Source organism: Pleurodeles waltl, chromosome 10 (genome assembly GCF_031143425.1).
Source record: "Pleurodeles waltl isolate 20211129_DDA chromosome 10, aPleWal1.hap1.20221129, whole genome shotgun sequence".
Lineage (NCBI taxonomy): Eukaryota > Metazoa > Chordata > Amphibia > Caudata > Salamandridae > Pleurodeles > Pleurodeles waltl.
In genome coordinates this window covers 102291926-102364014 of record NC_090449.1, presented here as the reverse complement: position 1 = coordinate 102364014, position 72089 = coordinate 102291926, and the positions used below count along the sequence as shown (strand labels likewise).

General features: G+C 42.7%; 1 protein-coding gene across 1 annotated transcript; it reads right to left on the bottom strand.

Moving 5' to 3' along the window:
• Positions 1-13923: 13923 nt before the first annotated feature.
• Positions 13924-58263, bottom strand: LOC138261162 (cytochrome P450 2K6-like). The gene is made up of 9 exons (XM_069209863.1): positions 58022-58263; positions 52125-52287; positions 38687-38836; positions 35140-35300; positions 30656-30829; positions 26116-26257; positions 20118-20305; positions 17362-17503; positions 13924-15203 (listed from the first exon to the last, which is right to left on the bottom strand). Exons 1-9 carry the CDS (start codon positions 58220-58222, stop codon positions 15007-15009), a joined length of 1518 nt encoding a protein of 505 aa, XP_069065964.1. The 5' UTR covers positions 58223-58263; the 3' UTR covers positions 13924-15006.
• Positions 58264-72089: the final 13826 nt, after the last annotated feature.

Genomic DNA, 72089 nt, shown 5'->3' with positions numbered 1-72089 from the left:
TTAGAGGACTAGCATCAGAATTTTATATTCTAGTCCGGTGCTTTTCAGGATTAGCATAAAAAATGTTGACGCTAATCCTGCAAAGCACCCAGAGGCCCATTGTAACCAATGGAAGCCTCCTTTTAATGCCTGCTCTGAGCAGGCGTTTAAAGTGCCAGAAAAAAATGATGCAAATAAATCTGACAGATTTCTTTGCGTAATTTTTTTTATCCCCCCTAACGGGGTGATGTCCCCTTTGCATACATTATGCTTGGCGCAGGCATAATGTAGCGCAAAGGGTTACAAAGTGGTGCAATGCATGCATTGCGCCTCTTTGTAAATATGGCACAGCGTTTTTGGCCTTCTAACGCCACATTAGTGTAAAAAAATGATAATAATGTGGCGTTAGAATGGTACTAGGGGCTCTTAAATATGCCCCTGTGGCAGTGCTTAACTTGTGCTTGTTGTTTCCGGTGCAGAGCACCGGCACTTATTTTTGAGGGCCGGCGCTTACTTTTCTGCCTCAAGCATTTACTGCGAGAAAAAGACACATATGGGAAAGACAGAAGAAGAGAAAAACGAAAAAGCGTAACTATGGGGAAAAAGCAGAAACCAGCAAGAGTGAGCTGAAGGGGAAGGGAGTGCCTGTAAATGGATTGAAGAGGCCAGAGATGGCTTCAGGATTATGCTGCCTCTATATTATGTGTTCACACATTTAATTGCAGCAGCCACTTGTTTAAGAGGAGGGCTTTGGGCACAAGCACTTTTTTATTTACAAATTAAGCAATGCCGTTTGGGGCATATTTGAAAAATGTGGCGCTGCACACAGTGCTCTGTCACTTTTCTTGCGCCCGTTAGCGCCCCCCCCTAACGCCATCATGTGTACGTCATATTTAAAATATGGCGCACCATGGCGGTAGTTAGAGGACTAGCATCAGAATTTTATATTCTAGTCCGGTGCTTTGCAGGATTAGCATAAATTTTGTTTGACGCTAATCCTGCAAAGCAACTAGAGGCCCATTGTAACCAATGGAAAATTCCTTTTAATGCCTGCTCTGAGCAGGCGTTAAAAGTGCTGGGAACAAATGATGCAAAGAAGTCTGACAGTTTTCTTTGCGCCATTTTATTGGCCCCCCTAATGGGGGGATGCCCCCTTTGCATACCTTGTGCCTGGCGCAGGCATAATGTAGCGCAAAGGGTTACAAAGTGGCACAGCGTTTTGAGCCTTCTAACCCCACATTAGCTTAAAAAAAAATTACACTAATGTGGCGTTAGAATGGCACTAGGGGCGCTTAAATATGCCCCTATGGGGCATATTTGAAAAAAGTGGTGCTGCACACAGTGCTGCACTACTTTTCTTGCACCCCTTAGTGCTCCCCAATGCCACCATGTGTGCACTGTATTTAAAATACGGCGCAACATGGTGGTAGTTATCGGACTAGTGTCAGAATTGTTTACGCTAGTCTGGCGCTTTGCAGGATTAGCATACATTTTTTTGATGCTAATCCTGCAAAGCACCCAAAGGCCCATTGTAACCAACAGACTCCTTCTTTTAACGCCTGCTTTGAGCAGGCGTTAAAAGTGCCGGAAAAAATGACGCAAAGAAATCTGTCAGATTTCTTTGTGCCATTTGTTTGGCCCCCCCTAATGGGGGAATGTCACCTTTGCATACATTATGCCTGGCACAGGTATAAAGTATCTCAAAGGGATACAAAGTGGCGCAATGCATGCGTTGCGCCACTTTGTAAATATGGCACGGCTCTTTTGGCCTTATAACGCCACATTAGCGTAAAAATAATTTATGCTAATGTGGCGTTAGAATGGCGCTGGGGCTCTTAAATATGCCCCTATATTTTAAGTGGCTAGCTGAGTGGATTAGTAAAGCCAGCCTTTACAAGTGCTTTAAAACACATGTATGTATGTAAAAGGGAAGAGATGGAGAGATGAGGGGCACATTTGACGGGCGGTAGTGAGTGAAACCGAGGAGGAGGTCATGGGGTGGGGGGAGCGAACAACAAACTGTTGCACAGGGCACCACCATTCCTAAAGCCGGCTCTGAGTTCATTGATTACCATTTAGCAAAGTGTTTCAGTGCCATCTTATTTCTTTAATGTGAGTTTATCGTAAGAATAATTAGTGTGGAGAAGTGTGGCTCAATGGTTAGAGCAGCAGACCCTGCTGCAGAGGTCTGGCCCTGATAATTCTTACCTCGGTGCCAATCTAATCATGGGTCCCACTCTGTAACTCTGGGCAATAGCTTGCTTAATCTCCACAACGGCCCCAACAGCGCTGGGATGCCTGGCTTCACCCTGGGGGTGCTCAGGGGTGGGCACTTTACAGGGAAAGCCAGGAAGGGTTCCGCAGCGGTGTGCGTACAGCGCCAAGAAGCCCGACTTACAGGGTAAAAGTGCGCTATACAAGTGTACAGTTTTACAGTTCCGGCATCAAAATGTGATCTATGGTACATTACCGCCATCTTCTGGTGTGTTTCTGTAGATCGTGTCATGTACTTTTTTTAAACAATGAAAAATATTCATGCAGGCTCAAATGGAGAACTCCTTCAGCTCGTTAAACTGTTAAGAGTCCGTGCATTTCTTTGCATCCCGAGAATGAATTAATAGACAATTATAATCACAGGGTCAGAGTGCGTTACAGTATATGATGATGCCTCTTTTTAAACATTCTTATGGTGTCAGGAGACTCATCTGTTTTACTTCCTTATATCGCCTCTTTTTTACTTCCTTTTCTTTAATATTAAAACATCCTTAAACATATGAAAACGTACATCAGAACTGAGACTAATTAATCCGTATTTCATGTATACTCACCTGATACTTAACACATCTTGAGAGACCACAGCCACTCTTGTCTGTTACACGATGGTTGCAATATTTGAAAATCTATTTGTTTTTCCACAAACAAACATCTCTAACAACATGAAATCAATGAGTCTATTTAAGTGTATTCAAGTCAGCAACTAAGTCGCTGTAGGAGGTGCCTTGCATCACCAAAAGAAAGTTATTTCCAAGCCACCCTTCTATTCACGAGGGCTAATGTTTTGGAGTGGAGATGGAGCCACCTTGTGGCTGTATGATACACAACTGTTTGAGTCTTTCCTCTGAGCAACACGATCATAACATGACCCCACAGAGGGTTTACTTCTGTTGTCCCCAGCGTCAGGCTCCCAAATATGACAACTAGTGCTCAAGGTGTTGACAAGAGCTGCCAGTCAAAGCACAAACTGTGGGTGGTGGTACCAGGAGATAAGATCTTCACTGAGCCTGCGCTTGAGTACAGGAATGTGCACTATCGGTTACTGAAAGCAGGCTGGGATGAATACACACTTAAATATCTCTCGAAAACACATTGATCGTGATAAAATACAATTTTTTTTAAATATCTTCATTGTCTCTTAATCATGCTGCAAGGATGCTAGTGAGATGCTAATGTCAGCCTAACAGGACCACTCCTAAATAAATCAAGAACTGATCACTAAGGCAGCTTTAGAAGTGTGAAAGTGCATGAAAAACACAATAAACCATTCTTAGGAAAGCTCAGTGGAAGATATTCCTTTAGTCAATTATCAGCATTCATTAAAGGAAACAGTCTTCTTTCTGACTGTCAATCTAAATTCCACCTTGGATGTGCTACAGAAGCAGCATTTATTTCCACATTGAAGAACACCCTGACAGCTGCTGACTCGAATGGAATCACATTGCAAGTGTTACAAGACCTCTCCTCTGTCTTTGATACTGTTCATCCACTACACTGATAGAGCTACTTAGGAACCAAACATTGGAACACTGGGCACTGTCCTGAATTGGCTTGCTTCCTACCACTGTAATATATCACTTCACCAACCCTCCTGGGCACCCTTTCCCTCACACAGTAAGAATGACTGGAAGCTTCATCACTTCTCATTCTCAGACCTCTATCAGACTTCATATCCCACTTCATAATCATCAGATCTAGATTCCAGTGCAACAGGCCACCTTGAGGGCCCCCCACTGGCAAATACATACAGGGGGTCCCCACACACCAGTCTCATTCAGGAGCACTCAGCTAGGGACCTGCCACCTGTGCACAGTGCCAGAGGGGGACCTTGGAGCTCAGGAGCCCCCAGCACCATGGGGCTGCAGGGGCTTTTGTTATGCCACTTTGCTAAACATATCAAAACTGAGACGCTAGTCTGTGGGAAATACTCGAATTACAACTCATTCAAAAAAGACGGTGACCGACTTCCAAACTCATCAAAGCATGTAAGGGGTTGTGGACTCTAAAAAGGGAATGACTGGACTTCAAACCCATCAAACCAAGTAAGGAAAACAAGGGTGGGTACGGACTCCACTCTCTTGCTTTTGGTACGCTTTAATCCAGTTGGTATGGAATCTTTCTTCATAATGCAATGTCAGTGCCGAGTGTTACCTTATCTAGACTTCCAGCAGAAAGTACAAGCTGCCATCAGCCTAGTTCTTTCTTGTCTAGACAGTGATTCCCAACCTGTGGACCGGGCACCCCTGGGGCTCCACGAGGCCTCATCCAGGGGGTCCATGACTACTTAGAAAAGTAACTAATATTAGCAGATTAATAAAGTGTATTTAAATAAAGTGGCCAATTGTACAGTTTTGAAACGTACTGTGAATGTCAAGGAATTTGAAAATGAAGACTAAAATTTAAATTAGTATCCCCAGATTGATTTGTGGGAGCAGTGCAGGTGTATCAAACAGAAAATAATATGGACGTTGTGTGACTTCATTTGGATTTAGAAATGTTCCAACTTTCCGGTTAAAATTATAATTTTTCTTTTATTTGTTAGCAAATTAATTGAAATATGTTATCATGTGTATGTGTTCGATGGATTGGTTGTTTCTGTATTTTTTGTGTATCATTTTGTGGTTCAATTATCAACAATGTTTAGGCCGGGGTTTCTCGACTTCCAGTAATGACTCAGAGGGGTCTCTGGATTCCAGTAATGATAAAGTGGGGTACCAGATAAGTCAAAAGGTTGGGAACCACTGGACTAGACTATGCCAACTGTAAGCACCTTTGTGCCCATTGCCATCAAATCTGCAAATGACAGAAAATCGAGCATTTGGCTGCAGGACAAATCTTTATTCTACATATCTAACCTAGTACTTCACCAGCCCTTGCAGGATTACACTAGCTGCTTGTGTTTAGATGTATAACCTTAAAAGAAATGTGCATTGCATATAAAGCCATTCTCCACACTTGAACATTCAGGGTCTGATTCACAAACTGCACTTTGTCATACATTTTGTGTTACCACAAAATGCACTATAAAATATAAGTTTTCCCTATCCTTATGTGTGTAGAGTTCTCCAACCTGACATTGGAATCTCAGTTTATCTAATATAGGTTTTAGTAGTAAATGTGGGTGCGACACAATGAAGTGGGTGGGAAAAGGGGCAGACTTACCCCTAAAGTTGATGGGGTTAAGGAGGAGTAAGAGGGGCTTAGGTAGAGTCAGGGAGAGGTTTAGGGAGGGGTGACACCCACCCTAAAAAAGAGTAAGACAATTGCTTTGCTCTTGGGTGGAGACATGTAATTTACACTTTTGTAGTAAGTTTACACTTGGAGTGCCTAATTCCTAAAGGTAAATGTATACTATTATGTAAGTTTACATTTGTTTGGAATTCACAAAACTGTGTTTTGATCATAAGAGTATGAGTGCTGAGACTCCGCAGTCAGAGCAGAGAGCTCCACGCATAAAAAAATAAAATCTTTTTATGTGCGGAGTTCTCCAGCTCGACTGCGGAGTCTCTGCACTCGTAAACTTACAATTGAAATGCAGTTTTGTGAATTCCTAACAAATGTAAACTTAAACAAAAGTGTAAGTTTACCTTTGTGAATCAAGCCCAGAGTTTAATACCGAAAGGAGTAAACTTACTTCAAGGTGTAAACTTACTCAAAAGTTACCTTGTGAATCAGGCACTCCATCTTCAGCACAAATTGTGACCCTACCATCAAACTAACTCACGTTCCCCTAGACCGGCCCACTCTTGACCATCCCTTCTTTCAAAAAGTCCTAAATGGACCAGACGTGCATCTCAGTTCGTGCAGTTAGGATGAGGCTATTAGTATCTGAATGAATCACAATGAGCACCTTAAGACGCGGGCGTTTAATACCTGCTTTTCCTTCACATTCAATTTATCAATAAACAAACCATGTAGAAAAGGTAGGTGTTTGCATGAAAAACTGCATTTTTTGCACACTTTTCCGGAAGACCTCATGCTTATGTGGAGCTATGAGTTTTCTTCACCATTTTAGAGCACCGTACCGAACGTCATGTAGTTCATCCAACACCCCCAGTATAAGTCTACCTACCACATATGCTTTATCAAGCATTAACTCAGAAAGGCACCCCAGGACTTAATGTGTATTGAAGCGCTTTGAGACTTCATCAGAAGCATGAAGCACAGAATATATGCCATACAATACACAACAAAGTGTACATGGAGTGGAAAACTGATGGTCATAAGCCCACATGTGAATTCCTGCAAACCTTACAGTTTCTTGACTTCCCATGTCTCTGATCAGTTCTATTACACTAGTCATTAGCTAGAATATTGCTAAAACCTAGTAGACAATGTTTTTGTGACTTGCATTTTTCATATGATTTTATTCTCGTTGGTGAATTTGTACTTAAAGTCTTTATGCATTTTCATCTACAAGAAAGCTCTTATGTGGTCTGCTCTTTCATAGTAGTCACCTCTGCATGAAACTGGATGGCGATTATGGGAGGCCTCGTGAGAATTAAAAGATGAGTTCAATACCCTAATTTCCCTTTACATAGAGTTCTTAATTCCGAATCTATCATCACAACCCAGGTAGGATTTATATCACTTTATTCTCTTTGATTGACCCTATATGTAAAGTCTTCTTCATAGTATTTCAAATCTGTTTTGCATCAAATCAATCATATTCAATCATGTTGAACCAAAACGTAATGTACTAGCCTGCAATTTATTCAAATTGTTTTTATTTATTCTTACAAAACATTTCCTATTCTCATTCGAAAAATCCTCTTTTAGATATGCAATATTATGCACTATACATTTCCAAGAGTTCTCCCTCTAATGGAAACATCCCCTCCCTCAATTCTCCAAAGTGTTACACTAAAAATGATGTGAACATACTGCATTCATTCATCTACACATTCATGCCATCAGTCAAACCACAGCGATTTTAAATCGATGACCCCAAATACCACATTAATGAGTCTTGCTTTCTGCCTTCTGTAATGAAGGCAAATAATAAATCATGAGAATAATAAAAAATGCTTTTACAAAAGTAACAAATTGTTTTGAGTCAGCCTCATGCAGACATTGTTTTCACAGCGACACAAAATCGGTTAGTACAGCCGCGCCTGCTTGAAAATAGCATCCCACTTTTTTATAATGTTCTCCGTTTATTTCTCACACACACTACATGTCTTGTGTAATAACCTGCATTGGCTTTGTTTTCTTTATTGTGGGCTTCTTTCTGTTTTAGTTTTTGTGGTTTTCGTTTGGTTTCCTGGTTTTCACTTTTTTCTCCTTTTTATTTAACCAGATTCTGTTTCTTCTTGTGTTTTTCAGTTTTCTTGCATCTCTTGTTATTCTTTGTGTACTTCTAGTAGCTGTAAATCTGAAATGTGTATGCCATTTCTACGCCCAAGCTCACTCTTCTGCCTCACTCTTTTTGATTTTTTTACATCCAATTAAAACATGTATTACAGTGCTCTATGAGCACAATGAGGGTTTGAGTCACTTGGCAGCATTATTCATGGACAAGAGTCCAGTTATGACTCATCTGGTTAATGGTCTCTTAAGGAAACAAGCTACCTACACAGTTATTTGTGTGTGTACCTACCCTCAAACTAGCCCACCCCCCCTAGACTGCCCCACTCTTGACCATCCTTTGTTTCATAAACTCTTAAATGGACCAGAAATTCATCTCAGTCCATACAGCTGAAAGAGCATTGTAATCAGGTGTGTTTAAGAGTATTTTCTGTGTGTGCAAGAGGTGTGACGCTTATGTTGAACAGTGTTTTGTATTCACATGTTATTTGGCTGCTTACATTGCAGGACCTTTCACCTACCTGCAAATCTGTAAAAAATGAATTATATATTTTTTTTCTGTGGTTTGAAGTGGGATTAATTGCCCACTGTTGTGCCACATCATAAGCCGGGATTGCTTATGGCAGCCTAATTTGAAACATTTCGCTCTCATTTCTGAAAATGTGCTCCCTTCTCACAGGAGCATATGTTGAGCTGCTCTTCTGCTTGGGAAATGCTGTGATGCCATCTATTCCCCCTTAGTCTTCTTTGTGTCATGTAACACCTAAATTGTTGCAATGTTTTGCACAAAAGGTCTGTTCAGTATGCTCTTATTTTGGTCGCTGTGTTACATTTCAAATGATTTATTTCTCTCTTCCCCCTGTTTTTCCCCTGGCCGCCATCTATGTATCACTGGTTTATATGTGTGTCTTTATAAACAGAGGTTGAGCGTGAGAAAATAATGTGCTGTGATTGCTATCATTCAGGTTGCATCAGGTGGCACTTTTGTTCTTCAAAGAAATTCCTTGTGTTTTACAGACAGTTTCAATGTCTGGTGACTCCCACTGTCACTGCAGAGGGACATAAGGATATGTGTCACCAAGCCGCAACCTGAAAAAAGGCCACAATACTTGTATGGAATGGGCAGCAATTCTGTTTATCTCTCTATCTTTGTGATAGTCTGTGACTTTGTTCAGTATCATCTATCACTATTTGCAGGTTTGTGCTTACTTGGATGTGGTCATAAGAATTGTTGTGTCTAATGCTTAATTTGTCTGGTGGTTGCTGGTGGGGTTCACTGACACTCATTTTTGGGGACTGAGACTTTTGTTTCTGCAAAAGCTATTGGCTGTAAGAAAGAGAGAGAAAAAGACACATACAGGAAGTGAGGTAGAAGAGACACACCAATGGGTAAACGGCTCTAGAATTCAGCACGCTTATATTTAACAGCACCAGTTGTGGGATTCTGACAGGGGCGGCTCCTCCGTTAGGGCAAAGGAACGTCACCCCCCGCCAGCAGCAGAAGCTGCAAAACTTTCACAACAAGGGGATAATAAACTAGGTTTTTCCCCAAAGGGCTGGGGCATATGGGATCATTGAGGGGGAGTACTCAGCACTCCCCCCCCCCCAGAGTGCATGTGTCTTTGGCTGTCCATCTCAGGCTGGCCAAACACACATGCACGGTAGGCTCTCTCCAGCCCAGCAACACCTTTTCTGGGCTGGAGAGAACCTGCACAGGCTCCCAGTCTGCCTGGGAGCGCCCTGGCTGGGCGCTCCCAGCCAATCCTGATGCTGCTTTGAGCAGCGTCAGGATTGGTGCACGGCAGGCTGGGAGCCTGTGCCTGCATGCAGCCAACAGGGAAGAGGAGCGTGGCGTAGGACGGTGTTGAACAGGTAACTGTTCATTTAAAAAAAAAAAAAGGAATTTAATGAAATTTTAGATCCCAGTCCCAACCCCTTCCCCATGTGCTGCACCCGCCCCACTCATTGTATATGTTTTTTGTATTTATATAGCGCATTCCCGCCTTAGCATCGAAGCACTAAGCAACAGCGAGTAGAGTGACCAAAGAGAAACAGAAAAGAAAAGAGATCAGATCACTAAGGTAAAAGCCAGGTCTTTAGTTGCTTCCTAAAGGACAAAAAATGATGTTCCTTCCTGATCGGCATGGGGAGTAAATTCCAGAGTTTGGCAGCAGCCACTATAAAAGCTTTATCGCCCCATCTGACCTTACGAGTGCAAGGAACATGGACCAGGTAAGCTCCTGTTGATCTAAGCTGACGACCTGGAACATACCAGCGTACGTTTGACGTCAGGTATTCAGGTCCGCGCATGTATAAGGACTTGCGTGTCAGACATATTGTCTTAAACATGATGCGATTCTTGACCGGTAACCAATGTAACTGTCTCAGACTAGCCGAGGCTGAACTGGGAAGCGCTAGTATTAGACGGGCTGCTGTATTCTGAATTAATTGAAGTTTACTACGCAAGGTTTTATCAATATTAAGCATTAAAGCAGTACAATAATCCAGTTTAGAGATCACTAGCGCAAGGGACCCCGTAATTCTGAGCTCCTTTTGTAAGTATGAGCAAAGTGAGCTGCAGAGTTTTCAGCAGGAAACTCATTCTTTTTCAAATTAATCACTGGCTGTGTCCATGCAGGTATTTTAATATTGCTTTGTGGCTGCACTCTGGGTGTGTTTGTGTGCTAATTTATGTGTGTTCCTCTGTTTGCTTGGGTTTATTTTTGGCATGTAGCTGTGCAGGTATGTTGCATTTTTTTAAATATGTGTGTATTAGTGTGTTTCTTTGGGTGCATTTCTCTTGCGTATCTGTCTTTGCTCGCTCCTTACATCTGCAGTGACTGAAGGGTCAAAATCAGCTTTATTCGATTTTTGTTAAAATCTTAAAAACACAGCATAAAATCAAGCTATAATATATACTTTAAAAGTTTATTTGCGACTAAAATATAAATTTTTGTTTTATTTTTTGACTTAAGGGTCAAGGCTTTGAATGCAAGAACAGCCGGACATACTTTCATCTTCCTCAGTAAATATGGTGCCATAAATTTGGATAACAGTTACAAATTATATACAATACTTAGAGACAGTAAACTTGCATTTTAGAGCTATGTAAAATGCATATTTCATCGTTAAGAGAATGTTCTCTATGCAATGCAAGCATGATGCTGTAACATACCTGTCCTATTTACCTGTATCAGTACAATATGTTTCAAGTGCTCACTGTCACATTTCCCAGCAAATACTTCTTCCTCCAAAACATACAGGCCCTCATTCTGACCCTGGCGGATACAATCCGCCAGGGCCAAGGGGCGCGGGAGCACCGCCGACAGGCCGGCGGTGCCCCTAAGGGCATTCTGACCGCGGCGCTAACGCCGCGGTCAGACAGGGAAAACTGGCCGGCGGGAACGGGCGTCTTGGGGCCCCTGGGGGCCCCTGCAGTGCCCATGCCCATGGCATGGGCACTGCAGGGGCCCCCTAACAGGGCCCAACTAGGCTTTTCAGTGTCTGCGATGCAGACACTGAAAAGCGCGACGGGTGCTGCTGCACCCGTCGCACGCCTTCCACTCCGCCGGCTCGATTCCGAGCCGGCTTCCTTGTGGAAGGCGCTTTCCCGCTGGGCCGGCGGGCGATCTGATTCAGATCGCCCGCCGGCCCAGCGGGAAAGTCAGAATACCCCTCGCGGTCTATTGACCGCGGGGCGGTATTCAGGCGGCTTCCGACGGGCGGGCAGCAACCGCCGCCCGCCTAGGTCGGAATGACCACCACAGTCTGTCGCACTGCTAGATCACCCTGCATGTGCCCCACACACTGCCATTGCCCTCACACCAGTGGCGGCCTCCTCCGCTCTGGCGTAGGAGCGTTGTCCCCGCGACAGCAGCAGCAGCTGCAAAACCTTAAAAATAAAACAATAATAAACGTTTATTATTGTTTTATTATGTAACGGGGAGGGGACATGGGGGTTGACAGGGAAGGAGGGGGAGTGCCCATGTGTGTTTGGCCATCCGACTCGGGCTAAAATACTGGACACTTCCTACAATGTATCCTGCGGCTACCACTTTCAGTACATTCAGAGAGCTTCCCTGGGAATGCATTCCGCCCGTTGCTTTCCACTAACTTTGTGGTTTGTAACTCACATACATTGCTTTCAATTTGTTGGCTTTATGTGTTTTAGGCTGTCCAGCTTGAGTTCATCCCTCCCCTTGCCCAAACCTTATTTACAGTACACTTCTGAGTGCCCCCTTTCTGTAAAAAGGCCTGTAAATCTTGTTCTTATCTCGTCACATTTGCTGTGCATTCAAAGAACACAGTCAAATGTCTGGCTCTGTGTCTTCAGTGGGAGCCTAGTGTTTACTTTTCTTTCTCTGACTTAAAAGTGAGAGGATTTATGTGACAATCTACATCACTGAACTCTACTCTGAAACAATCTACTCTATGCCACTGCACTCTACACCACTGCACTCTATGCCACTGGACTCTGGTTCACTCTGCCCCACTTCACTCTAAACTACTGTACTCTACAGCAATACATTCTAAACAACTGGAATATACGCCATTGCACTCTACTCTGCACCAATGTAGTCTACACCACTGCTGGCTATGTCACTCTACTCAGCAACAAGGCACTCTCTGCCACTGTACTCTACACCACTCTACTCTGTACAATTGCTTGTATACCAATATACTCTACGCCACTCCACTCTATGCGCCTCTACTCTGCATCACTCCACTCTATACCACCGCACTCTACAGCACTATACTCTTTACTCCATTTTACACTACTGCACACTCTCCCACTCTATTGTACACCACTCTACTCTGTGCAATGCACTCTATGCCACTCTGCTCTGCACTACAGCACTCTACTATGCACTATTCTATGCTTCTGCATTCTATGTCACTGCACTGTACACCGCTGCATTCTATGCAGCTGCACTCAATACCTCTACAGTAGTGTATTCTGCAGCACTCTACACCAATGCACATGCATTCTACACCGGTCCACTCTACTATATGGCACTCCTAAACCCAATACTCTCTGCCACGCCACAACACTCTACTCCACTCTTCGCCATTCTACTCTACGACACTCCTCCTCATTCTCCTCTACGCCACTGACTTTTAGCCATGGTTAACAGCAGTCACACTAGTGTATAACATGGCTAAAGCACATTGGCAAGCCAATAACTCTTGCATAGACAAGACCTATAGGCTTTGCCAATGTTTTTTAGTACTATGAGGTGCCGAGGTCCCTGAAAGTACTGTGAATGTTCAAGTCATTATTTTAAACATGTATTACATACAACATAATATAGGCTGCCACAAAATGCACATATGAATTTAGGATAAACATAAAAAGTGCTTCTAAACTATAGATTTCAATAATCTTCCGATTATACCTACTGCAAACATTTTTTATAACTGTCCATTAAAACCACACACTTCACAGCTCAGCTTGGAACACCCTCACAGTATCTCTCTAAGGGAAAATATATTTGCCCTCAGAAAGTTTCAAGTGACTTCTTACATTAAAACCACTACAGGTTTTCAAGCCCCTTTACATTTGCAGATTTACCAGCTGTGCACATTTCCATTTCTTTCAGGAAGGAGACACCCTGGCAAGAAGGCCTGCTTCTTATCAGTCCAGCTTTCCCTTACTTTCAGACCACAGAGACTCCGCCCCTTACACTCCAGCTGGGGAAACTAAATTGTCAAATTGACGTTTATGTGTTTGCTGGAAGGCTAAAATCAAGGACAAATGCCGTCCAACAGACGGCAAGGCTAAATTACAGGCAGTCCGTGAAATTTAGGGACGGGTGGTCATCCTAGTCCTGCATATAATTCCACCCACACCAAATATCTGTCCTTGAGCTCTCCGTTGCTCTCTCCCTCATTACTCAGCTTTATTTCACAATGCGGGTCAAACGCTGCTCGACTCTACCCTGTGAAATTGGATTAGGTTGTTTGCAATCTTAGTGATGCATTTAACACCTGAGCGCTATTTTCAGCAATAAAAAACCATTAAGGCACTGTTCCTGATGTCCTGAGGATGCCAGATTTATAAAGGCCGAAACGCGTCAACTACAACAGTGGAGGAATGCGTGTTGGAATTTTGGAATGATTTGATGTTAAACACATTGGATCGTATCGGATATTTTTACCAGCGATAGACTCTTGGCTGATGGACGATACGTCTTTTCCATTATTTGCATTACCTCAACATAATACTGCTTGCCACTGAATGGCTAAGCAGGTTATAGGTTAAAATATAACGGTGCTTAAAGGAACTATTGCTTCATTTGTTTTTAACATTGTTTTGGTTTTGCACAGCATTTTTACATTCTTTTTTCTTATTTATTTTTGTTTGTATCATTCATTTGGTGATTATAGGGTTTGTTAGTTTGTCACACAGTTGCGAGAGTGTGACCTGTAGACACTAAGCATAATTTAATGTAATTGAGTTAATTTGAGTAAAGAAATATATTTTCTCAGTGGATAATTCATGTTTCCACTGAGTTACTTGGTTTTGTATCGATCCCTACTGGATTCCTGTATTTTGGTTTTGTTTCTGCCCCTGGTCCAGTGGAGTTAAAGGGCTTCCCCTCTTTGTCTATTCTTTCTCTCCCTCATTAACGGCATGTTGTTTGCTCGTTCACCCTTGCAAATACTCCCCAACCCTGTGCTTCATGTTGCTCTCTACTTTTTTTGCTGCTTTTGCCCTCCCTTCAGCCTTATTTTTATCCCCTGCCCATACCCCATTGCTTCCCTCACTCACTATCCCCACTTGTGCCTCCATTTTCCTCCGTCATTATCATAGTACCTTTAAAAAATATGTTGTCCGATGCTGCACAGCATCTGCAAAAAAAATGTTTTTTACTGATGCTGCAAATCATTGACAGACAGCACTGGCAAAGCTGATAAATCCAAAAGTCGTGAACGTTTTTTGTAATAATCAGTTTTTGTTCTTTTGTAAACAACCCACTTCCTCTTTATACATATGGTGCCAGTGCTTAAAAGTCACATCACAATTTTAATCATTATTCGTATTAAGCTAATAACATTAGATAACTACCGAATCAGGATTATGAGTAATGCGAGATTACTGCATGCCTAATATTTTCATCTCAGGTTATTTAAAAGGTGCAATGTACAGGAGAGAGAAACAGTTGCGAATAATAAAAAACTTAAAGTAATTTTGCATAAACGCTGATTTTGTATATTTTTCCTCATTTCTCAGGAGGGACAATCTTGTAATTGGCACTTTTGAAACCCAGAAGCACGTTTCTCACTGCTATAGGTACTTGGTAGTTCAATAATACCTGTGCTGTAATCCACATTTGCTCATAATTCAAGCCTATTATGGACATTTTTCACATTTCTGGAACCTAGAAGCCACCCTATGACAGGCAGTGTTCATCCAGCCCCAGGTTCTGCTGCGTCCACTCTTGTCTACACAGTTGGTGCTCGAGGCACAGCACAGACCCCATGAGGCTTTGGGGTCAAAGTAAAGCCAACATCCTCGGTCAGGTCAAGGTCCGCCTCCGCCACTCCAGGTGGTGCGTGGAACGTGAACTTCTGAAGTAAACCCGCAAAGAAGAGAAACAGCTCCATCTTGGCCAGACTTTCACCCACACAAGCTCTCCGCCCTGCAAAAAGAAACACCTTCAGTTTTTGGGCAGTAGAGTAAAGTACTGTGGCAAAAGAACTGCTGCATGTATGTTGTGTATCTTGAAATGTGAATATTTTAATAGTGATGGATTTGAGATGTGCTCCTCCACAAGGCTAACCTGCTCCCTTATCTTCAAAGGTGGAGATGTTTTGATGACACAGGTATTCTGCAGTTTCCACTTTCTCCTCTTCTTCTCTCCTAACCCAACACTAATATAATTTCTGCCACATCTACTTAAAATATCAGTACACACAAGAGATAACCCTCCATCCCAAAGGACCTAGGAAAGAACATCATTAGAAGTAAGGGTTTCATCTTCATAATCTGCAGAAGTATCACTTACAGGGTGAACTTCAACTCTTGTGGCGGCTGGTGTGACGATCTTTGTTGGTAACCAGCTCCGATGACCTCCTCTCCATAGATTCACTCCCTACTACCCTCCAAAGTGACCCTCATCTCTTCATAGCCTCTCTCTCACAATTACATAATTTCTTTACAGCACTTTTAATCCCATCATAAATTGTCAGAGCGCTTTATATCATGCACTGGTATTTAAAAGAGACAATGAATCATACAAGTGCTAAATCAATATATAGGAAATGTTATATAAGACAATGAGAGTTACAATGAGTAGGAGTCACCTGGAATCCATACTATTAGGGATTTTTGTTCAGAATACTTGGTATGGAGAAGCACAAAATCAGGATTTAAAATGCAACCCTGCGGCCTGGGTCGTTTGTACTAATCACAATGTATTACTACGCAAAGGACTCCTTTTAAACAGTCTTACAAAATTCTACCCTGTGTCTTGCAGTTTTCATGCAGCTCAGTTCGTAGCTTAGTGTGTGTATATTCAAGGGATTGTAACTGATGAGATGCAAGTAACAAAAAAACTGTGTGACAAAAACAGTATCAAAAATGAAAGAAAAACAATAAGCCACTGGGCTAGGCACATAAAATACAAATCTCTGATCTGCATTTATGCTTTTCAACTGGCACATAAACCCTCTATGATGCATTAAGATGAGTTAAAGCTACCAGAGAGTCAAAACACCGCTGTCTAATGCAACAACATCAAACACCAGAGTTATCTTATAACCTGTCATCTGTGCAGGAGCGACTAAACTTGAAACACAATAAAAGGACTTCAAGACTACAAAATGTATAATATAGTCGGGTACTGTTGTAAAGCAGACTATTGCCCTCGGGCTGAGTTCGTAGTTGCTTGTTCACTTAGTAGGCTTCGAGACTAGTTGCTCCTAACCTGCACATACTTTAGTGTGGGGTAGTTAACACTAAAATAATTTGCTAAATGTTTAATCTAGAATCGATCCTCACACCTCTGCCTGTAGCAGTCTAGGCAACTGCCTAGGCATGGTTCTCTTTAGAACTACCCCATTATACCTTTACCAAATAAGTACCTGCTACACACTTGTTTTGGACTCCAAAGTTTTATTCTGTGGACAAAATTTAGCAAAGTTCTTGATTACTGACCTTTGCAAACTTCGAGTATGAGTCACATAGAAAAACATTCACTTTGTGTAAGTTTACATTTGCTTTGTTATTAGCAAAAACAATTAATCGTAAGTTTACGAATGTGAAGAGTCTGCAGCCGGGGTGGAGAACTTTGCAAATAAAAGGATAGGCATGACTTATCTTTATGTGTGGCGTTCTCTGCCCCACTGCAGTAAACTTACTATTAACTCATAGTTTGTGAATACCAAAACAAACGTGAATATGCACCAAAGTGCAAGTTTACGTCTGTTAATAAGGTTCCTGCGTTTACCAGTATATTTCTCACAAATATTGGTTTTCATGTGCTTTGCAGGCCAGTGTAAACCTTGCAAACCCTTTCCTCAGCAGTTGCTCCAACATTTACAAGAGAAAGATACTCCAAATCACACCAGCATAGAAAAATATAAATATCTGCACAGTTGTGCCAAAGGGGTTCCAGCAACGTTTCTCAAAAACAAAGGTTTTTTAAGATAAATAGTGCTCATGTAATATTAAAAGCACTACACTACACTACTTGTAGAGCTTTGAGACCTTCAATTTGTTTTTGTGCTCTTTGAAAAGAAAATATGCAAAGGTGACACAAAAAACCCTTTGCAACTTCACACTCGCACTGTCATTACCTATGGAAAATGGCAGAAAAGCATCCTTCTTCACAAATCGGCCATTGGCATCGAGGAAGTGTTGGGGGTTGAACTCGTAGGGGGTCGCCCACTGGGTCTTGTCATACAGCACAGAGATCAGCAGGGGCATCACTTCTGTTCCCTGACAAAACAATACAATGTTAGTTGACCTCGAAGAATTCACCTGTGGAAAGACTCATACACTTCTTCAGGTGCCCTGGATGCTAGAACTTTACTTCCCCTGGAGATCTACAACTGAGTCTTTTCTCGACTGTCTTCAACAATGTTAAACAAGATTTAAATATTGATTTTTAACATCGGTTGAGTTGACGCTCACTGTAACACCCTTTTTAGAATTGGCAAATATTTCCATTAGAATGCCAGAGGTGGACGAGCCAACAAATTTACTGAGGCCGAGCTAGAACCGAGCCACGTGAGCCATGACAATGTTTGGCATGTAAATCATGCAACAAAGTAATTTCAGATTACAAAAAAAGTTTCTTTCTTTACCATGCATTTCACCTTAGTATCAATCAATCAATCAATCATTGATTTATAAAAAAAATGTGGCTAATCACCCATAGGGTCTCAAGGTGCTGTTAGTGGGCAGGCAGCTGAATTGTTCAGCATTCCGTCCATCAATTGGTGTTTTAGCTCAATTGAAGAGCCAGGTCTTGAGGTCCTTCCTGAACTGCTTCAGTGATGTGGTCTGCCTGACCCTGAGAGGTAGTGTGTTCCATGTCCGGGCTGCTAGGAAGGAGAAGGTTCTTCCTGCTGCTGTGCTTTTCCGGATCTTGGATCTTGGGAATGACTGCAAGGGCGAGCTGGGAAGAACGGAGATGTCTATTGGTTATGTAGAAGGCGAGGCAGTAGTTGAGCTATGCTGGTCCTTTGTTGTGCATTGCCTTCTAGGTGTGGATCAGGAGTTTGTATGTTATGCGCTTGATGACTGGGAGCCAGTGTAAATCTCTGAGGTGGGAGGATCTGTGGCAGTGTCGGGGAATTTCCAGGATGAGTCTGGCTGCTGCATTCTGGGTTCTTTGTAGTCTTGATTGTAGTTTCTTGGTGATGCCGGCATAGAGTGCATTGCCATAGACCAGTTTGTTAGTGATGAGAGCGTGGGTGACTGTCTTCCTCGTGACAGAGGGTACCCACTTGAAGATCTTTCTCATGAGTTGAAGGGTGTGGAAGCATGACGATGAGACAGCATTTACTTGGCAGGTCATGGATAGAGAGGAGTCTAAGATGATGCCCAGATTGCGTGCGTGGTCTATGGGGTGGGGGCTTTCACTCACTGCATTGAGAGGCTTTTATTAAAAGTGATAGTTTCTAAACAAAAACTTAAAAACAAAATCTTGCCCTGCCCACCCTGACTACAAAGACATTAGTGAACTAAAAGGCAAGTCAGTTGTTATGCGCATCCTATATTGCGCTTAGACAGTATTATACAGAAAGCACTGATCTTGTTCTTGCCTTTCATTCTTGGAAAAGAAGGATTCAGGCTGGAAGCTAGAAGCCTCGTGAAGGCTCAGCTTGTTTTGGACTTGTGGGCCCAGTGGAACCTTGAGTTCAGCCAGTGCCAGAGCCGCTGTGCAGCCTAGCTCAAGCTTTCAGAGCTTGCCCTTCACTATAGGATGGCCAGTAAGCTGTATGAGCCACAGGTTGCGAACTTACTAAAGTGAATATTATGAGGCATATTCCACTGGCTAAAATTTCCACAACATGTAATACTTTAGAGCACAGACCTAAGCAGTGGGGAATGGTACCAAATAGCCATGTGTACATTTTTATTTTCAGTTTTATCTCCATAGGTGAAAAATGTTTTGCCATGGAGAAAAACCCTCCTGTACACCTCCTAGAATTTTAAAGGGAATCCATTGCCCTTCCCACTTGGCAAGGGTATTAACCTTTTTTTATCACAAAAAAACTGTTGAGCTGATCCACATGTTCTGACAGGTCCTGATCACAAGGGTCAGCGAGATATGCAAAGTTCAATGTTTGAAAGAACAACAAAATACTACTTAATACAGTCATTTGACAAACAGCTCAAGTGAAGACATTTGACCTCCCATCAAGTACCCTCTTTAGCTTGTGAAGATCCCAAAGAGAAGGCGGCAAGCCAAGTCCCAACTACCTTCAATATAACGTCCTCTTACAGAGACCACCGCAGGCTAGGTATGTCACCTAAGACTTTATTTGAGTTTAACTTGCAAAGTACATACTATTTTCTTTTTTAGGGCAGCAGAACATTGTGCTCATTGTCTTCAATAGCACTGCTTTCAATGGAAACAGATAAAATATTAGGGTCTGTATTGTATGTATGGTATGTGGGGTTTTGTTTGGACTGGATTACAGAAACCAAGATATGATGGGGGGTGGGGGGATGGCACACTTAACTGTGATAGTTCCAAACAGTACAAACACCTGGTTTTCTCTAGAGTCATCTACAGCTGTTGCTATCAGTATCACCACAACAGACACAGAAAGTAAAAATGAAATGGTGTTTAATGGGACCTCTCTACATAACACTATGTGCACATAAACGTATTCCCATTGAAGGCTCCTCACCTTCATTAACCGTAACACTGATATTGTTAGCAAATTTAGTACCATCAAATTAGGTAGTAACACTATCTGTTATTTACAGTACTATGAAACAACAGACATGTCATGAAGAGCTTTATATAAGCAAGAGATATTATTATTATTATTATTATTATTAAAGATTCTCCCGGTACTGTCCTATATACACTTACCTTCGGTATGCAGTATCCTCTGAAGTGCACATCGGTGGTGGTGCCACGAGATACATTCAATGGAACAATATTTGCAAATCTCTGTATTTCATGTACCACTGCATCGGTATAGGGCATGTTTTTCCGATCTTGCCCCCTGGGCACGTTCCCGGATTTAATAACACAAGTGATTTCTTCATGAACCTTTCCTTAAAAAAAAGAATGCTTTTTCTTTACATTTTTGCCATGACAAAGTATACTTACATTCGAATTTAGTCTTTGATTTGCAACCTTATTAAAATACTTAGCTAATTGTTTAATTTTATTTTTTTGTGTATGCAAGGTCTTTATTTTAATTGTGCAACAAAGAATACCATTAGAACACTGAACTATACAAAGAACAGTTGAGAAATTGATAACTATTGCAGAACGTCAGTGACTGAATACAAATTTGTTTTGGCTTATGAAGTTTTTCCCTCAAAGAACATGAGCTTTATCCTGATCGCTGTCAGAACTTGTCCAGTGTAAATATGTGATAGGTAATTGGCGGGCTCAGTTCTGCTCTGGATGAATATGTTGTACCTGTTTGCTCTGTTCACTGTGTCAAAAAAAAACACAACTGTACACATTCAAACTATATGGATATTGTCTCAGCTTCTCCTTGAAGGACAGCTATGGAATCCAGAGGCTTGGAAAGCAGTTTTAATCTATCTCTAGAAAGGGATTTCCTCAATTCCTTGATCTTCAAAGCAAACAACATAACTTTATAGGTATTTTGTTAATAATTGCTATTAAACCTGAATTTGAAAAAATATGAGTAATTCAATAGCGGAAGGTTTAACTTTTCATTAAACTCCAAAATCCAATATCTCGTACACCTATACTTAGATCAATTTAGTCCATGATTTACTATTTTAGCTTGCCGAGGAAACAGCCAGGGTAACAGAAATCTTCCACAATTAATCAAAATGGTCTTAGTTTGGACAATCACTCCTAGACAGTGTCTAATCTAAAGCAGTACATTTATTTCATCACTTGATATTTCAAGTATACCAAAAGCGGGCTTCAATATGTCTTTGCCATTAGTATTAAAATATGCTTATTCAGTATTCCCCCAAAATGCAATGGGGCATCACAAAGCTGCACTCCTTGCACAGATATTGATTAATAACAATATGAGGACAATAAACTAATTAAAATAAAAATTACTTGGTCCTATTGATTAAATCTACTTCTGGTATACTTTGGGATATGAGTTGGAAAAATACGTGTTTCCGTATAGTTCAGAAGCTGTGTGTGTGTGGGAGATCATTCAAATTGAAATATGTTTGGTTCATTGTGGAAGTTTTAACATTTCTAAGTAATGAATATTAAATTTCCTTGACAGTGCAGAGAAAATTGTTATGCAATAAACCATAAAAATATAAAAACAAAAACAACATGATTGCATATGATTTACAGATGAGGTAATATTTGCAGACCACCTTCTAATGTGAAGCAATATAGTTGATAGTTATCTTTTAAGGCAATGTGTACAACATTTTAGGCAGCTGCATTATCTGAAGTAACTAAATAAGTACCCACAGCTAGACATGCCATACTTTATTTGATCACACGCAGATTATGAACTAAGGAAAAGAACACCTGCCTCTGTGGGAGAGAGCAAGGAGTTATATAAAATTAGAAACCTCTTGGAAATTAACTTACAAGGAAATCAAACAAGCCTTGTAAACTGTGAAGATAGAAAACAACCAAAAAGTCTGGGAAAAGCTAAAATATCATTTGTATTTAAAAAAGGAGAAATAGAAGGTGGATCTAAAGAAAAATCACACAAGCAGCAAGAGGGGATAAAATCAAGGTGCTAGAAGAATGAGAAGTACATAGGAGAGAAATAGAGGGAAGCAAGAGCATTCATCAAAATAAGGCACAGTGGAACCGGAGGTGAAATAGAAGATAGGGAGAAGGGGAAATGGAAGCAAATTAAAAAGATCAATTGGGCAGAGAGAACGGTCGCTTCAGATTTGGAAGGAGATGGATAAAAAAACAAACAAGTAAAGCAAATATGGCGGGAAGGAGAGGCTCACAAAAAGTCGAGGTGGGAGCACATGGCAAAAGGCTCAACACATTACATGCGAAATTGTGATCACAATATAGTCAACCTTTTGTATTTAAAGCATAAGGATAAATGATTTCCAGATATCTGTATAATACATAAGTACCTTTACCTTTATTTCTGGAGTAAATAACTTCTTATGTATTTTAGAATGCATGAGCTACCATGAGCATTATATTTTGATAGCATCTGTAATTCATGCTGAGCGGGTAGACGATTTATTAATTAAAAGAAAATTCGTTCTTTGTTGAATATTCCCTTTTTGGAAACCATAATCAGCATTTGTTTTTGGAATTTGCAGGCTCCGTTACAGATATTACAATTAATTAGTAGTAGCTATTAAATTTAACTCAGTGTTTGAAAGGTCAGACAGGCATGTTGCACAAAACAATTCAAAAGATTCATAGGCAAGGAGGTTTGCATTGAAACATTGGGTAGAAGCCCATATGTGCCTGATATGAAGAGTAGGCCTAGGAGAACTTTTAATTATATAGTTGTAATTTTAATTACCTCAGAGTAATTCTGATTAATTCCATGTCACTCTTGTGACACAAAATTACTGATAGCTCTTTTGTATTCATGAGAGGGAGAAAAACAAATTAGGTTTGATGGGCCTTCTATCCTAAGCTTTACATGACTTTTTCAATGAAGCATACACAATTGAGGAATACAGTAGAACAAAGTGTTGTAGGTCTTGTCTGAATACCAGATCTAAGGTATGAACCAACAGTTTGCCTTCAGTCTTACAGCCTTACCTGGGCACCAGGATCCATGATCCACTGGAAATATCCTATAAGTATTTCAGCCCAAAATTGTGAAGTTGCATCATAGTGTAATGGGTATTCACTGTCTACAACACGCCTTGCTTTTTGAGGATGAACTCTTCCATGTGGTTTGGACCAGATATGCTATATGAGACTCCAGCAACCAAGAGACAAATTTCACTGGACTTATGTTACATCTCAATGTGAACAGCATGGGTGTAGGACATATAAGTTTGACTGTGAATTGTTTTTTGGATGCCTTCCACAAAACAAAAAAAAGTTATTTTCTTTACAAATCGTCACCAGACCTACTGACCAAGTGTGGAAAAAGAGAAGATAGAACACTTCATGCTTTGCCTGACTGAGGAAATATCACATGAGTTGTGTTGATCTCCACTTAATTCTCTGCCTCAAAGGACACCTCCAAAAACCGCTGAAGACATTCTCCTGAACACCATTTCAGGTAGGGACACTATTTCTGAGTCCAGTGAAAGGCCTAGGGGATAGCCTGCCTTAAAAAGGTCAGATGCCCTGGTACAAAGGGCACACAATGCCCCTTTGAGGAATTTGCAGTTGATTACAGAAGAACTTCAAAGAATTTAGGGGCTGTTGCCCAGACTATGTGGATGAGCCCTGAAGATCCGTTAAGCTGCCAAAGAGAATATTTCACTCCAACCTTCTTCTCTCTTGGCTTGGGGCCTGGTTGAAAACTTAGCAGATGAGTTACTCCATCATGATGGTGACAGATTTCCCTCGTCCGTCAAGATTTCAATCAGGCTCTTCGCCTAGCTCAGACCCTATGCCTTACTGAAATTTTATGATGGACTTAGGGGCTTATTTGGAGTTTGTGAGCTAGGGTAGCTGTTCAACAACAAGCTCGTACTTTTGTAGTTTCTTTTATATAAAGGAAAACTTTTTGTGTGTGGTTCAATTGAACATGGTGCCCATACAGCAAAGATACAGGGTGATTATGGCCTGGTTTGAGTCGCTTTTGCACATAGCAACGTGGTGCAAGAGTGACACAAACCTTAAGTGAGATTTATAAAGCCACGCAAGGCCACCTTGTGTGGCCTTGCATTGCATCGTAAATCTTGAGTAATGTAATGCAGAGCAAATTGCTGCGTTACATTACTCTACGCCAGCAAAGTGTTTCCATGGGTTTTGCATGGGTGTTCCCATGCAACCTCCCTGAATTTTGATGAATTCACAAATTTACAAAAATGTGTAAACCTGGGAATGTGCCAAAATGATACATCTCCACAGAAGAGGCAGAACACTGAGAAATATGTTTATTTCTGCTTGTTTTCCACCCTTTCTATGTGTGCTGCATTCCGCAGCACACAGAGAAAGAGGAAAAAGACTTTCAGGACTGTTTTTGTGGAGGAAGGTGTCCATTCTCACACAAAAACAATCCTGCATGCAATGCAGGCACCCTTGCATCATGGTGCAAGGATGCTTAAATTGGCACTAGGATGCCAAAAGGGCACCAGAGGAAGTGGGAAAGGACAGGAATGTGCCATATTGGATAAATAAGGCATGTTCCTGCCCTTTCTTATGATGCAGAGCAGCTTAGCAAGGTGACTTGCTGCATTACCTCACGCCACAAATGTCATAAATATGCCACAGGGTCTTCAACGGACCTGCAATGGAGATGTCTCTGTTGTGGGTACAGGGATCCTAGCCTGGCAGGTGGAAATCTCTGAAGTTGGTGGACTGTAGTTTGCCAGAGCAGTGGAGTAAATCCCTCTTCTGGCTTGGTAGAATGAAGTACAGCCTGCCAAAGGCCAAACAAGGCCTTTAGTAATTTATCAGCCATTGCACTGTTTCAGTTATATAATTTCCAATTGGGCATTATGTAAATGTCAATTTGTTTTATTGTCTCTTTAGGCTCTAACATATTTTTTTAATTTTGTATTTCTACTTTATTTCCAACTTTACGTTTTTAGTTTCTTGAATAGCATTTGTTTTTGGTTGGATTGTTAGACATTTCTCTGAAGGTTGTCTAGGTACTCAGCTGAGGCCAGAATCCCATAGTCTCAGAATGTTATTCCTGCTCACATCACACCTCTGCCTCTACGCGTTGACTACACGTTTGGTTCCATACATGTGTTCCTAGCAGTTGAATTAAACTTGTGTACTGAAGAACTGTGACCAGGCTGGAGGGTGCCAGCGACTAAGGGCCAGATGTAGGTAGGCTTTTGCACCTCGCAAACGGCGAAAAACGCCGTTTGCGAGGTGCAAAGCCCTCAAGCGATGCAGAAACACATTTTGCGAGTTGGAACCGACTCGCAAAATGTGTTTCCGACTCGCAAATAGGAAGGGGTGTTCCCTTCCTATTTGCGACTCGCACCGCGGTCGCAAATCAACTCGCAGTTACCATCCACTTGAAGTGGATGGTAACTCATTCGCAAAGGGGAAGGGGTCCCCACGGGACCCCTTCCCCTTTGTGAATGCTCACAAAATTATTTTTTCAGAGCAGGCAGTGGTCCTATGGACCACTGCCTACTCTGAAAAAAACCGAAACAAAAGGTTTCGGTATTTTTTTCTATTTGCAGCTCGTTTTCCTTTAAGGAAAACGGGCTGCAAAGAGAAAAAAAAAACTGCTTTATTTAAAAGCAGTCACGAACATGGAGGTCTGCTGACTACAGCAGGCCTCCATGTTTGCGAGTGCCTATACTCGCTATGGGGCCGCAATTTGCGACCCACCTCATGAATATTCATGAGGTGGGTCATTGCGACCCCATAGCGAGTTGCAGTCGGTGTCTGAGACACCGTACTGCATACCAATTTGCGAGGTGCAAATTGCGAGTCGCATGGACTCGCACTTTGCACCTCGCAAATTGGCGTTTTGCTACATCTGGCCCTAAATGATTTAAACCTAAGAAATTGATCTGGGAAATTATAGGAAGAAATTCTATAAATGCACATTAGCATCCTGGAAGATAGTAACTCTACATGGAAAATTGCTACAGTTATGAGGCGGACCAGCTTTTTCACAGTCGATTTGCTGTTTCCTAAGCAGTTGTCATATATACAGAGTTTGTTGGGAGAGCAAACATAAAAAACAGCGCAACCATGTTGGTGTAATGGGAATCGAGAACTGCACTAAACAATGTGCAGACTGTTAACATGCAGCTCTTACTCTGTATCTCTGGATACTTCATCATTAATAGAAGACCCCAGCGAAGAGTTGTGGACGTTGTTTCTGTGCCCGCTGCAAATAGGTCCAGAGTAGAGTACAGTAGGTTTTTATCATGGAAATGGGTGCTCGAATTTGTGGATTCCTAAAAAAAAAAACACAATGCTTAAAGGCTCAAGAGAACAACATACTCACTCTATCATATGAACAGATGTACCATCCACACCAAAGAAAAACAATGCAATGTTTAAGTAGTTGATAAAGGTGAAAATACACAAAGAGAACATATTCAAAGAATCATTAATTTGAAGTGCTCGCGATCATGTTTTGTTTCCAAAACACTCGTTTAAAAATAGAAAAAGGACAAACTGGCTAGAAGAAAATATTATACATTAAAATGTTTAGACTCCTATCAAGGAATTTATACATTCAGAGACAGAATTGAGACTGCATGAGTACATTACATTACCTACCAGTTCTACAAATGCCTTTACTGCACCACTATAACTGGAAAATGATAGTCCCTATTTGATTCTCTGCTTTAGATCATTCTCCCTCCAGGAGCTCTCTTCCCCAACTTCCTGCCCTTCTGCTGGACCTTCAACCGACATTATAAACTGAGCTCACAAACAGGGCCATCAGAAGCGGTGCAGAGGGGTCATTAAGGCGCAAAAAACGCTGTTTCATTGCCCCGCACTGTATCAAGCATTTACAGATTTTAATGCAAAGCCGCCATATTTAATAATGGCTAGACAGTTCATTTGACCTAATTCCACTGTATGACGCAAGATGCTGACTCTGTTGTGTTTCCTCTTTCCCGGTAAACATGCTTTAAACTTTGAAACAGGTCCATCTCCTATGAGAGACCCTTCTTCATTTTCTTGACAAGGCCCCAGAAAAAACTTCCTACACGCGTCCTTACTGGGCCCCCTCTCCAGCTTCTGCCCCGACTGAAGGACCCATCTGCCTCACAATAAACCTTATTTAGTATCTCTAACAAAAGGATGAAGTGGCAAAACACATTCGAGGTGGCATGCTAAACTCCCACAACCACCTGGTCAGGGACATCCTTCACACACAAACCAAGAATCTCTATAAAAGTTTCCTTGTCTCATTCATGAGCCCAAATTAAGACTAAAGAAGAATACTTAGGCCCATATTTATATTTTTTAGCGCAGCATTTGCGCTGCTTTTTGATGCAAAAGCGCCGCAAACTTACAAAATACAATTGTATTTTGTAAGTTTGCGCCGCTTTTGCGTAAAAAAATTACGCAATGCAGTGCTAAAAAAGTATAAATATGGGCCCTAGTGTGAGGTTTACAAACTGCCCAGCATTCGAGTGCTAAACTAAGGTATCAATTGAGAAAAACTACAGTAGAAGAAAAATAGTAACCTTATCTAATTAGGTAGGTGAACAACCATGTCTTTGACAATTGTTCTAAGTTTGAATTGTTTGGAGTCACTCCTAATAGACACAGGTAAGTAATTACAAACCTCCGCATTGCACAAATGCTCACCCGCCTGCTTAAAGGAGGTATTTCCTTTGGATCCCTAAAGAGATGGGCAGAGGAATTTGGAAGTGGGCCTTAAGGAACATATCTACAAGAGTGATTGTGAAGAAATGTTGTCTATGAACCCTCACAATGGGGAATAGTTACACAGACATGAACTACCATGTTGAGTTCTTCAAGGTATTCCCTATCCCAAAGGATTTAAAAATCACATTTACCACCGGCTCTGAGCAGTGACTTCCATTCAGGGCACAGTTGGAGGCAGACAGATTTTAGGGTAGGAGTGGGAAATGGAAGAAAGGGTTTTACCTGCTGAAAGTTCTAGGCAGTGAAATTGGGTCCATTCTTCTTGCACCAAGGACAACTGGGTATGGGAACACTGGGTTGGCCATCATCAGGCAGAGAGGAATTATATAGAGTAATTCTGCCAAACTTTTGTGCTTCAGAGAAAGGTAATAAGACTGAAATATGCGGTTTTTGTAAAATGTAAATTAAACCTCCGTTTAATTTCCTGACACTATGTACAATGTTCATATTTTGAAGATTTATGTAACTTGTGTCAAAATCCAAAACACAAAAACAATTTTTAAATGTAAATAAAGGTATGTGACAGGTAACATTTATTATCTGTGTGAGCTTAATTGGGGAACTTTATCTTCACTCACCTTACAGTTTTTCTTTAAATTCACTTACTTTATCAGGTTTATAAAGTATAAAAAAAACTAAAGATAAAGCATCATGCAAAGGTAGCGTTTGTGGGTTAAAATCAAGTAAAAAAAAATAATTGGGGGGTATTCTCCCACACTCAATTTATGTAGATATGTATGTACAGTGCAATCCAGTTGGTGAGCAAAGAGGCACAGAACTAGTGGTATGAACCTAGGGAATGTTTCAGGATCATTTACAGGGGACAAGTTATAGGGTGATTCCTGTTCTTTGGGGGTAATACTGTTCTTTGAAGAAATCCCTGCCTATATTGCAGAAAGTTTGCGTCAGTGTAGTGTTGATGGAGATGTTGCTATAGATCCTGCATGCGTGAATGGAGAAATCCTGCCTTTTGATTTTATGAGTGTATCAAAAATATTTAACAAAGTAAACTATGATCACACTTTTTTGTTGATGGATTGGTGCATGACCTACAGAGAAAAAGAGTGGTTGAGGATTCACATTGTAATAATAAGCAGTCGTTTGACAGAAAAAATAATTTGTGTTAATCGAGACTTGGTAAAGGTGCAGTGGTCATTTCTTGGTTGTAGCATTTAAGATGATCTGATAGACTGAAATTTTCCAGGAATGAAATGCAGGAGTGAATTCTCCCACTAAAAAATTACTGTGGGAAATCATGCTCTCCAGCAAAGCTGTCCAATGTTCCCAATATTCCCAAACTTTGCAAAATTTCACTGACATTCTGCACATTCCTAATGTTACACAATTTGCCTAGCTGTGGTGAATTAAATACTTATAATACCTGGAAGCTGGAAAAATAACCAATAAATGGGACAGGTAGTTCATCTGTGCTCTGCCAAGCTTCAATGGTTTATTGGGTAAGGGAAATGATCAGTGTAGAGTGATGTTGCACTCCTGTGGCCCATTGAATACTCAGGGGCCAGGTCATTAGTTGCTTTATTTGCACAATTGATGCTGCTTATGTGCTGGTGAGAGTGAGGACTTGCAGATAGTGAGCTGTAGACTTTCCACTGAAGTTGGCACTAAATGGGAATGGTGTTATTAGAGAGTATGCGGACGGGAATGTAACCCTGAGACATAAGCTATAGGACAAGAGTACGCCTCTTGACATTCAAGGCAGAAATGCACACAGTGCCATAAAGTAGTCAGTTTTGACCATAGTTCGATGTGAATGGAAAGTAAATCAAAAAAGGGGTAGCTTCAGAGGGACACGGAAAATAATCAACACCTGAGGGTCTGCACCCCACATGACTGAGGGAAAATTGAGTGAATCTAAAACAAAGAATGCTTTGGGGCAGTCTATGAAATGAGAAAAGTAGATGCACATTCATCGCAGAAAATTGCATTATGCTCTCAATGCATCATCTGACAACACACGGAGACCTCAGTTTAGACCTCGACCGACAAACTGCCCGGACACATGTCTAATCCCCTTCCCCGCACCTGGCTTCTGGTGTGGCAGTTGTTGTTCCCTCAGTTATAATGGGAAAGAATAGAAGGTTGGTGGTGAACATCAGCGAGATGCTGATTATATCTCTACCCTGCCTGGTCAGCATGCAGGGCTCCTTGGTGGCATATATATCTAACAGATACTGCATGGTCCTGAAGAATCCTCGAGCTCATCCCCTGCATTACATGGATGTCAATTTTGTGGAGGATTCAGTGAGTGTCTCTTTTGAGGCATTCTGGAAATACATTCGCTGGAGATGTGCAAACACCCTTTTAACAAAAAAGTGGATCCTTTATATTCCATTACAACACCAGGATTCCTGTTTTGCCAGGAGATGATTCCTCACCCCAGTGACGTTAATCCTAGGATTACCAGTATTTGTGGTAGAAATGAACTGTCCCTTCCTGAGGCACAGCTTGTCCGGAGGGAGGGGGAGGCAAGAGAGGAATCTGCAGGCACTACTTGAGTCCAGTGGCGTGGTGGAGGAGGCCACCACTTTCACATACTCCCTCACAGCGTGAACCTCTCAGAATCAAGCAGGTAGTTTCACCACCACATATTCTCATGGCGGTTTTTCAGGGTAATGACAGAGGTGCAGGCAAAAATCTCACAATCTGATTGGCTACATTCCAACCTATGCCACAAGTTTGAAATTGGTTGCTGAGAAGCAAGGGGCAGGACCTGGAGGCCGGTAGGATGCTATGGCCCTAGACAAATGCCTCAATAGATGCCTAGCAACTAACTAAAAGTGCATTACCCTTCTAAAACTCCTTTAGTAGGAAAGACCTTGCAAAAGCTGTTAGGAGACTGGTTTTCTGCATTTGTTGGCGAAAAAGCAAATATTATAAACAGCCTTAGGTCAGCTGTGGCTATGATTACACATGAATGTGCATACCTGCTCCTGCTTCAGTAAGTATGCATCAATGAATCCAGTGATGTTGTTTGCATCAAATTCCTTTTTGTGTTCTTTAAAGAAGCCCTGGAAGAAAGCAATTTGCTGATCCACATTTCTTTCCAAAGTCTTGTGAGCCCCAAGTAAGAATCCAAGATAGGGATAAAAATTATACAGCTGTAAGAAATAAATTATAATTATAGATTAAAACTGGTTATTGGATAGTCCTAAACAATTAAAAAAAGATTTCAAGGTGCTGGTTTCCTGGAAGACACAGTTTTTTAAGTTTAAGCAGCTGATAGCTTTACAAGTAGTCTCAGCTCCTTGCTGTCAATGGTCTGAAAATATTTCATGACACTAGCATATCCTAAGTATTGTTGAACATTAATCTGATATTTATATATATTCTTGAAATGTAAAAAAATAATTGTATTATTAAATCCCATCTTTACTCCTTTGCAAAAATTACTATTTGGATTAATGTCAGCCACTAGTAATCACTCGGGCCACATTCCAGTCCATTGTTATTTTGCACAGCATGCCACAACAGTTTGGACTCCATCATATGAAAGTCAGTCTTGACTCCTGTTAGAAATGGGGTCTTTGGTTGGCAGTCAGGTTACCCTCTGTCCAAGCAAGGACCATCACTCTAGTCAGGGTAAAAGAGAACCACCCTCAGCTAACCCCTGTTTACCCCCTTGGTAGGTAGGCACAAGCAGTAGGCTTAACTTCAGAGTGCTAGGTGTAAAGGATTTGAACCAACACACACAGTAACTTAATGTAAACACTACAAAATGACACAACACAGGTTTAGATAAATAGAAAATATTTATCTAAACAAAACAAGACCAAAATGACAAAAATCCACAATACACAAGTCAAGTTATCAATTAAAAAGCAAAAAGAGTCTTCATGTAGTTTTAAACACACACTAACACTGTTAGCGTGAAAATGTACCTTTGGTGCATCAAAAATAACCCTGCATGGGCGAGTGTGCGTCAAAAAGGGCTTACGATGCGTCTATTTTACTCACGAGCGAGACCTTGCGTCGTTTCTTCTTTCGTCGGGTCGGGTGCATTGTTTTTTCTCCCCGCAGGACAGCAATGCGTCGATCCGGTCAGCACTCTCGGGTCCGGGCAGGCCTTGCGTTGTTTTTACATGCCCAGTGGTACTTGTGTCGGAAATCCAGCCGCACGATGATCCGAAGACCGCGCAACACGGGTTGCGATCTCACCAGCCTCAGTGAGCGATGCTACACGTCGTTTCTCCAGCTCCGTGCATCGATTCTTTGGTTGCATTGCAGCCGAGCGTCGATTTTCAGCCGCGAAGCCGGCGGCGCGTCGATTTTTCAGCCGCAGATCGGAGTCGCCTTGATCTTTTCCCCGCACGGCGTTCTGTGCGTGGATTTCTTCCTCTTAGGCTGCCAGCTTCTCCTTTCAGGGTCCCAGGAACTGGATGGTCACCAGAGTTTAGAGTAGAAGTCTCTCCAGAGACTCCAGGTGCTGGCAGGGAGAAATCTTTGCTGTCCCTGAGACTTCAAACAACAGGAGGCAAGCTCTAAATAAAGCCCTTGGAGATCTTCACAAGATGGAAGGCACACAAAGTCCAGTCTTTGCCCTCTTACTCTGGCAGTAGCAGCAACTGCAGGATAGCTCCACAAAGCACAGTCACGGCAGGGCAGCTCTTCTTCCTCAGCTCTTAAGCTCTTCTCCAGGCATAGGTTCCTCTTGGTTTCCAGAAGTGTTCTAAAGTCTGTGGTTTTGGGTGCCCTTCTTATACTCAATCTCTCCTTTGAAGTAGGCTTACTTCAAAGCAAAGTCTCTTTTGAATGTGAAATCCTGCCTTGCTCGGGCTAGGCCCCAGACACTCACCAGGGGGTTGGAGATTGCATTGTCTGAGGGCAGGCACCCCCCTTTCAGGTGTGAGTGACCACTCCTCCCCTCCCTCCTACACAGATGGCTCATCAGGAAATGCAGACTACACCCCAGCTCCCTTTGTGTCACTGTCTAGTGTGAGGTGCAACCAGCCCAACTGTCAAACTGACCCAGACAGGGAATCCACAAACAAGCAGAGTCACTGAAATGGTATAAGCAAGAAAATGCTCACTTTCTAAAAGTGGCATTTTCAAACACACAATCTTAAAACCAACTTCACTAGAAGATGTATTTTTAAATTGTGAGCTCAGAGAACCCAAACTCCACATGTCCATCCGCTCCCAAAGGGAATCTACACTTTAATCAGATTTAAAGGTAGCCCCCATCTTAACCTATGAGAGGGATAGGCCCTGCAACAGTGACAAACGAATTTAGCCATATTTCACTGTCCGGACATATAAAACACATTACTATGGGGGTCATTCTGACTCTGGCGGTAATTACCGCCATGGCGGAGGTCGGTGGTAGCACCGCCAACAGGCTGGCGGTGCACCGCTGGGCATTCTGACCGCGGCGGTTCAGCCGCGGCCAGAAACGGAAAGTCGGCGGTGTACCGCCGACTTCCCGCTGCCCTTGAGAATCCTCCATGGCGGCGGAGCGCGCTCCGCCGCCATGGGGATTCTGACACCCCCTACCGCCATCCTGTTCCTGGCGGGTCTCCCGCCAGGAACAGGATGGCGGTAGGGGGTGCCGCGGGGCCCCTGGGGGCCCCTGCAGTGCCCATGCCAATGGCATGGGCACTGCAGGGGCCCCCGTAAGAGGGCCCCATGAAGAATTTCAGTGTCTGCTTTGCAGACACTGAAATTCGCGACGGGTGCAACTGCACCCGTCGCACCTTCCCACTCCACCGGCTCCATTCTGAGCCGGCGTCCTCGTGGGAAGGGTGTTTCCCGCTGGGCTGGCGGGCGGACTTTCGGCGGTCGCCCGCCAGCCCAGTGGGAAACCCAGAATGACCGCTGCGGTCTTTTGACCGCGGTACGGTCTTCTGGCGGTTCCCGCTTGGCGGGCGGCTACCGCCGCCCGCCAAGCTTAGAATCACTCCCTATATGTCCTACCTTAACCATACAGTACATGCCGCTCTTGGGGCTACGTAGGGCCTACCTTAGGGGTGTCTGATATGTAAGAAAAGGGAAGGTTTAGGCCTGGCAAGTGGGTACACTTGCCAAGTCGAATTTACAGTTAAAACTGCACACACGGACACTGCAATGGCAGGTCTGAGACATGATTACAAAGCTACCTATGTGGGTGGCACAACCAGTGCTGCAGGCCCACTAGTAGCATTTGATTTACAGGCCCTGGCACCTCTAGTGCACTTTACTAGGGACTTACTAGTAAATGAAATATGCCAATCATGGATAAACCAATCAACCATACCATCTACACAGACAGCAATTGCACTTTAGCACCAGTTAGCAGTGGTAAAGTGCTCAGAGTTAAAAAACCAACAGCAACAGGTCAGAAAAAATAGGAGGCAGGAAACAAAAAGATTGGGGATGACCCTGCATAAACTAAAAAGTCCAACAACTCCGCTTCAATGGGAACAGTCCAAACTGCTGGGCTTGTGCTGAGGTGGTGTGGCAGCAGGGTGGGATGATTCCCTGAGTGATTGCCAGTTACTGAGATTAAGTCAAGCATTCCATTCATCAGCTTGTTGATACAGATGATGCCCTAAATGTGATGAGTATGTCCAGATGTAGGTCCCCGGTACCACTGGAATAAAGCTATACCTGTCTGATGAGCCCTTTTCATGGCAAAACTTGTCCTAGGCTGCTTGTGTTCCGGTTCAGGGAGGACCTGGCTGGCAGTTTGGGCTGAACTGTTCCCTCTAGGACAGGGTCAAGAAGAATTTGCATTCGGCTGGGTCCCAACTGAGGTGGCATAGTGGTAAAAAAATGATGAATTGTGATACGGCCCGAGAGATTGCCAGTGACTGAGATTAATTCAAGCATTTCAGCCATCAAAATGTTCTTGTTAACATACAGGCAGAGCCAGGAATTCATAAATGGTTGTTTGACAAAAGCCAAGAAAGTTGCAATTCACACAACTTACCTAGCTTACTATGGAAACATTTTGTGAACTGCAGAAATATCTACATCTGTTCTTATACAAACTTGTGGGTGCAAATGTGCAATCCTCTTTTGTGAACGGGGCCCAATGAGTACAGTGATACGAGGTGAAGTGCATGGGACTGTAAATTTTATGAAGGAAGGCCAATTGGGGATGATTCAAGTGAAGGGGTTGGTGAAGGCGAGCAGGACCTGTTTTGGGAAACTGAGAAAGTAAACTGAACTATACAAGTTTGAGCCCAGGACATGATGACTAATTACTGCACACTGGTAACATAGTGGCAGAATAGAGCAATCAAAGAAAATATCGGACTCCCTAGGATACATTTATCACCAAAGACACTTCTGTTCCACAGTATTGGTGCCTTTGGAAACTACTGACATCGTAAGTAAAAATCAATACTGTTTTGCAGCTACAGAGATAACATATTAACATACAACAAACTAGAAACAAAAAGTTATATTGTATGATGAAGCCGATAATTACCTGCACCTGAGGAGCACCCAGCAATCTGAAATTATCACCCAACAGATTGATCAAAGTCAGAAATGTAGGATCTTCATATTCAAACCTCTTTCCAAATATTATGGAGCAGATGACGTTGGACACAGCACTATTCAATATAATCCTGGTATCAAAAGGTTTTCCTAGATTTCAATAAAAATACTAGATTTTTAAAATAGGTTAATGTTTTAAGCATCTGTAGTTCAGAAATCTTTGTATCCATTATTCGTTTTCAAAGATAGGGGTATTGCTATTCTACTGGAATTGTTTCTTTGCAAATATCCCTTGATGTTGTCATTGAATAAGGGAAATCCTTAAAGCAGATCTTTACTTCCATTATTTCACATGTCATCAGTGTTCAGACAGCAATAAGCAATAATGAATTAGACATGGTTCAACGAGTGCATCATAGATAATGGGAGACTATCTTCTCGAGTAGCATAAACAATAGTGACATCATTAAACAGGATATAGAAACATATGTGCTTTGGCAAGTACTGTCACAATTCAAATACATTTTGGGTTTCAATGTAGTTGCTGCACAAAAGAGTGGAGCTGCAGAAAAGCTCATACACCACTGAATGGACATCCTCTAAGAAAGGACGTTTGAGAAGATATGCTATGTAGTGTAAATCTCTATAGCGCAACTGTTACCCATAAAAGAGTAGTTCCTGGTGCTGAAAATATAGGTTTAAGTCTGAACCTTCACACTTATGTGATTTTGTGGCCGAACAATTCTGGAACTGTTGCATTTTCTACATAATTCATCATCTGATACGTAATCTGAAGAGTTCAGCAGAAAAAGTAAGTTTTTTCATCAAATGGATCAAAGGTTAATGAAATTGCAGTGACATGTGTTGCCGTGGAGTGGAAGGCTCTTGGCAAAGGATGACTGCTTACTTTTCCCCCACTTATTTTTGTACTTGGGTGTCAAAGTGGTACTTATGAGGTGAACCCTTTTCCTAGGTAGTGTTAACATGTGTAAAATTTCCAAAAATAATGAGTTAATTTTAACACAACATGTGATGCGTTATGCCACATAATTAAACCTTTCCAGTTGTATACTTTAGCCAATGCCGCTACATAATTTGATCCTCCCCTGCTGTATAGTTCCAGGGACCCTGGTTAAATCACAGCAGAAATGGAGTGGTGAGCTCTTTGCTTCACTCCTTTATTATATAGAATTTCATTTTCCAGCCCCCCCCTTTATTATGATCACCAGTCTTCCAGTCCCCCTTCTTTATAAAGTTCTCTGTTGCTTTATGGCTGACACCAGAAATTGCATTATTACAATGGGTTCAGATGGGACTTGCCTGCCAAGTGGTAGTACAAGACTTTGGGGCATATTTACATTCCCCTTGCTCCGCCTTAGCCATAGCATAATTTTTCTGCTGCTAAGGCGAAGCTAAGGTGGCCTTCCCCTGTGCCAGATTTTTAAAGTGGGGCAATGCATGCATTGCGCCACTTTGCAGCCCCTTGCGCAATATTATGCCTGCACCAGGCATAATGTATGCAAGGGGGCGTTTCCCCGCAGGGAAGCCCGTCATTTTTAATGTCTGCTCAAGGCAGGAGTCAAAAGGACGCATCTATTAAAATCAATGGGCCTCCCTGCGATTTGCTGCGCTAGCATCAAACTTTTTGCCACTAGTGCAGCAAAGCACCACAACAGTATCAAAAAGTCTGACGCTGTTGTGGTAATGACCGCTACAGTGTGCCGTATTATAAATATGGCACAACCATGGTGTTGTTAGGTGAGGCAAGGGTGATGCAAGAGAAGTGGCGAATTGGGACCGATGCACCACTTTCTCATAAATATGCCCCTTCACTTTTTGATTTCTACTGGCTCATGTCTCCCAAATAGCAGTAGGACCTCGTGTCTTCTTTAAACCAGTGACTTGCCACCTCAGTAGCTTCAAAACATCAGGCATCACCCACTTCTTTTACCGGGCATATCATCAGGACCTGTCTGGAGACAAAGCCACTTTTTAATTATCTCAGATGAATGGAAAGATAATTCAAATTATGTATTATCCTTAGGAAGGCCCTAACGTAGGATAGAACATTGGAATGTTGGGAGCTCCACTGAAAATAATGGAGTGCCCTGGGCTTCTAATGGCCGGTAGAAGCCCGGAGCTCCAACATTTCAATGTTTTCGTTCACAGCTGTTGTTGTGACCAAAGGCCTCAGGGAGCCCAAGTGGTCTTTGTTTTATTTCTTAAAACATTTCTAGTGGCAGAATGTTCGAATAGCCTTATAGCCCTCAGTAGCTGGGCTTTACCCACATACCAGTATTAAAGTCCCGATCCCTTGTTACAGGCCCTTGTCTTCGGCTCGGGCTTTTAACGCTAGAGCGGGCCTGTAATGGCCAGTATAGCCGGATGCGGTGGGCTATAAGGCTACATTAATAACAATGACAAATCATGGCACTGAGAGGAGGTGAGTGTTATAGGATCTCAGTGAATAAGACAAATATTATTCAGAGATCAGGGAAGAGATGGAACAAAGACCTGCACCATACACTGACATGAGTAATTATGATGGTAAAATGTTCTCCATTACTAGGTATGTGTTTTCATCTTTTTGTATGGCCTACTGTCAAAGGAGCAAGATCTTGGTTGGCTGGAGACCAAATAGGGTGCTTGTGGTTATAATTAGACAAAACATTATTAGGTTCTAACATACCAGGATCCCTACACCCATCAATTTCTCTATTTTCATTGTAGGTCTGCATGTCGAGTTGACATAAATGCTTGACAGGTAGGCACTATGGTGAAATATATTTTTGATATTCACAAAGTAACATCTCTTATTAGACTAGCTACCAGTTGAACATGATTGCTTGAGAAGGAATTCTAGATGATACCAAGATGCTTAATGTCTGTTTTCAGTCATGTGAGAAGCATACTAGGGGCTCATTCTATTAACATGGTTCTTGTTGAACCTTGAGACTTTACAAACGTTTGAAAAAGAGGTGTCCCTGTTTCAGGCATTTCTTTGATAAAGCAGAGTCATATGACATTCACATAACCCTACAAAGATGGAACAATAGTAATGTTTTAGATAATCATATAATAAATAAGAGTATGTATCATGTCTACATAACTTTACAAGTACACACAGTTTTTAATGTTTCAGACTACCTAAACTGGTATATGGCACCTCCTTGTAACAGGCCAACAAGACTGAGTTAACATTTGTCGTTATCTGAAGGTCATGAGGTCCCATTCTTGAAATGCAAACTAAGCCTTCCAGTTTGATATTTTCAGCACCTAGAAATGGCAGGCATGTTATGAAGTGCTATATACATTAACATTTTGCCCAGTTTTTACATATTGAAAAAGAGCAGCAGAAACACATTCCAAGAGTATATTATAAGACAACACTTCTAAATGCATGTTGCTCCAAACGTGTATGCTTATATACTCTTTCATTCACTGAAAAAAACAGGATCCAGAGTACGTCCCTGAGTGGGTCCATTATACTTCAGAATGACCATAATATAATACAAATGAAACCACCCGTGACTTACCCTTATAAGATTCTAAATGATTAATAAGGGGATGTAACTCATCCAGAATTCTGTCTTCTATGGTTTTCTTGCCCATTCCAAAATCACGCAGCGTTGATAAAGTAAACCTCCGCATAGCTCTCCATGGCTCCCCATGACTAAAGCCAATTCCTACAAACAATAAATGGATTAAATATTTGTCTAAAGACATGGATTAAATACCACATTATTGTCCATGTCATCTCCACCTCAAACATTGATAGAATACCATAAGGTCCAAGGCAAAACAGTTTTGTGCTAGGCCCACACATGGTCAATGGCAGGGTGCAAGCCTTCCAGAACACATACACAGGGGCCAATTTACAAAAAAGAAGTACATCTTTAGTTAAAAATGTAAATAGACTTCTGAGTCTAGATTTACTATTTTCTGGAACACACAAAAAGTTTGATGAGTCTGCACGGAATGCTGGGCCAAGCGCAAGTTTCCACCTGGATTCCTGGAATGTCATGCCATTGCCTAGTCAGGATCCATTTGTGGCTGGTTTCGCATACCAGAGAATCACACACAAGGGAAATTCAATCATATTTGTAGATGCACATTTCGTTTCCTGGGGCAACCTTCTCTCATATCGCGTTCAAGTACCTGGCTGATTCATTCTTCTTCCCATTATGATAAGAGTATTTATGCCAGTTATTTTTGCTTCTGTGAGCTGTATAACCTACTCAGGTATCCAGGTGTGCATGGAGTCAGAATAGAAAATGCGCACTCTCCCATTACAATCATGTGTGGGTCATGTGTGGGTGTGTGAGTGAGACAGGGCCATAGATAGATAGATAGATAGATAGATAGATAGATAGATAGATAGATAGATAGATAGATAGATAGATAGATAGATAGATAGATAGATAGATGCTGTAGGAAGTTGGCTCTGTATGTGCTATTTCAAAGTAAGGAATAGCATGCACAGAGTCCAAGGGTTCCCCTTAGAGGTAAAATAGTGGTAAAAAGAGATAATACTAATGCTCTATTTTGTGGTAGTGTGGTCGAGCAGTAGGCTTATCCAAGGAGTAGTGTTAAGCATTTGTTGTACATACACATAGACAATAAATGAGGTACACACACTCAGAGACAAATCCAGCCAATAGGTTTTGTTATAGAAAAATATATTTTCTTAGTTTATTTTAAGAACCACAGGTTCCAATTCTACATGTAATATCTCATTTGAAAGGTATTGCAGGTAAGTACTTTAGGAACTTTAAATCATAAAAATTGCATGTATACTTTACAAGTTATTGACAAATAGCTGTTTTAAAAGTGGACACTTAGTGCAATTTTCACAGTTCCTGGGGGAGGTAAGTTTTTGTTAGTTTTACCAGGTAAGTAAGACACTTACAGGGTTCAGTTCTTGGTCCAAGGTAGCCCACCGTTGGAGGTTCAGAGCAACCCCAAGGTCACCACACCAGCAGCTCAGGGCCGGTCAGGTGCAGAGTTCAAAGTGGTGCCCAAAACACATAGGCTAGAATGGAGAGAAGGGGGTGCCCCGGTTCCGGTCTGCTTGCAGGTAAGTACCCGCGTCTTCGGAGGGCAGACCAGGGGGGTTTTGTAGGGCACCGGGGGGGACACAAGCCCACACAGAAATTTCACCCTCAGTGGCGCGGGGGCGGCCGGGTGCAGTGTAGAAACAAGCGTCGGGTTCGCAATGTTAGTCTATGAGAGATCTCGGGATCTCTTCAGCGCTGCAGGCAGGCAAGGGGGGGGTTCCTCGGGGAAACCTCCACTTGGGCAAGGGAGAGGGACTCCTGGGGGTCACTTCTCCAGTGAAAGTCCGGTCCTTCAGGTCCTGGGGGCTGCGGGTGCAGGGTCTCTCCCAGGCGTCGGGACTTAGGATTCAAAGAGTCGCGGTCAGGGGAAGCCTCGGGATTCCCTCTGCAGGCGGCGCTGTGGGGGCTCAGGGGGGACAGGTTTTGGTACTCACAGTATCAGAGTAGTCCTGGGGTCCCTCCTGAGGTGTTGGATCTCCACCAGCCGAGTCGGGGTCGCCGGGTGCAGTGTTGCAAGTCTCACGCTTCTTGCGGGGAGCTTGCAGGGTTCTTTCAAGGCTGCTGGAAACAAAGTTGCAGCCTTTCTTGGAGCAGGTCCGCTGTCCTCAGGAGTTTCTTGTCTTTTCGAAGCAGGGGCAGTCCTCAGAGGATGTCGAGGTCGCTGGTCCCTTTGGAAGGCGTCGCTGGAGCAGGATCTTTGGAAGGCAGGAGACAGGCCGGTGAGTTTCTGGAGCCAAGGCAGTTGTCGTCTTCTGGTCTTCCTCTGCAGGGGTTTTCAGCTAGGCAGTCCTTCTTCTTGTAGTTGCAGGAATCTAATTTTCTAGGGTTCAGGGTAGCCCTTAAATACTAAATTTAAGGGCGTGTTTAGGTCTGAGGGGTTAGTAGCCAATGGCTACTAGCCCTGAGGGTGGGTACACCCTCTTTGTGCCTCCTCCCAAGGGGAGGGGGTCACAATCCTAACCCTATTGGGGGAATCCTCCATCTGCAAGATGGAGGATTTCTAAAAGTTAGAGTCACTTCAGCTCAGGACACCTTAGGGGCTGTCCTGACTGGCCAGTGACTCCTCCTTGTTGCTTTCTTTGTTCCCTCCAGCCTTGCCGCCAAAAGTGGGGGCCGTGGCCGGAGGGGGCAGGCAACTCCACTAAGCTGGAGTGCCCTGCTGGGCTGTGACAAAGGGGTGAGCCTTTGAGGCTCACCGCCAGGTGTCACAGCTCCTGCCTGGGGGAGGTGTTAGCATCTCCACCCAGTGCAGGCTTTGTTACTGGCCTCAGAGTGACAAAGGCACTCTCCCCATGGGGCCAGCAACATGTCTCTAGTGTGGCAGGCTGCTGGAACCAGTCAGCCTACACAGATAGTTGGTTAAGTTTCAGGGGGCACCTCTAAGGTGCCCTCTGTGGTGTATTTTACAATAAAATGTACACTGGCATCAGTGTGCATTTATTGTGCTGAGAAGTTTGATACCAAACTTCCCAGTTTTCAGTGTAGCCATTAGGGTGCTGTGGAGTTCGTGTAAAACAGACTCCCAGACCATATACTCTTATGGCTACCCTGCACTTACAATGTCTAAGGTTTTGCTTAGACACTGTAGGGGTACAGTGCTCATGCACTGGTACCCTCACCTATGGTATAGTGCATCCTGCCTTAGGGCTGTAAGGCCTGCTAGAGGGGTGTCTTATCTATACTGCATAGGCAGTGAGAGGCTGGCATGGCACCCTGAGGGGAGTGCCATGTCGACTTACTCATTTTGTTCTCACTAGCACACACAAGCTGGTAAGCAGTGGGTCTGTGCTGAGTGAGGGGTCTCTAGGGTGGGATAATACATGCTGCAGCCCTTAGAGACCTTCCCTGGCATCAGGGCCCTGGGTACCAGAGGTACCAGTTACAAGGGACTTATCTGGATGCCAGGGTGTGCCAATTGTGGGATCAATGGTACATTTTAGGTGAAAGAACACTGGTGCTGGGGCCTGGTTAGCAGGGTCCCAGCACACTTCTCAGTCAAGTCAGCATCAGTATCAGGCAAAAAGTGGGGGGTAACTGCAACAGGGAGCCATTTCTTTACACAAGCCCCCCCCAGCCCACAGGCCAGGAGACTCAGCCAAAGCTGGAAGAGTCTTCCTAGTCTGTCAGGCGAGGAAGAGTAGAGGAAATGGCTGGTTTGTTGCAGGGCCTACTCTGCCTTACATCCTCCTGTTCAGGTCATTCCCTCTGGGGAACTGACCCACTTCCACAGTGATAGGACCTAGTCTGAACTGCCTCTTGTCTGTGCTTTTTATGTCTTCACCCATTCTCTCTATTTTGGGGTTAGAGGTATCCACCTCTGCTAATCTTATCTTAGCCAGGGTCACCCCTAGCTTACCCAAAGAGGTTACCCAGAGCTGGAGTAACCCCACCATGACCAACAGGGTCAGGGGGCCTAACTTGCTATTTGGCATGGGGTCAGACCACCATGCCAAGGATAGTGCAGCCATAAAGGCTAACACCCAGCAGAGGCCACTGACAGCTGTCAGTGCCCAGAACCACACCTTTAGCTCTTCACCTACAAGGGAAGGGGCTAAGTTACAGGCTTCTTTGGGTTCAGGGTGCCTGTCTGCTGTATTAGAGTGGGGGGTTACCACATCTTGTAGTAAACACCCTTCTTCCACTCTTTCTTCTGTTAGCTGAGGAGCCACCCACTCAGGCTTAACAGTTGCCTGACTAGCCAGGACTTCTTGTGGGTCAGGTTGGACTCTATCAGAGCCACTTTTGGAGTTCTCCCCTACTGGAGCAGAATCTCCTTGGCTTGCTGGAACCTTGGCTAAAGGTTGTCCACCTTTCCTACTCTGTTTCCTTTTCTTTTTCTTCTGGGGCCTACTTGCATTTACTGCAGAGGCAGGCACTCCAGAATCCTTGGGAGAGGACTGGCACTGGACCAGTTCCTCTCTTAGGCTCTGACTAACCTCTGGGTAGTCATTTCCAAGGAGACAATCAAGGGGGAGGTCTGTACTGACTACCACCCTTCTCCAGCTAAAAGTTCCACCCACTTCTATGGGCACAAGAGCCACAGGCCTATTAGTGACCCTGTCTGGGCTAACTCTTACTCTGGCCATCTCTCCTGGGATGTACTGGTTTGAGAGCACCAGCCTGTCATGCACAATAGTGTGACTGGCACAAGTGTCTCTCAGGGCAGTGGCTGGGATTCCATTCACCTGTAGGTGGTGGAAGTGTCTACTTCCCTCTGGAATCTCCAACTCACCTGTTGGGCCCATTTTCCAGTTGAAAGCTATGAAGACCTCCTCATCTGAGGAGTCATCCCCAATGGCTACACTGGTTACCCCTGGGATTTTGCTAGGGGGTTTGTTTTTGGGACAAGAAGGGTCCTTGGTGTGGTGCTTTGTCTGTTTACAGTTATGGCACCATGCCTTAGTGGCATCCCAGCTCTTACCCTGGTACCCACCTTTGTTTTGGGAGGTGTCTCGGGGCCCACCCACCTGGTCTGGTTTTTGGGGGCCTACAGAGGACTCTTTTTCTTTGTTTCTAGTGTCACCCACTTTCTCCTGAGGAGGTTTTGTAACCCCTTTCTTTTGGTCACCCCCAGTGGAAGTTTTGGTTACCCTAGTCTTGACCCAGTGGTCTGCCTTCTTTCCCAATTCTTGGGGAGAAATTGGACCTAGGTCTACCAGATACTGATGCAACTTTTCATTGAAGCAGTTACTTAAAATGTGTTCTTTCATAAACAAATTATAAAGCCCAACATAGTCATACACTTCATTTCCAGTTACCCAACCATCCAGTGTTTTCACTGAGTAGTCAACATAATCAACCCAGGTCTGGCTCGAGGATTTTTGAGCCCCCCTGAATCTAATTCTATACTCCTCAGTGGAGAATCCAAAGCCCTCAATCAGGGTACCCTTCATGAGGTCATAAGATTCTGCATCTTTTCCAGAGAGTGTGAGGAGTCTATCCCTACACTTTCCTGTGAACATTTCCCAAAGGAGAGCACCCCAGTGAGGTTTGTTCACTTTTCTGGTTACACAAGCCCTCTCAAAAGCTGTGAACCATTTGGTGATGTCATCACCATCTTCATATTTTGTTACAATCCCTTTGGGGATTTTCAACATGTCAGGAGAATCTCTGACCCTATTTATGTTGCTGCCACCATTGATGGGTCCTAGGCCCATCTCTTGTCTTTCCCTCTCTATGGCTAGGATCTGTCTTTCCAAAGCCAATCTTTTGGCCATCCTGGCTAACTGGATGTCCTCTTCACTGGGGTTATCCTCAGTGATTTCAGAGGTGTTGGTCTCTCCTGTGAGGGAACCAGCATCTCTGACTATTATTTTTGGAGTCAGGGTTTGAGGGACCCTGTTCTCCTTAGATAGGACTGGTAGGGGGGAATTTTCCTCCAAGTCACTATCCTCTTCCTCTGAGTTGCCACCCTCAGAGGGGTTGGCCTTTTCAAACTCTGCCAAAAGCTCCTGGAGCTGTATTTTGGTAGGTTTGGGGCCCATTGTTATTTTCTTTATTTTACAGAGTGACCTTAGCTCCCTCATCTTAAGATGGAGGTAAGGTGTGGTGTCGAGTTCCACCACAGTCACATCTGTGCTAGACATTTTGCTTCTAAAAGTTGGAATACTTTTTAAGAATCTACAACTGGTTCTAGAATCTAATTCAAACTTTTACAAACTTTTAAACTCTAAAAGAAATGCTAAACAGGATCTAACACAAGGCCCTAGCAGGTCTTTTAAGAATTTAGAAAACTTTTCAAATTGCAAAAATCAATTTCTAATGACAATTTTGGAATTTGTCGTGTGATCAGGTATTGGCTGAGTAGTCCAGCAAATGCAAAGTCTTGTACCCCACCGCTGATCCACCAATGTAGGAAGTTGGCTCTGTATGTGCTATTTCAAAGTAAGGAATAGCATGCACAGAGTCCAAGGGTTCCCCTTAGAGGTAAAATAGTGGTAAAAAGAGATAATACTAATGCTCTATTTTGTGGTAGTGTGGTCGAGCAGTAGGCTTATCCAAGGAGTAGTGTTAAGCATTTGTTGTACATACACATAGACAATAAATGAGGTACACACACTCAGAGACAAATCCAGCCAATAGGTTTTGTTATAGAAAAATATCTTTTCTTAGTTTATTTTAAGAACCACAGGTTCCAATTCTACATGTAATATCTCATTTGAAAGGTATTGCAGGTAAGTACTTTAGGAACTTTAAATCATAAAAATTGCATGTATACTTTACAAGTTATTGACAAATAGCTGTTTTAAAAGTGGACACTTAGTGCAATTTTCACAGTTCCTGGGGGAGGTAAGTTTTTGTTAGTTTTACCAGGTAAGTAAGACACTTACAGGGTTCAGTTCTTGGTCCAAGGTAGCCCACCGTTGGAGGTTCAGAGCAACCCCAAGGTCACCACACCAGCAGCTCAGGGCCGGTCAGGTGCAGAGTTCAAAGTGGTGCCCAAAACACATAGGCTAGAATGGAGAGAAGGGGGTGCCCCGGTTCCGGTCTGCTTGCAGGTAAGTACCCGCGTCTTCGGAGGGCAGACCAGGGGGGTTTTGTAGGGCACCGGGGGGGACACAAGCCCACACAGAAATTTCACCCTCAGTGGCGCGGGGGCGGCCGGGTGCAGTGTAGAAACAAGCGTCGGGTTCGCAATGTTAGTCTATGAGAGATCTCGGGATCTCTTCAGCGCTGCAGGCAGGCAAGGGGGGGGTTCCTCGGGGAAACCTCCACTTGGGCAAGGGAGAGGGACTCCTGGGGGTCACTTCTCCAGTGAAAGTCCGGTCCTTCAGGTCCTGGGGGCTGCGGGTGCAGGGTCTCTCCCAGGCGTCGGGACTTAGGATTCAAAGAGTCGCGGTCAGGGGAAGCCTCGGGATTCCCTCTGCAGGCGGCGCTGTGGGGGCTCAGGGGGGACAGGTTTTGGTACTCACAGTATCAGAGTAGTCCTGGGGTCCCTCCTGAGGTGTTGGATCTCCACCAGCCAAGTCGGGGTCGCCGGGTGCAGTGTTGCAAGTCTCACGCTTCTTGCGGGGAGCTTGCAGGGTTCTTTCAAGGCTGCTGGAAACAAAGTTGCAGCCTTTCTTGGAGCAGGTCCGCTGTCCTCGGGAGTTTCTTGTCTTTTCGAAGCAGGGGCAGTCCTCAGAGGATGTCGAGGTCGCTGGTCCCTTTGGAAGGCGTCGCTGGAGCAGGATCTTTGGAAGGCAGGAGACAGGCCGGTGAGTTTCTGGAGCCAAGGCAGTTGTCGTCTTCTGGTCTTCCTCTGCAGGGGTTTTCAGCTAGGCAGTCCTTCTTCTTGTAGTTGCAGGAATCTAATTTTCTAGGGTTCAGGGTAGCCCTTAAATACTAAATTTAAGGGCGTGTTTAGGTCTGAGGGGTTAGTAGCCAATGGCTACTAGCCCTGAGGGTGGGTACACCCTCTTTGTGCCTCCTCCCAAGGGGAGGGGGTCACAATCCTAACCCTATTGGGGGAATCCTCCATCTGCAAGATGGAGGATTTCTAAAAGTTAGAGTCACTTCAGCTCAGGACACCTTAGGGGCTGTCCTGACTGGCCAGTGACTCCTCCTTGTTGCTTTCTTTGTTCCCTCCAGCCTTGCCGCCAAAAGTGGGGGCCGTGGCCGGAGGGGGTGGGCAACTCCACTAAGCTGGAGTGCCCTGCTGGGCTGTGACAAAGGGGTGAGCCTTTGAGGCTCACCGCCAGGTGTCACAGCTCCTGCCTGGGGGAGGTGTTAGCATCTCCACCCAGTGCAGGCTTTGTTACTGGCCTCAGAGTGACAAAGGCACTCTCCCCATGGGGCCAGCAACATGTCTCTAGTGTGGCAGGCTGCTGGAACCAGTCAGCCTACACAGATAGTTGGTTAAGTTTCAGGGGGCACCTCTAAGGTGCCCTCTGTGGTGTATTTTACAATAAAATGTACACTGGCATCAGTGTTCATTTATTGTGCTGAGAAGTTTGATACCAAACTTCCCAGTTTTCAGTGTAGCCATTAGGGTGCTGTGGAGTTCGTGTAAAACAGACTCCCAGACCATATACTCTTATGGCTACCCTGCACTTACAATGTCTAAGGTTTTGCTTAGACACTGTAGGGGTACAGTGCTCATGCACTGGTACCCTCACCTATGGTATAGTGCACCCTGCCTTAGGGCTGTAAGGCCTGCTAGAGGGGTGTCTTATCTATACTACATAGGCAGTGAGAGGCTGGCATGGCACCCTGAGGGGAGTGCCATGTCGACTTACTCATTTTGTTCTCACTAGCACACACAAGCTGGTAAGCAGTGGGTCTGTGCTGAGTGAGGGGTCTCTAGGGTGGCATAATACATGCTGCAGCCCTTAGAGACCTTCCCTGGCATCAGGGCCCTGGGTACCAGAGGTACCAGTTACAAGGGACTTACCTGGGTGCCAGGGTTGTGCCAATTGTGGGATCAATGGTACATTTTAGGTGAAAGAACACTGGTGCTGGGGCCTGGTTAGCAGGGTCCCAGCACACTTCTCAGTCAAGTCAGCATCAGTATCAGGCAAAAAGTGGGGGGTAACTGCAACAGGGAGCCATTTCTTTACAGATGCCACCGGTTGTTGTGGCAGATTCCACTGAATCAAGGTCATTTTGTGGTTTTCAGATTGTCATGCTGAACAGCATTCATTCTTGACATCATTCAAACTACATTGATCATTGATCTGCATGGCTCCAGAAGATCTTCATGTTAGATGTCACAAAAATAAAACAATGTGTTTCCTATTATGGTGATGGCAGTGGTTAATTTGAGTCTGTAGTTTCAGGTGAGGCACACGGGAACTCATTTTTAGGGATCAGCACTTATTTTTCCTCAACAAACCTTGACCTACAGCAAGTGAGAGAAAAACACAAAAGGGGGAAGGCGGAGGAAGAGAAAGTAGAAAAACAGTGACGAGTGGAGAAAGCAGGGATAAAATAGAACCTGCCAGAGTGAGATATAGAGAAAGGAAATGTGTGTGGTTGGAAAAAAGCCATAAAATGGGATCACGGCTATGAAGCCTTGGTATTTGGCACCCTGACCTTACATCGCAATGTACACGGCCTTCTGAGCAAAACTTTAGGCCCCAGCTGGTACTGTGTTACAAATTAAGCACTGGGCAGTGGTAACACATCCAAGGCAAAATATATTTACAAATGCCCGCTCTGGTTTATAACCTTGGTGGAAGTAAAGCATTACATTTTTGGGTGACAGCAATGTGAAATAATGAAAACTCTTTATCATGGGAGTAAACCCTGGGTATGGATTGTGTATCTCCACTTTGTTCTGTTGGTAACTATTCTGTTTCAATAATGCTACAGAGTAGCAGTGAGATGACTCTCTGAAGGCATTGGGCCCTTTCTGCAAAGAACAAGAGTACACAATACCATACCTGGGCCAAAATATGTAACCTGGTCTCTTATCAATGCAGACAGCAGAGCTACCTTTCAATTGCCCCAGGCAGCAGCGCTATCCCTCACTCATGACAAACATCAAAACTAACCACTCCTAAGCTGACTTCTCTCTATGCCAGGACGCGCATCATAGCTGTCCCGCCCATGCCACAAACATCACAGCTGCCTCTCACTTGGGGTAGACAGGAGCACTATTAATCCATACTACAAACAGGAGAGCAAAGTCTGGATTCTTAAACTTATTCCTGGATACGTGCATACGTTAATATAACCAGCTCTCAACCTTTATGTTCATTCTGTCTCTCCCTCTGCACATGCCCCTCCGCTTAAAAAAATACTGCCCCAGATGATGGGGTCCCTGGGGCCTACAAAGGCCTTGTGTGGCGGTGGGTTGGCTGCCTGTCGGGGTCATGCCCTGTGGCCAACACCGCATCACGTACAGCAGAAGGCATGCACAATGGGGTGTTGAATTTTCGTATGGTAATAAAATATTACTTTAAGTTACATAGAACCTAGAAATTCACTGAACAAAGGTGACTTTATAGTTAGGGGAAAGGTTCAATTACAGCGTACAGTTTTAAACTAAAAAAAACAGTTATCTCTAGTAACTATAATTTGTGCTGTGAAGTAACTGCACCTTGCACACTCGCCATGCACAGCTAATTACCCTACATATTACGTTACTCATGGCATATTCTATAACTTCATTGATAACATCATGGAAACATTTGAAATAATATAATTGATGACAAGATTGTGGATGGTGAAGGCACCTGTTTAAGTTAATTTAGGGCACAAGTTAATGTATAAATATTCAGTTTAAAATGTTTTAATCACATAATTAATGTTTTATTTTTCTTGAATAAATACAACTTTTCAACGTTTAATTTAAAAATTAAGATTAATTGAAATTATTTAAACAAATGAGCTTTAAAAACATATACTAAACATTAAAATATTTAATGTAAACATGAAAGCAGAGTGGGATGTTTTTAAATATTTAAAACACAATTCTAAATTGAAGCCTTATATTGTATTGTATTATATATATATATATATATATATATATATATATATATATATATATATATATATATATATATATATATATACACATATATATTCACCCAATTGCTGCTCATTGTTACCGAACTCTATCAGGTGGGTGCCTCCTTCGTGCAAGCAGCACTGCACGTAATTAATGTCCAAACCAAGCAGCTCCACTACAGAGCCAGGGGCACTCTTGGATTCCACTTCCTCACCCCAGCATGACGCGTTTCAGCGAAGTGCCTTCTTCAGATGCCGGTAATTAAAGTACACACGCCCACTAATGTTTAAATACATATTTACTCCTCTTTCAATTCATTCATGATTACAAACAGACTTCATTTCCCATAATGCACCAAGCTGTATATGCTACCACTCTGATTTTTCTTAATTGTTTTTACACAGTCCCAATCATATTTTCTCTCAGTGGATTGTAACACCAAGAACATTTTGGTTTTGGGCACTCGGCTGTACTGTAGTGGCAAGTGCATTCCCAGCCTCCATCTATCTCTTACTCAAATTTCAAAACGTGCGCGTGTCCCTTTATCAGTAGTTCTAATGATCCATTTCACCTTGCCACATCTCACCCCTGAGACTCCTCACACAGCCTGGAAACGCCGATTATTGTAATCTGCGCCACTTCATGTAAGTCATGTCCTGTCTCTGCAGCAGGCATGTGTTTGAAAGGGGACAATGGCGGTTCAGGTAGCAAACAAAAGTACATTCACCCAAATGCTGCTCATTGTTACCGAACTCTATCAGGTGGGTGCCTCCTTCGTGCAAGCAGCACTGCACGTAATTAATGTCCAAACCAAGCAGCTCCACTACACCCCAGCATGACCCGTTTTGGTGAAGTGCCTTCTTCAGATGCCGGTCATTACAGGACACACGCCCACTAGGGTTTAAATACGTTTTTACTCCTCCTTCAATTCATTCATGATTACAAACAGACTTCAAAGCTTGGTGCATTATGGGAAATGAAGTCTGTTTGTAATCATGAATAAATTGAAGGAGGAGTAAAAATGTATTTAAACACTAGTGGGCGTGTGTCCTGTAATTACAGGCATCTGAAGAAGGCACTTCGCCGAAACACGTCATGCTGGGGTGAGGAAGTGGAATCCAGGAGTGCCCCTGGCTCTGTAGTGGAGCTGCTTGGTTTGGACATATATATATATATATTATTTAAAAGTTGTATTTATTCAAGAAAAATAAAACATTACTTATGTGATTAAAACATTTTAAACTGAATATATATACATATATATATATATATATATATATATATATATAATAATAATACAATATAAGACTTCAATTTAGAATTGCTTTTTAAATATTTAAAAACATCCCACTCTGCTATCATGTTTATATATATATTATAATCTGTTATAAATCCTTTAATGTAACGAGCTGGTGTAAAATAATTTTGTTTTTAGTTCTAGGTTAGTATGATTATTTTAATTTAATTTATATTTTTATTTCACTAGTTAGCTTTTTTATTTTTACCTACACTTTATCATAGGGTGATCTCTGTGGGAAAGGCATGTACTAAATGGGCAAAACAGTGTAAGGGTACTCCTAGGTGCAGTAGTAAGTTTATACATGAGTTCACCTGTAAATGTACCTTTGTAAATAGGCCCTACTGTTTGTAAATTTGCTCTATGTGGCTATCCTGAAAACTGGCATGTATTGATCAAAAGTACTAAGTGATGTAATGGGTACATTTTAAAAAATCTTCAGTTTAAAAGTTTCTATCTAAAGACATTTTACCCATCACCTTTCACTAAATACACTTTGAACCAGTTGGACTTGTTCAAGTTGTGAAAATGAGCTTGGTGGCCTTTCAACTGCCTAACTTGTGGTGGTGGTCGAACCGTCGCACTCTTGGTGATCTGACCCCCAGATTACAACCCTGGCAGTCGGACCACCAGGGGGCCACCGCCAGGATCATGGATCCCGATGGGTTAACGGCAGTCAAATTCATGGTCAGCCACGGCGGTGCTTAGTTCAGGCCCAGCATGCTGATCACGACTTCCCTTTCTGCCTGCCATGAAAAGGCTGGCGGAAAGGCAGTGCTTCCCATGACCATGTCGTGGGCAGTGCAGGGGCCTCCCTGCCCAACACCCTCAGAATGTGCACTGTCTGCTTTGACAGACAGTGCACACTCTAAGGGTGCTGGGGTCACCCTCTGTGACACTGCATTGGCCTTGGCTTCCTGAGAAGCCGAGGCCAATACCGCTGCACTGTTTCCAGTGGGCTGACTAGTGTAAACCTCCTAATACTGAGATTTCCTCCAGTCAGCCCAGTTGGAACATTGTAATTAGGATGGGGGAGATCGCCAGCTCCGCGGTGGTCTCTTCCCCAAGGGTCTGGCAGGACGATGGTCAGCCCACCAAACCTGTAATCAGGCACTAAGTAATGTCAAGGAACTCTGCTTGAAATAAATGAGTGCTGCAAAGAAATAAATTACAAACTGTTGAGTTACCATGCTCTTGAGTTATTTTTTGAAATATTGGTATTTCTGCTCTGTCTCCAAAGTCGTCAGCCTGATTAACTAGAGCATCCTTTATGGTTTCATATCCAGTCAGCACCACCATTTTCTTGGGTCCAAAATGTACGGTAAATACATTGCCATGTTTCTCGGAGAGCTGAAACAAAAAATATTAATAGAATGAGAACTGCTCCAGTCAGACATATTTCAAAAATAAAAAAATGTCATGTACATAAGTGACCATGGGCCAGATTTACAAAATGGTAATGTGGTTGCAAGGCCTGAGATTCAAAAATAACAAACAAAACTAGGGCATTACACCTGCAGGCTGCTGTGTAATTTTACACTGTGCACAATGACATATTGTAGAAATAAAAATGTCATATAACATTCCCAGTTGTACGCCTTGAAATCTTAGGGCCTGATTATAAGTTGGGGGGTCTGACCGCCGAACTGCCAATACGGTGATGGAGAGGATGCTGCCAAGCTGGCGGCCTCCCAACCGCCATTTTAAGGCCAGGCGGTGGAGACAGTGCGGCGGCATTCATTGGCTTTGGCTCTAAGGGAGAGCTGAGGCTAATGCCATCGCATTGTTTGCATCACCAGCACAGTCGGAATGAGCACTGTTGCCATTTCATACAGTACATTCATGACTGTGCTGACATGAAGCCCTCTGCACTGCCCATGACATGGACAGGCCAGCAGGAAGACAAGTTGTGATCAGCACAGCAGTGCCAACATTGGCACCCCCATGCTTGACCACAGCTTTCACTGCCGTTAACCTGTCGGGATCCATGATCCTGGCGGTGGAGGCGGACTTGTGGCGGTCTGACCGGTAGCATCATAATCTGGCAGTCAGACTGCCAAGGATACGGTGATTGGTTCGCCACCACTGGTACGGCGGTCTCAAGACCGCCGTACTCATAATGAGGCCCTTTATCTGTAAGGCCTAAGGGCCAGTCGCATTTAATGTTGAAGCAATTTATAAAGGAAACAATATGAAAGGAGGTGAGGTAAGCAGGAATCTGGGTGCAGTGAACCTTTACTGTGGCATTGTTAAATACAGGGCCATACTGGGAACCAAAAGCAGCCATTGCAAAAATGTTCAACACAACCCCGCTCCCTTCACCTCCTTGTGCAATCTCTCACTTTCCAATTATCCATCTATCCACCCATCCATCTCTGTCCCCCCTTCACTCATCCTTCTCAAATAACCTCCTCTCTAAGTCCTCGTCTTATTCGCTTTATTTATTTTTTCACCCTCTCTTTCTCCCCTTCTCGCCTCCTTCTCTAACCCTCCACTTCTTCTCTGTCTTTTCCACCCATACATTCACCCATCCACTCATCCATTCATCTATCCGTCATTCCATCAATCTCTCTTCCCTTCTCTCCTTCATCTCTGATCACTTTCTTCTCTACCTCCCCCTTCTCCCTCTTTCTCTCCTTTCCCCTTCTATCCTCCCTCTAAACCTCACCCTCCTCCCTCTCACCCCTTCTCTCCTCCCTTTTTGAACTCTCTCACCCCCACTGCAGTTACCCTCCAAGAGCTTGGGGGAGATAGATGCGCCAGGGTGGGTCTCCTAGGGCTTTGGACCACCGTGGAAATGCCTGGTGGGATGAAAGGCCAGTCTGGCCAGTGTTAGATAACTGTTTACAATAAAGCAGGTGATGCAAACCAAAAACATATACATCTACTCCGTGCTGTTAATGTATGTGCTAGCCAGCATGCAAATCTAGAAAGAATTACACAAGATAAAAAATATAATCTGCTGTGGGGTCTTCTGGAGACACCTGTGATTGATAGGAGCTTGTAGTTTGATGGCTGGCACCTTGGTAGGCATTTGACTACAATCCACTGCATGGTAAACATACCATACTTTGCATAGAAATTAGGGGATCTGTGAAATTTCTGTGATTTGCTTTCCTGTAATAACGTGAAATTTTTTGAAATTTTCATAAAAGTCCATGTATTAATGTTAAATGTTCATCTTTTATTTAGTGCTATATTTTAATGCAAAATTGATCCATGCGTCAGTTTTTGACATATGGGCACATTTCTTGCTAAAAAGCACAGAAAACAGCCACAAGCGTTCTGATTGTTTGCATTGTCCCTGCACTCCCAGTCTATACGTTTACCGTGCACAGCAGTGTAATTATGTGACGTGGCATAAGGCATCATTTTTAGAATTTTGTGTAACAAGCATCATGTAGAATTTCCGAAATTACATAAATTACTCTGGCATAATTAAAATGTTGTAATATGTGATGGTTGTGTTCTACTGGTGGTGGTGGTCGGGGGTAGGGTGTGTGTGTGTGTGTGTTGGACACATGCACACAGGTGGCTTGGTGGGAGATATTGCTGCAGTATGATTCTGAAATGAGAAAAGCAAGTGCTGATGTGGTTGGGCACAAAACATGTGAGTTGTTTATCTTGCGAAATTGGGATTTTGGATGGTCTCAAGTGGATTCCTTAAAGGGCATATTTTTCCTCCCATATAGAAAGGAACGCAATTGAATATTTCACAGTGTACCCTTGGCAGTTCATGCCTCCTTTTGCCATCAACTGAAAGAAAACGAACTAAAGAAATCTGGTATTTTTGGGACACAGCCTCTCATGAACACAAAGATATCCTAACAGACCGATTCACATAGCCTTTTTTGGTCATAAAAATACTTTTCTGATTTAAAAAGGTATTACAACTGCCAGTTATTCACAAAATGTGATCTAGCAAGCATACATCCATTTAGGCCTGCATAATATCACCCCCAAAATGCTGTTATAATTGGCAGCAGTAAATCTCATTGAGTTAAGCAGTTCAAGTCATGGAACACCCTAAAATGGTGTCAGTTTGTGAACACCCCCAAACTTCACTCTGGCCCATTCTGACACAGGAATTGTCGGAGATTTGCTCCTGGGTGGTGTAAATCCCTTTTCAAGAAAGAAACCCCCTAAACTTCAACTGCAACTGGTGCAGCTTTCCAGCAGTACTACTGGGAAGTTGTGGTCAATTGCATAAAGTTGTGGGTCTACACCCACACAAAAGAATCTGTATACAGGTGTAGATTTGTGACTTCTTTATGAATCTGATCCTACCACATTTAGAGCCTGATTTAGAACTTGGTGGACGGGTTAATCCATCACAATGGTGACATATATCCCGTCTGCTGAAATCTAAATCTAATTATGTCCTATGGGATTTAGATTTCGGTGGATGGGATATTCGTCACTGTTGTGACGGAATACATTGTCTGTTGAGTTCTACATCAGGTCCTTAGAGAGGCAGTAGTGGACTCACTGCTTAATTCCAGGTTGGACAATCCATTAGCCTACACTTAGGTATCACTAAGAAACATGTGCCACATCTTCAGGTCGCTGAAAAGACAGGGGTGAGGCAAGCTGTGGAGACTTGACCACATAGGCAATGCCAGATGCAATATGCATTGGCTTAAGTTAAAGACAGGGTTTAAGTTAAATATTTACATGTTTAGTTTTTTGCTTACATCACTGTGTACATGTGCTACCTCCAACCAAACTCATTCATTCCCATTCTCACTGGTCTTTCTGATCCAAAGGGAGGAATAAAATGTCTAGAGCTCAAAAACAGTCTACTTTAGGAGACATATATATGTTGCTTACTAGTTTATAAAAAAACATATAACAGGTTCTTTTGTACAAGGTGTATATAATATTATGGTGTGCAATAACAAACGTCTGTGAATGGGAATTCCACACAAAATCTTGCATATGACATCAGTGTTGGGTTAGCAGGCACTATGTTTTGGGTACTTTGTAGAAAAAGAAACTTTACAATTGTGGCAATCGTCTAAAATGTAGCTAACTAAGGAGCAAGTGTTTCACTTCAGTTCCATTTTATTTATTTATCCTTTTAAAGATTATTGATATTATGTATTTAATGGTTATTGATATACTAGCCATAACAATTGGAACAGAAAGAATGCTCATAGGAAACTATGCAAATATATAGACCAATGGAACAAGGTGATTAACAAAGAACCAAAACAATTGGGTTTCCTATGAAGTTTTTGAACCAAGGTCGGGGATATCACTGGTAAAAAAGTAAACATCTATATGAAAGGAGACGTGCAATATCAAATTAGAAGGTCAACAAGCTTATTCTCACAGTACAGTAAAACTGACATTAAATACTACTTTTTATTATCTAGCAGATTTCATGTAACAATTACTTTACAGCGGAAAACAACTCCCCTAATAGCCGCAAGGACTATACAATGTGATTGCACCATAGTGCATACATTTAACTCCTTGTATTCTAGTTTTCGGTAAATACCTTTTTTTTAAAAACAAGTACACGTGGAAAAATACCACGGCATAAAGGATATCTGCAGATTTGCAGAGTATAATATGCTATTCATACCACGTTTGAAGGTGGTGATGTGCATTATGTCTCATTTAAGGCTTCACCTCTTGTGAGTTATGGGCACTCCTGACACTTAACAATGTCAATGACTAGCATATTACCCGGTGCACATCTACATATATTAAACGCCAAAACCAGCAATTGTCATACATTTCATCAAGAAACAGGGTGCCTGTATACACAACAATCTCTAGGGCAACATTTTGCTGGTTAATGTTCCTGGATTTATATTTCTCTTGATAAAAAAATCTTCAATTTCCATTATTCAATCTTAATTGTGCAAACTAGCCTTGGAGGTGCTCTTGCAGCAGTACATAGCTGCGAATGACTGTTTATAGAGATGCCCTAAAAGGTATAGGGTAAACGTGTATTAGATAATTTTATAGGAACTGTAACAATAGCTCAGTGAGTATACAACCACATTGAGTCTTACAGGCAGAGGGGTCCATAAGACTCTTAGATCAGTGCTTAATTTGTGCTTGTTATTTCCGGTGCTGAGCACCGGCACTTATTTTTGAGGGCCGGGGCTTAGTCTTCTGCCTCAAGCATTTGCTGGGAGCAAAAGACACATATGGGAAAGACGGATGAAGGGGAAAACGAAAAAGCATCACAATGGGAGAAAGTAGAAAGCTGCGAGAGTGAGCTGAAGGGGCAGAGAGTGCCTTTATATAGATTAAAGAGGTCCGAGATAGCTTCAGCAATACGCCGCCTCAATTTTCCATGTTCACACATTTAATTGCAGCAGCCCCGTGTTTAGGAGGAGGGCTTTGGGCACCGGCACCTTTTTATTTACAAATTAAGCACTGTCTTAGACCCTCATTAAGGATAAAGCAGGGTGGAATTGCTTGATGGAATTCCCTTCTGCCTGATTTCAAGTGCCCCCAATACTATGCAACTCGGAATGAGAGACTAAACAGGAATCTCTTACTAATTTAGATAAATGTCTGATCTCTGATAAACATTTTTTTCTCATTTAACCTGCTCTAGCTATTATTACAACTCACAAAAATTGCATGCAGTGGAAAAATCCACATTACTAAATGTTGACTTCACACATTTTTGCTCGTATGCCTTCCTGTAAACCAGATCAAATGTAAGGAACATAACATAATAACCAATAATTGAACAGATTTATCTCTTTATGGAGATTATTTTATAACTAAACAGGAGTTTAGACAGCAGACTTCATGTGGCTAGAATAGCCATTGCCAAAGTTTCGTTTTTATGTTTGAATACTTGACAGCAAGTACACTCTAGTGGAAGAAGGCAGTTTATTTACTGGCCAGACTTAAACATACATGAGCTCAAAGAAGCAGCAGACACTGAAATAGTTAAATATTTCTGTGAAAACAAATGTAAAGAACGGTGCGTTGTGAAAATTGCGAAGAAATATACTTTGTGGGTACGAGTTTAACTAGTATTTAGTGCATGTGAATATAAATAATGAATGCAGGCTGCCATGTTTTCCGCCCACGGTCACGTGACTCTTACCTCCATTAGTGATTTGTGTATGTTTTTGAGGTCCACCACGTTGAGGTTACCAATGAAAGGCAGCGGGGCTGGTCCGGGGGGCATTTTGAGCACTGACTTTTTAGAGTCACTCCAAAAATAAAATAAAAGCGCTATACAAGTGACCAAGCACAGCAGAGAGCTGGTGCTCATGCTTTGTAGAAGAAAGCTTAGGACAGTCATGGTTGCAACCAGAGGACTCCACTGTGCACTCGACCAGCTGCTGGAGTGTGGAAACCTTACCTAGGAAGCCTTTATATAAAGGCACATTCCATCCTGCAAGAAAACGCCCTCATCCTCACAGGGCACATACTTAACTATTACAGCACCGTGTGGTGAGTAAGCATGTTTGGTTTTAATATTGACTATTCCAGTTAATCAATATGTATGCTTACTCCATTTAGATATTGTGTTCTTATACACCATTTGCTTTTATATAGTTATATATTGTGCCATAGGTAGCTTAGATGTTTCAGACATACAGCCTTTTTTCACAATAATATGATTTCTGGCACTAAAGACACCATTGTTTGTATTGAGATTCACAGCCCCTACTAACGGAAGGAGCATGAAGACAGTCCCTGAGAACGGTCATACATCTGTGGTAGTTACATAGACGCGAGTCAAAGTTAAAGTTTATTGATAAATCGAAAATATGATTTCATCATCAAGACATGAGCAATATCAAAAATACATCATAAAAAACATAACTAATCATGCTAAATAAATAAAACCATAAAACAAATACACAAGATGTTATTAAAAGAATAAAATCTCTAAAATCCATACATGGGTGGTCACAGAACACATAGATTCTCTAAAATTGAGCTTTTTTCTAATAAACCGAGCCACATAAAGGAATTTAGATGCGGCCACCATAATCGCAGTTGAGAACTCACTTTTACAGATCCTAAGGGCTTGTATTTGGTTTGTTAAGCCCAAGCACCATCAGAAATGAACAATCCACCTACTTCTGGAGGTTAGCATATTTTGGGCATAAAAACATCAAATCTTCCTCAGTTTCATCCAGAAGCATAGACGAATGGCACTGCGAGTGACAAGGCTTAGCAGGATACCAATTTGATGTGTAAATAGCAATTGGAAGGGTCCGATTTGTAAACTGCAAAAACAATGAGCGGGCACACACGGGCAAATAGAATTAAAAAAATTACTTTGCCTTAGGTACGGATTTGTGCAATCAAAAGTGTCTTCTGAGCCTACCTGTGTGACTGGACTGTTCATTGTGGGTTGCAGCTCTTCCCAAAAATCTTGATTCAACCATTAGGCCCGCATTGTCCATGATAAATAAGAGATCATCCCATAAATGTGCTAGGCCTAGCCCATTCCATACTTTTTGACATATGCCAACCACTTGATCCTCTCGGAGGATTGCAGTTTGATAATTTCAATAAGCCCTTCTCTAAAGAGGCATATGTCATCAGTGAACCAAATACGCACACATTAGAGTAACGGCCTCAAAGCAACCAACTTAGTAACAGGTTTGATATTAAGCTCCAATGTTAATGGCACCAATGGTGTTCCCCTCCCTAAGTAAGTTAAGGCTTTAATAAATTGTTTTCACTGTGCCCAAGGGAACCATATTGTAATATCCCCATAGTTCAGTACCATATAGTTCTGCACTCCTTGCTTGTATTTTATAGATTTGCATTGTGGGGAGGATTGGGTACCACTGAGACTTTTTTGGCGAACCTAAGAATTGTCCCTGCTCTATAGTTTAGCAGAAGGGAGCTTTTGAGAATCTGAGGGGCCCATGAGCCAGAGTGGGCCAAGCAAATCCCTAAATAATCACATTTCCTCACTCTTTCCAATGTTTCTCTACATATGTCTACAATGCCCTTTACACTTTTCTTCCTGGAATAGGCCATCTGTTTAGTTTTAGAGGCATTTCTTTCAAGATCATATTCAGACCAGAATAGATTAAATTTGTCCACAAGATTTTGAAGACCCACCTTTGCTTAGGCCAACAAAAGGGTGTCATTGATGAAAAGGTGAGCGGAGACCTTCTGTCCTGCAAGAATAGGGGAATGAGTGACACAATTGGTCTGATGCTTGATGCAGTTGGTTATAGAGAGGGGAAAAAGGGTAGGAGCCAAGACACAGCTCTGACACACACCCTTCTTAATGGGAATAGCCTGGGTTAATTCTCCTTCTGCCACATCGAACCTCCTACAATATCTTCCTTGGTAACAGATTGAAGGTGGTTCAGAGGTCAATGAATGCTACAAAAAGTTCTCCCCCTTCAACATCTATTGACTTCCACTTAACTAAACGGATGCAAAAGACCTGTCGATTGAGCTGTTTATTTTTTATCTAAATCCTGCCTGGAGGTTGGATAGGATATGATTACCATTAATCCAGACTAAAAGTCGCTTCAGGTGATTAACCAACAGGCTGATTGGATGATAGTTGCAGGGGGTACTTAGGCTCCCATTTTTGAAAATGGAAATGATCTCTGAACCTTTCCATGCAGCAGGCAGTGCTGCCCTTACTGCAATTGCATTTGTAGCAGTGTTATTGTAAGGGACCCAGATGTTGGGAGATTTAAAGAGATCAGCTGGGATCTTGTCAAATCCAGGGTCTTTAGTGAGGCTACCTCAAAGCGGTCTTTGCTAAAGAAAAGACCACAGGAGTAGAGGGCAAATTTAATATACAAATTCCCTCTGTGCAAGTAGAGGCCAGGTGTGCCTCATGTGTGCAACAGTAAAGGTTCCCAAAATGATCAACCCACTCGCAGGACAAAATAGATGACTCAGCTAGCTTACCAGAGTTCCACCACTTGCGCTTATTAATCGCCAAAATGTCTTGAAATTGTTATTTGATGAGCCTTCTAGAAGGTCAGGCCAATTTTTACACTCCTATGTCACTTTGGCTTGCAGGTTCACACTGTGCTCTGGGTGTCCTGATCTCATGGCCAGCTCCTTTTTAATCACTCTAAGTATAGAGTCTGTGGGATATCAAGGGCCTTTTCTGCATTTATCTTTCTACCCTGGAACACAATGGGCAATAACTGGTTGATCATCTACACATAATGGGCATTAATATCAAACTCTACAGCTATTTATATGGGGATAATACACTCATAATGCTGTGACCCACTCTGGGGCAATTGCTGCACAGAATGTAGAAAAGTTAGAACATATAGAATATAGAACTGCAATGTTAAACATATGCAGAATACATACCCCATGTCTACAACCATGGTGTGACATTTTTATGCATTATTTTTGCACCTGGCCCAAAGTTTACTGTAAGTTTGTGTGGAAAATATTGTGGCAAGAATATCAGGGACAAAAATATTGTGACAGTAAGTTTCCATGAGAAAACAAAGTTTTACGGTTCTTAACTGCACTTATATATATATATATATTGAGTATATATATATATATATATATATATATATATACTGTATATATATATTTCTTAAAGGTAAATACATATGGAGTTAAGAATAGTTAATCTATATTAACTTATTTTCACTTACCTTCACAATGTGTTGGTCCTCAATATTTTTGCATGTCCATATGATACTTTTGTCATCAACAACCAAAAATATGAATTTACTTAAGTGGTTTTGTACGTGATAATATCACTCGCCTAAAGGGATCTGGAATATTCCATCCAGACCTGGATGCTACCACAATAGCCTCCCACTCATGCTATTGAAGCCATATCACAATGTGGAGACTCCTCAGTGTGGTCATCTGCAGATGCTGCTTGTTGGGACGTGTACCATGGGCCCTTCATACACTTCAAGGACAGGATAACAATGCAAACCATGAAGCCTACTGAGAAAGTAATTTTAGAGTATGTAAAATAACACTCTGTAGTACTTTTTTATTTACTTCAACATCTTTGTGAACTGAACGAAAAACAATGAAAATGGGAACTAAAAGGAAATATTAATGGAATATTCATAAATGATAAGTACAAAGAAAAAGCACAGTGCCTTTAGTACACTTTCACTATTAGGAAGTAGGACGTTTGCTGCCAATTCATAAAGTCATGTACAAGTATGTCAAACAGTACTTCTATAGTACAACTTCTTCTATACTTTAGTAAATAGTGAATACATTTGCTCGATCATCATAATACCTGTGCTCAGACACAACCCCACATGGAATACATTCTGGTGTTGCACAGAACTTTTAGCACAACAATTGAGAGCCAATGCAATAATGTTGCAGGCTGCCACAATCACTGTACACATATCTGCCCATAGAGAAACAGAACCTCTAGAACCTGTAGCACAATACTAGGAATAGAATCAGTAAACCTAATTCTCTGATAAAACCGTATATCAATGTAAAAGTAAGAACCTGCTGCAACTGGCCCTGTGAATTACTCTCATCACCTGTGAGTGCCTAACCCAATGCATTAACCTACCAGCTGCATAACCTTTTTGAGTTAACTATGTAGCTTCACACTGCTGTAAATAATATGTGTTACACCCAGTCACTCTTTCTTAGTACATTAATCTCAGAGGCTAAGCCAGCCTCTAGATTTAAAGCTGTGCACAATGGCTTGTGCAGTATCTCTACTAGGATGGCAATGCAGGGAGAAGGTTGTTCTTGTCATTATCATTTATTCAGAGCATTAAGAACCTGTTCATCCTTTATAGAACTGCCATATGCTTGCGGCTTCTTTAGACGTACACAACAAATGTTATTTTTACCCAACTCAGTGAGTGGACAGAGATGTCCAGGTTGGGTTACTCCTTTGATAGTGATAAGTTGGAATGCTCACGCTGACTAGTTTCCAAGGCTGCGAAACAGGTGTTTGTGCAGAACATGTAGGCATGGGAACGTACTTCCTTGTAAGTCTGTACATTGTTAAATACAGAGATGTGTTCTCTGAGGTACACATACCTTGGTTTGGATTTCTTTTGAAGGTTATAATTATCTTGGTAAGCTCCCTCATTTGTCTTGTGAATTGCTATCTCCTTACAAGTAAGTCTATTGTAATTTTCCTCTTGAATAGATAATAATGTGGATAATAAAGACAACAAATATTGTTGTACATCGGCTCAATATACTAATCACCTATTCATACAGTTGTTTACCGCTTATTCTGAAAACATGTTCAATAGATTCCTTGGTACAGCCCTCCTTTAGAAAATAAATCCTATAAACAGAAAATGCCTTGCAAGGTGTGCTTTGGTTCTACTAAATCAAATCAAGCAAACACAGCAGAAGCAATACTCACTGAGCCCACCCATGAACGACATCATCGAAGGGCAACAACAATAATCAGGTAGCCTTCCTAAACACAATGGAGGATCACTATAGCAGAGCAACAAGCCTTCATGACACAACAACTTAGTACATAAAACCCATAGAGCACCACAACTGTATGAACTAGCGTATGACCAACCAGAGCAAAGGCGCACCAAAACATGAGCCCAAAAATGGTTTAAAAGACAGGGAAGCAATCACTCTTGATATACCAACTGCCCACTGGCTCTTCAAGGGCACCAAGCAAACTCACGTGGTCAGCTAACAGATGCTAAGGCAGACCACAGCAACAAACATTCATAAAAAGACCCACTGTCCAACTAGGCCACAAATTACATTGAGTCTATCTTCAATCAACAAAACCAAAGTGCACGGTCCACCACTACTCCACCATTTGAAAACAATGTTATTCAATGACCCTACATAAAAACTATTAGACCGGAGCAGCAAGCCACTTTGAAAACTTCCTCGGTATTGTCAATCACACGAAAACCAAAATCCAAGTCATGGTGCACTATAAGCTGCTAGAAGGTTTAATAAATAAACCACTTTCAGTCTATCTTAAGGACAATGAGATCTTAGATCCTTCTCAATCATGGTTTAGGTCCTCCCGTAGCACAGAGACAGCCTTTATAGCAGTCACTGATTCATTAAAACGTTCTCATTGTTGTGGGTACTTCACCTATGTTAGTGCTGCTGGACCTCTCTACAGCTTTTGATACTGTGTTTCACACTAGGCTGCTGCATAGGCTGCATAAGCTAGGTATTTAAAGGACAGCTCTCAAGTGGTTCCAAGACATTTTAGAAAATAGAACTCATACTATCTCTCTTGACTCATTTAAGTCCCATAACATGCCGACGGGCAAGGCGGTTACGCAGGGCTCATGTTTAAGCCCTATCTTATTTAACATATATGTGCGCCCCTTGCCAAAATTGTCAAATTGTATGGATTTGAAATACTATCTTATGTTGATGGCACCCATAAAGATCTGGAGAAAGTTAAAGAACACTTCTCCAAAGAGATTTAAGAGATCTCAGAATAGAAGACAACCAACTGCTTACAGCTAAATGAGAAAAATACAGAGATCATGCTGTTTGGTAAGGCCCAAGAACTCTGGTCGGCTGATTGGTGGCCTCCAATATTGGGCTCTGCTCCCACTCCTAGGCAGGTATTAAGAATCTTGAAGTGAAAATAGATAAATCCTTATCTATGATAGAACAGGTTCTATCTACCGTTGGTACCTGCTTTATTACGATGCACATGTTGAGGAAAGCCTTTCCATTTTGTCCTCTTTCAACTAGAAAAACTCTAGTTCAGGCACTAATAATCAGCATACTATATCATGGTAATGCTCTACTAGTTTCTGCAAATGAGACTCTGATGTCAAAATTACATTTGGTACAAAATGCGGCAGCATGGCTTGTTTGCAGTCTTCCTTCTGACTCTGCTTCTGTACCATTTCTGAGAACTCTATACTGGCTCCCAGATAGGCAAAGTATTATTTTTAAAATTCTTTAACTCTTTAAAGGAGAAATGTCCCAGCTATTTACAACAGAAGCTCACATGCTACTGCCTTGTCAGGAATTTATGATCTATGGATAAAGCTCTACTCACAGGCCCTTGAATTCGAATGTAAAGATGCAACAGCAGATATTTTTCTTATTGGACTCCTTTATATTGGAACAACTTACCTTATTAACTCCATACTTGCACTGACTACATCAAATTCAGGAAAAAGCTTAAGACTGTTCTGTTTTTAAATTAGTGTTAAAACTTGCCTGAGTCTGTTACAGCGCCGAGGTACCCCTCCTAGGGTGATTTATGCACTATATTAAATTAAATTAACACAACATAACACTATATTACTGCACATCCACTAGAATACTGGTGGTGCCCCATTACTTCTGTTTCCCTGCTAGGAGAAGGTCTTGGCCATCCTGAGGGCTTGACAGGACTATCTGGGGGAGTGGATTCTGGTAAGTTACAACATAAAACTTGCCACCATAATGCTGTGTCATGCATGCTCACAGCCCAGCCTTTGCCACTTTTACTGTCACTTCACTCATCAGCCCAGTGTCAAGTAGTCCAAAGACCTCTATTTGGCAATTCACGTTTGAAGTGTGCTCACATGGGGAGATGACATTTGTATGGTATGTGTAGTACAGGGACTTACATAACTACAACACCCAGCAGGCACTGTTCTATAACTCCAAACACCAGACCAGTGTCACTTTTCCAAATACCCCTGTTTGGTACCTATCAATTTAAGGGTACACACCTGGGGAGATAACACTTGTCAAGTGTGTAGTACAGGAACTGACATGACTACAACTCCCAGCAGGCACTATTCTTGTAACTACAAACTCTACACAGTGGTCACGTGCTACAATACATCTGTTAGGGAACTCCGAATTGAAGTGGACTAACCTGGGGAGAGAACATTGTTCAAGTGTGTGTACCAGAGAGAGTGATCTGACTGCAACACACAGGAGGCACTGTTTCAGCAACACCAAACACCAAACCAGTCTAAAGACTAAAGACCACTGTTTGGCAACTCACAATTTAAGTTTACTCTGCTGGAAGGGTACCATTTGACAAATGTAGGAAGTAGAGGGAGTGACATGGATACTATGGCCAGGAAGGCCATGTGCCTGTAAAACCAATCATCAGCCCAGTGTTCTCTTGTCCAAATACCATTGTTTGTGATCTCTTAATTGAAGTAGACTCACCTAGGAAGATAACATTTGTAAAGCGTGTGTAGTACAGGGAGCTACATGACTGCAACTCCCAGTAGCCCTTATATATGTAACTCCAAACACCAGCCCAGAGTTCACTTGCCAATCTCTCCAATGCTCTTCACTCACCTGGGAGTACACCATTTGTCAAGTGTTAGGAACTAGAGGGAGTGACATGATTGCAACTCCTAGCAGGCCGTGTACTCGTAACTCCAAACACCAGACCAGTGTCCTCTTGTCCAAAGACCCATGTGTCATAACTCTCAATTGAAGGATACTCACCTGGGAGGATAATATTTGTATAGTGTGTGTAGTACAGGGAGTTACATGACTGCAAGTCCCAGGAGACTCTGTTACTGTCACTTCAAACACCAGTCAGGTGTCCTCTGCTCCAAAGACTCCTGTCTGGTAACTCACATATGAAGTGTACTCACCTGGTGGATTAATATTTGTATAGTGTGTGTAGTATAGGGACTGACATAACTGCAGCTCCCAGCAGGTCCTGATTCTCTGACTCCAAACACCAGCGCAGTGGTCACTTGCCCACATAACGCTGTTTGTCAACTCATAAATGAAGTATACTCACTTGGGGGGAGAACATTTGAAAATTGTGTGAACTAGATGGAATGACCTGACTGCAACTCCCAGGAGACACTATTTCAGCAACTCAAAACACCAGAACAGTGTTAATTCGTTGAAAGGCCCCTGTTTGGCAGCCCTCAATGTACGTTTACTCAGCTGGGAGGATACCATTTGTATAGTGTCTGTACTAGAGGGACTGTCATGGCTGCTAAGGCCAGGAAGGTCTGTCACTGTTACTTCACTCACCAGCCCAGTGTCCTCTCCTCCAAAGACTCCTGTTTTGTAACTCACAAATGAAGTGTACTGACTTGGGGGATAACATTTATATAGTGTGTGTAGTGCAGGGACTGACATGACTGCTAAGGCCAGGAGGCCCTGTTTCTGTAACTCCAAACACGAGCACAGTGTTCTCTTGTCCAAAGACCCCTTTGTGTTAACTCTCAATTGAGGTGTATTCACCTGGGGGGATAACATTTGTATAGTGTGTGCAGTAGAGAAAGTGGCATGACTCCAACTACCAACAGGCCTTGTTTTTGTAACTCCAAACACCAGCCCGGATTACACTTGTCCAAAGACCCCTGTTTGACAACTCACTCCCAAATTAAGTTTACCCACGTGGGAGAATACCATTTGTCAGGTATTGGGGAGTAGTGAGAAGGGACCTGAGAGGAAGCACGTTTCTGTAGCATATATTGGGGTATGTGACACAAGCACAATGGTCACATACCCCAATATATCTGTTGCCTAACTCTCAAATGAAGTTTATTGACCTAGGAGGAGAACATTGGTTAAGTGTGGGTACTAGAGAGAGTGACATGACTGCATCTCCCAGCAGTCACTGTTTCTGTAACTCCAACCACCAGCCCAGTGTTCTCTTGTTTAAAGACCACTGTGTCTTAACTCTCAGTTGTAGCATGCTCCCTTGGAGGATGATATCTGTATAATGTGTGTAGTACAGGGAGTCACATGATTTCTAAGACCAGGAGGCACTTTTTCACTAACTCAAAACACCAGTCCAGTGTTCAGTTCTCCAAATACCCTTCTTTGGAAACACAAAAATGAAGTGTACTCATGTGTGGGGATGACATTTTTCAAGTATATGAAGTAGAGGGAGTGACATGACTGCTAATGCCAGAAGGCTCTGCCTCTCTAACTACAAACACAAGCCTAGTATTCTCTTTCCCAAATAACCCTGCGTCTTAACTCTCAAATGAAGTTTACTTATGTGGGAGGATAACATTTGTATGGTTGTGGGAAGTAGGGGCAGTGACAGGTAGGCTATGCCCAATAGGCCCTGTGTCTCTAACTCCAACCACAAAAACAATGTTCACTTGCCCAAATCTATATATTTATGAACTCTCAGTTTAACTTTACTTAATTGGGAGGATAATGTTTGTCAAGTGTGTGTAGTATAGAGCGACCTGACTGCAACTCCCAGGAGACCTTGTTTTTGTAACTCCAGAGACCAGATCAGTGGTCACTTGTCCAAATACCCTTGCCTGCTACTTTCAATTGAAGTCCACTTACCTGGGAGGAACAAAGTTACAGATCATGCTCAACTCTGAAATGTTTCTGGCCACCCAACTCCATCTTGACCAGGTAACTCAAGATGAAACTATTGAGGAGAGGAAGGACAGCTTACCCAGCATGGAAATAATTTGATCGCAAAGGCTTTAAGACGCATCACCAAAATGGTACTGGCAGCAGACACATTCATAATGCACGGACCACATGACGACTCCAGTCATATATACAACAAAGTCCTTGGCCTGCAGGCATAACAATCAACTAGGCCTCAAAATGGCAAAAGGCATATCTTACAGAGCCAGTTTTCCGTGCACTGGTGGCCAGATGGCATTGTCAGACCTCCCAAGTGCTAATGATCTGAACATTTTGGCAGCTGCTTGAATTAGATGGATTTGGCATGCTTCACAAATGTCAGGACAATACAATCAATATCATGGCTACTTACCACAATAAGATTAATTGCAAAAACAAACTTTGTACAAGGTCTATGCTTAGCGTACTATTGTTGGAGCTAGGTATCACAATACAACCAGTAAGATTGTATTTTTCACATCAACAGATTGAGCTGCCACTGGGTACACAGAGGCCGCAGAAAAGACTGCTGCTACCCTCCTGGATGAAACCTTCAGTGAACAAGATACTTCTGGATGACTGGATGTGGATGTCAGTTCTGGCCCATCTGGGCAACCTGGTCAGACACCAACAGTGAGCCTCACTGTGGCCACATCAACACCTCCCAGCCTGGTTGCCTCAACATCACAGGCAATCATATACCCCCCAACCTAAGTCCCTAGAACAGTGTCAACCATCACGTGACCCCCAGTCCTGGATCCTGAGTTGCTGCGCAACACATCTGACAATGAGGAAATAGGACCCAGTGGGAGAGGACACCCTGTGCAAGGAAACTGGCCTGTGGGGGTAGGGTGCGTGGGAGGGATGCTGTGCCCAGCGGGATGAGGCCACCGGGGCTGCTCCTGGCCAGGACACCATCAGCCACGTCTTGGGGGTCTATCAGGAGTCCCAAGGCGTGATGGGCCAGGTAGTAATTGAACTGTGAGAAGTCAAGCAGCTGCAGAGGGACAACCATAGGAATATGCATGAACAGTGGGAGGCTCACAATAGCAACTTGGCCTCCTTAACAGGGTAATGAGGGACATTAACACCACCCTGGACAGGGCTCTGCAACACCACTTTACCCCTTCCTCTGGCACATCAACACCAGCCCCTCATACATCAGTGACAACCACTGGAAAGGAGGCCCTGCTAGAGGAATAAGCCCCTGGCACCCATGCTTCTGTAGCAGCAGATCCCTTACCTCCGCACAAACAGGGGTGCCTGGTGAAGAATCCAGGAGGTGGATGGCAAGACACCCACCTCTGCCAGCAAGTGACCTCTTCCTAAAGGTATTCCTTTGTGTGCCACACATTCACTCTAATGACTGATCCTGAACTACCTACCAGTTCCAATGGGAGGAGTACTGTGGACTTTGGACTACCTGTAGTGGGGCATTTACTCCAATGATTCCACTCACCATGACTGACACCTTCACTTAATTCCTTTTCTTCTTTTCTGTCAAAATTGTATTTACTGCATCAGCACTGTAATAAAACACAAACACTAAGGGCCTGATTACAACTTTGGCTAATGGGGTTAATCCGTCCCAAATGTGACGGATATCCCGCCCGCCGTATTACGAGTCCATTATTTCCTATGGAACTTACGAGTCCATTATATCCTATGGAACTTGTAATACGGTAGGCGGGATATCCGTCACATTTGGGGCGGATTAACCCCCTCCGCCAAAGTTGTAATCAGGCCCATAGTCTGCTTGCTTAATTTCAACATGTTGCTGTGTAGAGATGTAAGACCATGTGATCCATATGATAAAGACATAACTTACTTGTGCAAGGAGGGATATGTTACAGGTACACAGTGTCCTGCTCAGGGTTACAATCATTACACACAAACATATAGGTACACGTGTCTGGTCACACCAAACATTTTATTCCAGTGTACAGTACATAGGCTGTCCTAATGTCTGGACCTTTTTGGCATAAGAATGTGTGACTAATACTTAGTCAAATTACATATTCCAGGATACAGCCTCCAGACCACGGAAGGGAGGGATTTGTCAGACTATGGCCTGTAGAATAGGCAAACATTAAAGTGGATGATGTCAGCAGCTTGAGCCTTATCACATACCACACCAAAGTAATCTAACATTACATAATCCATGCTACAGACAAATTGCAGTACAACAGTCCCTGATCACAGGCCCATCATAATCCTTTGACCATGCATCTGGTAGTATGACACAAACATATGTCAGTGTTATAGCACAGGCACTGTGGCCTGCAATGATGAAACACTTCTACAGCTACATACAGGTCATACAATAATAGTGTATAGCCAAAGTGAAGGGTGAATGACTTGCTCACAATTGATGACTACATATTTCACACCCACATGATGACACACATGATGCATTTGGCCCAACACAGCACACAAAACAAGTCCAATGTGCACTTCTGACCTTCCACCCAAACACTGTGCAAGCTGCCTTGCCACAAGTCTCATACACCCCAAATCTGTAACCTACATTACCTGGAACAATCCATGTCCACTTTGTCTGTCAGAACAGCATCAGATACCTGCCAATGTCACAACACTAAAATGCCCACATTAGGATGTCATGGTGATGGTACCTGTACAAAGACAAAACAAGGAGTATAGGCTTGAAAACATACCTATTATACAGATCACAAAGGAAGCAACTGGAAATGTGATTACATTGCAAGGAAACTGACACAAACAAGGCAACATCAGCAAGGATATGTCTAAGGGTAATTCTTCAAGCACTCTTTAGCTGAATATTGCAGAGTATCAGCTCCCTAGTTGTAGCTTAAACACTCAACCCGCACATTCTCACAACTACAGTTCATTGTACAGTCACAGTCATGACATCACATGACATACTTACACTCATGAAAAGTAACTGTTGATGAGATCTTCCCGCAAGTCAGCTCTTTCTTCTTCACCGCTGTCATATTGTGGAGCATGCAGCATGCCACAGTGAGGTGTCACATGTTTCTGTGTGAGTAGAGGAGGGCTCCACCAGTCCTGTCCAGACCCCTAAACCTGGCCTTCAGGATCTCAAATGTCGGCTCCACTCCGCGCCGTGTTCTTCCATGGGCTCCATTGAGGCAGTCTTCCCCTGGTGCAGTTGGATTCCACAGTGGCGTCAACAATGAAGGACAGTTTGGATATGCAGAGTCTCCTGTAAGTAAGGGGACATATGTGCAACAATGAATCACTCACTTCATGATTGTAGCACCAGATATTGCACACATACAAACAGGACAGATGTGGCTTATCAATCAGCCAGGCCCTCTCTGGGTACAGAATTGACATCAGCAGGGGTATGGTGCTGTTCTGCATTATGAAGGAATCATGAGCTGAAACCGGATAATGGGCACAGACATGTGAAATTAGAGATCTGCCAAACAGACAACATGCATGTCATTGGAATGGACGTTTTTTCTGTTGCAATATACTTGTTCATTGGCTTGCTGTGGGACCAAGCCAACGTGTGTGCCACCAGTGGCACCCACCACATGTGGGATGCATGCAAAACCATAAAAGTCAGCCTTCACATGGGCTATATCCTCATGTCGGGGAAACCGTAAATAGCTGTGAAGGTGTTTACACATTGCGGAGAGGACATCCTTCAACACCAGACTGAACATAGGTTGGGACATATCAGGAAATAGGGCCACTGTATGTTGGAAGGACCCTGTGGCTAGGAAGTGCAAAACTGACATGACTTTTACAATGGGTGGTACGCTGGTTGGATAACTAATAGGTGGCCTCAGATCTGGCTCCAACTGACGACATAAGTCCACTATTGATTGCCTATTCAGGCTGTAAAAAGTCATTATGTGTATTTGCTTCAT

Excerpts from the sequence above, each read along its gene's own strand:
- LOC138261162 (XM_069209863.1), bottom strand. The coding sequence starts at position 58,222 with ATGACTGTCCTAAGCTTTCTTCTACAAAGCATGAGCACCAGCTCTCTG. Across the intron at positions 26,258-30,655 it reads ACTTACTGAAGCAGGAGCAG|GAATCCACAAATTCGAGCAC; the intron begins GTATGCACATTC and ends TTTTTTTTTTAG. Across the intron at positions 17,504-20,117 it reads GAGGATACTGCATACCGAAG|GGAACAGAAGTGATGCCCCT; the intron begins GTAAGTGTATAT and ends TTGTTTTGTCAG.